The sequence below is a fragment of the Musca vetustissima genome, unplaced genomic scaffold (genome assembly GCF_032173495.1).
Source record: "Musca vetustissima isolate MV318-11 ecotype Yass unplaced genomic scaffold, APGP_CSIRO_Mvet_v1 utg24006, whole genome shotgun sequence".
In the NCBI taxonomy this organism is placed as follows: Eukaryota; Metazoa; Arthropoda; class Insecta; order Diptera; family Muscidae; genus Musca; species Musca vetustissima.
In genome coordinates, this window is record NW_026873783.1 from 69,432 (window position 1) to 141,374 (window position 71,943).

At 34.3% G+C, this 71,943-nt stretch overlaps 7 protein-coding genes across 7 annotated transcripts; 2 read left to right on the plus strand and 5 right to left on the minus strand.

Moving 5' to 3' along the window:
• Positions 1-10,186: 10,186 nt before the first annotated feature.
• On the minus strand, positions 10,187-11,333 carry LOC133328039 (tRNA N(3)-methylcytidine methyltransferase Mettl2). The gene is made up of 3 exons (XM_061536591.1): positions 11,209-11,333; positions 11,052-11,162; positions 10,187-10,994 (listed from the first exon to the last, which is right to left on the minus strand). The coding sequence occupies exons 1-3, from the start codon at positions 11,331-11,333 to the stop codon at positions 10,187-10,189; spliced, it is 1,044 nt and encodes a 347-aa protein (XP_061392575.1).
• A 1,284-nt stretch (positions 11,334-12,617) lies between these two features.
• Positions 12,618-16,420, plus strand: LOC133328017 (alanine--tRNA ligase, mitochondrial). Its single transcript, XM_061536570.1, has 12 exons — positions 12,618-12,785; positions 12,859-13,032; positions 13,092-13,237; positions 13,293-13,496; positions 13,587-13,731; positions 13,793-13,932; positions 14,000-14,976; positions 15,044-15,200; positions 15,268-15,553; positions 15,615-15,835; positions 15,896-16,097; positions 16,198-16,420. Exons 1-12 carry the CDS (start codon positions 12,618-12,620, stop codon positions 16,402-16,404), a joined length of 3,027 nt encoding a protein of 1,008 aa, XP_061392554.1. The 3' UTR covers positions 16,405-16,420.
• A 444-nt stretch (positions 16,421-16,864) lies between these two features.
• On the minus strand, positions 16,865-20,967 carry LOC133327975 (cohesin subunit SA-1). The gene is made up of 11 exons (XM_061536525.1): positions 20,892-20,967; positions 20,349-20,835; positions 19,985-20,284; positions 19,792-19,922; positions 19,429-19,731; positions 18,527-19,362; positions 18,097-18,455; positions 17,747-17,906; positions 17,551-17,681; positions 16,937-17,484; positions 16,865-16,868 (listed from the first exon to the last, which is right to left on the minus strand). Exons 1-11 carry the CDS (start codon positions 20,957-20,959, stop codon positions 16,865-16,867), a joined length of 3,327 nt encoding a protein of 1,108 aa, XP_061392509.1. The 5' UTR covers positions 20,960-20,967.
• A 1,159-nt stretch (positions 20,968-22,126) lies between these two features.
• Positions 22,127-26,830, minus strand: LOC133328007 (exocyst complex component 1). Its single transcript, XM_061536559.1, has 7 exons — positions 26,099-26,830; positions 24,301-24,528; positions 23,785-24,234; positions 23,356-23,719; positions 23,159-23,291; positions 22,545-23,052; positions 22,127-22,474 (listed from the first exon to the last, which is right to left on the minus strand). The coding sequence occupies exons 1-7, from the start codon at positions 26,807-26,809 to the stop codon at positions 22,127-22,129; spliced, it is 2,742 nt and encodes a 913-aa protein (XP_061392543.1). The 5' UTR covers positions 26,810-26,830.
• A 646-nt stretch (positions 26,831-27,476) lies between these two features.
• Positions 27,477-30,626, minus strand: LOC133327985 (flap endonuclease GEN). Its single transcript, XM_061536537.1, has 5 exons — positions 30,469-30,626; positions 30,086-30,410; positions 29,878-30,031; positions 29,516-29,819; positions 27,477-28,929 (listed from the first exon to the last, which is right to left on the minus strand). Exons 1-5 carry the CDS (start codon positions 30,624-30,626, stop codon positions 27,477-27,479), a joined length of 2,394 nt encoding a protein of 797 aa, XP_061392521.1.
• Positions 30,627-30,847: 221 nt separating this feature from the next.
• Positions 30,848-32,815, plus strand: LOC133327996 (DNA-directed RNA polymerase III subunit RPC7-like). The gene is made up of 4 exons (XM_061536548.1): positions 30,848-31,022; positions 31,076-31,213; positions 31,269-31,627; positions 32,776-32,815. The coding sequence occupies exons 1-4, from the start codon at positions 30,873-30,875 to the stop codon at positions 32,813-32,815; spliced, it is 687 nt and encodes a 228-aa protein (XP_061392532.1). The 5' UTR covers positions 30,848-30,872.
• LOC133328028 (uncharacterized) lies at positions 32,796-34,709 on the minus strand. Its single transcript, XM_061536581.1, has 3 exons — positions 34,565-34,709; positions 32,954-33,120; positions 32,796-32,889 (listed from the first exon to the last, which is right to left on the minus strand). The coding sequence occupies exons 1-3, from the start codon at positions 34,608-34,610 to the stop codon at positions 32,833-32,835; spliced, it is 270 nt and encodes an 89-aa protein (XP_061392565.1). The 5' UTR covers positions 34,611-34,709; the 3' UTR covers positions 32,796-32,832.
• Between the last annotated feature and the right edge of the window lie 37,234 nt (positions 34,710-71,943).

Here is a 71,943-nt window from a genome sequence, read left to right on the forward strand (position 1 = left end):
CGTTGGTACTTTTGGCTATATTTTTCAAAAATTCTATATGATTACCCCAAATATTTTAACCAACGCATATACCATTGAATCATCTGCGGATCATATGATACCCTACAAAATTACCACTAGACTTTAACTTTTTATGGAACAAATTCCGTTGGCTCCTCTAATTTTTGGTATAACTCAAAAAATACCCGAGTACATACATGTGTTGTAACCGATAACAGTTTAAAGTTCTACAACTCCTCCTCTACGGACTACCCCTTTCTATAGAAAAATACACTCCATAGAATGGACATTTTGTAATTTTTTACATGTTTATTCGTTGCCCTGACTTCGTTCGCCGTGTAGAATTTTGTGACATTTTCTATTATCTATAATAGACATATGGACGAACACAAATAGCTACATCTACTCAGTAAGATGGATGGAATATGGCCGGATTGACATAATGAAGTCTATGCCCAATATTTGATCATGGAGCCAAATAAACATATAATGGTCGCAGACACAATTGTGTTGGGTATGAAAATAATACTGAAAATAAAAAAGAAATCAAACAAAGAATTCCATTAAAACATTTTCAGTTTGGATAACATTTTATCAGATCAATTTAAATTGGATTTTTATGAGCTCAAAACAAAGAACAATTAATCTGAAATGTATGCCAAAAAAATACGTCCATATAATAAAGACAACTTTATTTTGAAAGTATTTAATCAAAAGGCAATTAAATTCAGGTTTCAATTTGGCCAGGCCAAAATTTGTATTCCCTGCAACAAATTACAACCACTTCGATTGCGAAATATATTTAGGGCCTTAAAAACCTAACACAAACATGGCCTTTTCAATGCAGATCCCTATTTTTGTGGTGGTTTGTTATACTCCGATAACCCATAATGTCAGTTCAACAAGAAAATCCTAAATTTGCATAGATAAGTTGAGCATCAAATCATAAACCTACATTTAGCATTTTCTACGAGACGGTCTTTAACCGAAATTCCAATTACAGCCACTTCGGTTGGATAATTTGTCGAGGATCTTTATTATAATTGTAACGGCAGAAGTCCTGTGTTTGGGAGTCAATGTCAAAACTTGGACCTAAGTTCAAAATTTTCTCCAAAGATTCCGAGAACACAGCTATATTAGGTTGGGGAAATGATGATGATAAAATCGGAGAAATGATCGAAATTGACCGGCATGTTAGCAATCGTAACATTGCCCAGGAGATAAAAATCGATAAAAAAAAACTGTTTTAAACCATTTACGATTGACCAGAATTGGTGTGTTCCACCAGGCAACGCTAGGCCACACACATCCACAGTGACTCGCCAGAAACTTCGGAGCTTGTTTGGGAAGTTTTAATGCAACCGCCAAACAGTCCGGACTAGGCACAAAGCGATTATCATATTTTTCTTGCATTGCAAAATTTCTTTAATGATAAAAAATGGGTATCTAGGGAGGATTATGAAAATCGACTACTAGAGTTTTTTACAAGTAGAGAGCAGGATTCTATGAGAGCCATTATGAAGTTACATTTAAAATGGCACAAAAAATTATACAACAAAACTGTTCATATTTGGCCCAAAACTGTCATTCCGAAGCACGTTAAATAAAGTCCTGTAGTTCATATAAAAATAAGGGATTTCTTTTTCTCCAATCTAATATTTAAAAACATAACTGTTGTGGACCGATATATACCCTTTTCAGAACCAAACACTCTAGGATGCTTGTGAGCATACAATTTTATTCTGATCAAGAGCACATATAGGGATTGAGAATATGCAGGGTATCTTCACGTAGCATCTTTTGCCACATTGTTATGTTTGAAGCCAAATACCTTTTTCTTCGTCTGGAAACAGGAAAGGCAACATACAAGCAAGCAGTAATTGTTCACATTCAAAACATTAACAATTTTGTATTATTAACTGTTATAAACAATTAAGAATCTGACAAATAAATGGCAGAAAAACCTGAACAATGTAATAAATTTGTTCGTTCTTGGTACGCAGCAGAATAGAAATACAAGAAATTCTTTCCATCTCAAAGAAAAGCAGCAACAACAAACAGGCCAGAAAAAAAGCGAAATAAAATCTAAGAAAGATACAAAATGCAAAAGAGATAAAAAATCCAATTCAATCTGAGAGTTTGTAGTTCTGCTCTTGACCAAAACGAAAAAGCATGCTGGGCATGCATACAAAGACAGCTTTACAGCTTGTGTTGCTGGCTGGTTTGCTTGATTCTCTATGGTAACATGGAAAACGTGGTCAATACCCCGCCAAACAACAAACGTTGTGGTAGTTAACTAACAAAAACGAGTCACTCTCTACCTCAGCCAGCTGCTGAAGCACGAAATAAATGTTTGGTTGTTTGCTGCGGCTCTTGTTGTTGTTATTGTTCCGCGTTCTTACCAAAAAAATAAAAATTATTTTAACGTATATTTTTTAATTTGTTGTATTTTTACTCTTCGTCCTCTTCTTTGTAGGTTTCTTTAGCTGTGACTGACGGACGGTGCTAAAATTCAATTTGTCGTTGGACTGGTTTAACGAGTTTTATGTAAATTTATTTCCATACTGGCCAATAGACACATGTATGTATATATGTTGATTTACATATATTCTCAAGCAAACATATCTACATATATGTACATATGTTATTTTGTATATAGTTATTGTTTCTTTATTTTTTATTAGGACAGATTGTCTTAGCTGTGGTCTTTGTATGCTGAATAAATGATTTATAAGTCAAGAATTTAAATTCAACACTTTGTTTTTTGTTTATATATTTTTTTATTTTGAAGATTTCATAACCATTTTAGTATCCAGAAAGAAATCAAAAGAATGAGAATGGCGTAATTTTTATTTATTTCCTATTCATTAAATAAAAAAATGGTTTTGGAATAAAAAAAAACACACACCCACAACAATTGCCATAAACCAACCATCTAACCCTGTTGTTGGTCTTCACATTGTCATTTCATCACCTTCTCCATAATAACATCCCTAAAAATATCTGTTATCTGTTTTCAATTTGATATCAAAATGAACCCTTAAAGTTTATGGTATTCTCTGTTCTATTTCCGAATCAAACTAACCATTTATGTCAGTTATTTACGACGAGTTTATTTACGACGAGACATAACCCTCAATGTATTGGGAAATGAGAACAGTTATCGACAAATAAACTCTATTTGGGGGTAGGTTTTTTTCTTTTGTTCTGCAAATGTAAACTAAAAAAAATTATGACAAGTTGCGTGGTGGTGCACAAAATTTTGTATAGTGAAATTTTTATTAGTTCATTCACCTGCAAATAGTTTTGGAATATTTGTATTAAAAATGTGTCTTCGATTCGAGAATAAAAAAAAATATTTAAAATATTAAGCATCCCAAAAATATTTTCACATATTAAAAAAAAATATATATATTGTCAGATTTGTTAGAAATATTTAACGTCTGATCTCATTAATAAAGGGGATATTGAAAAAAAAAATGGTTAGTAGAAGATTCTTGCAGGTTCCCAGACCGAGCAATATTAATTTATTTCCCAGTTCGGTTTTGACATTTTAATCTTTATAACATCAAGGCTTTATTTGGGTCGAATATGTGATGAATTTCCCACATCGATTAGGGATGTGTTTTCCCCTTGAAGACATAATGGTATTCCAACAAAAAAGCTGAATATATGTAGGAGGATTGGTTGAAAAAAATGTTGAGCCTTTATAAAATATTGCTTTTTGAAGTGGAAATAAAGCTTAAACGGAAAACATGACTATATGATGAGTTTACGTACACTAACTCGGGAACATAAACTATCAAGAATTTTGTATACAACATAATCACAGTTATCGAAGTTTATTTAAAACATTTTTGTGGCAGAGGGTCTACGATCCGAAACGTCTCTAGTCTTACTCGCCCAATGCCTGTCACTTCTGTTCATTGCTCTATACTAAGTAACAGATGCGCGAGCAAACTTTTGATCCAAAACAAGGACGAGTTGATGTTTCAATCGCAAAAAAACCGATATTGTGTATATATCCTATAAGTGATGATACATTGTTCCATAATTTTAATCTGAAGTCAAAACGATCGAAATCCGTGTGGACATTACGCAATAAACGCACTCCAACCATGAAAACCATGGAGGCTACAAATTCCACATCCATCGTATTCACGAGAACTGGCCCAGCAAAAGTTTTCTTCCTCTCATAATTGCAAAAAAAAAAAAAATATTAATTTCTGTGTGTTTATAACAGATTGTGGTCGGAAGGGAAAACATAGAATCAGATTTTTGAAGAGTTTCCGAATATTTTGATATGATTTAGACAGCACTTCACAAAATGAGTGACGCGATGTGCTCTATTTTGCTTAAAAAATCGACTTGATGATAAAAGTCCAAGTTTTTGCATCAACACACTTCGAAGTCAAATCGTCAGTTATCCGAGTCAACAGTGCGGCATAAATTCAGCTACAAAATGTTTCCGCATCCATCGTACTCATTATATTTAGAGCCAGTGCTCCTCCGCTCTCTTTATTCGACTAAAGAGGTGATCGACGAAATTTACAATTTGTTTGAAGCACATGGTAATTTGTACTTCAAAAATGATAACGATTCTCACAAGGACGTAGTATCGGCTGAGAAGTCTAAATTCAGGCAAATTTAAAGCATTTGAGGTGCCCACAAAGCAACAACACATGCCGATTATTCATTTTTTGGGGAGATGGGAGGGCACTGATGACTCAAGCCTCCAAATAGACGAGGACGTCATTGGTGTCTATAGGAGCGGTAATCATGGGCAATTTAAATCTTAACACTTTATATTAAATTATCCATCTTCCAATGTGGAGAGTCAACAATAACAACAGACTTAGCATGGGCAGATGGAAAATTCTTCAATATGTAAACGAACTAGTTAAAGTCATTAATATTGGTACATTATAATCCGCATGTTAATATCGGACTACATCTATGCCATTGCAATTAATTCTAAAAAGAGATATATCAAAGAGAATGAATTAACTCGAGATTTTGTTCCCATTTGATTGGTATACCCCTCAAAGAGTTCGTACATTGGCGTTTTTATAAAAAATAATGGGAAACCCCCCTCTTGGGAGCTGGATCATTGTTAAAACTTATTTCCAGGTCGTTCGGAGTTTTTATATGGGACCTTCACGTGTTGGAAATTGATCAGGAGCGTTTCTTGTGAATTATACATAAAATTTAGGTCTATACCGATAAAAATTGTCAAATTCTTTATACAATGATGAAAAGTAGCTGCTGTCTCAGCAGCTCTTATAAATTGTAATTGGATGGTCAATATGTATACCGACATTTTTCAGTTTGATTGAATATTATTTGCGATCTAGGAGTTTCCATGAGACACATATATATTTGAACCGTCTTTCACTTATATATTTCGTTATAGCAACACAACACACTTGGTCTGTTCCCGTACTGCAAGAATCTACTATTTTTTACTCCGATAACACTTTTTTCCTTTATGATACATTTCGTTATAGCAACACAACGCACTGTTGGTCGGTGTATAGCATTAAACACGTTTGAAGTCCATTTGTATTTTAATATCGATTTTCGATATATTTTCGAGCTAAAATCATCAAATTAGTCATAGTGTAAACCTTGCCAGTTGTTTACTATTGACTAATGTTTTCCACTTCTTGACTCATTAGGCCACCGACAATGTGTGTGTGTGTGTGATACCACCATTGCTTTCAATATCTCTAGCGACAAGTGAAATAATCAATCAAAAAGTAAATACAAAAGAGAAATAGATAAACAATTTTACAACTTACCCATAATTCAGTACCCCAACTCATGTTGGAATTTTCTGCCGTCTCCTCCGCCAGTTTTACAAATTTTTAAATATAATCCACGAAAAGAAGAAATTTGAGGCAGGAGCACTGCTTGTTGTATTCCCCCAAAAAAGGTTATGACAATTTGTTTTAATGTTTTGTTTTGATTGGTTTTCCTCTGTTTCGTTTTTATTTTGTTTTCACTTCTATCCCTCTCAATTGTTTAGGGAGACACCATACAACAAATAAGTTGGCAACACTGTTATGTATTTGTCAGAATACAGCAGCAGCAGCAACGGCGGCAGTAGCAACAACAAATTATTATAAAGCGGCTATTTTATGCACTTAAAAAATATATGAATGACTCGATTTATGATCGTTTCTTGTTTGCGGTTGTTGTTGTTGTGTTGAGATAGAGCAAGAGCAGGGTGTCAGCTAAACGTCGTTGCTGTTCTTCTTATTAAACGAACAAGAAAAAGAATAATACAATGAGAATGAAAAATTCAATTAAATTAACAATTTATAGAAGTTGAAGGAAACTCAATACAACGCACACACACACTTGCACCGAGTCGAATAAACGCGCACACATACACATAGACGAAAGATAAAAAATTGTCTAAAATGATTAATAATTAAAAAAAAAAACGAATACTTAAATGCAAACAACAATAAAGAACAGCGATACATTGGCATAAAACAGAATAATTTGAAAGGGGCAAACAGGTACGGGTTGTCTGCTTGACTTGTGTGGTATTGTATGTTGTTGGCTTCTAGGTAAGAAACATGATGAATAGTCGAAAACAGGTAAAAGAATGAAACGATCTCTTGAATGCATGGAATTAATCGAAAAAAGAGAGTATCCAAGGTAACTCTTTTTTGAGACCACAAGAAGTTAATGTACTCTGTTTTTCAAGAGAATTAAATAATTGATTTTTAATGGAAAGATTTAATTGAAAATCTCAAAAATGATTATGAATCCATTATTAACATTATAAGAACTCTCTTAACAAGCACAATTTAATTTGTTGATGAGACACCAAACAATTTTGCTGTTCCCCAAAACTAAATATCTGGGTTGAGGCACTACTACTAGTTTTTTTTTATTATTCTCTTTTAGCCAATGTTCTTCTTCCGTCTCTGTTGACGTCAAATATACAAAAGACGCGACGTTAATATCCGAAGCTAAGGCTTTTTTTCAGTTCATATGACATCGGGGCACACACAAACAACAATTGCACAATTCCACAACACACTGTTGTGTGTTTTTCTGTATTTTTTCTTTCTTTTAACATCAAATCACTCTGTATTTCATCTTTATTTGCAGTTTCTCGATGCCCTTTTTTGATTTTTGTATTATCCAACTTGCTTCAAATGCAAAACAACAACAACAAAAAACCGAAGATTGTTTATTCTTTCTCTGTGGCTGTTGTTTTAGCTTTTCGTTGAAAACTGGGTGTTGTATGTATGTACATATGTACGTACATCTTCTATCTGTATAACTCTATTGGTTTAATTAACATCATTCACGTTATTGTTGTTTTAGCTTTTGTTTTGGTTTAATAACAACGTTTCACTTTAGTTGTTGTTGTTATTTACAATAATCCAACAAAACATTTTTTGCACTGCATTTTTTCCAATTCCAGAAAAAAATTGTATTTTTTTTTGCAATCTGTGTAGACACAAAACTCAACGCACCACACAGCCGACTATTGCCAGGGGCCTCCAAGCAAAAAGAAAAACTACTTGCAGACGACACCGTTTTCCAGTACCATTACTTTTTTGTGGGGATTTTTATGTATTGACTGTGTTTTTGATTCATTCACTTTTCGTCTTCACACCTTACTGTCGTTTTTCGCCATTAAACACTTGCTTACTTTTTTCTGGGTTGTAAATATATATTTCGCACAATACACTTTGCAGATTCACTTAAACGAAAATATTTATACTGTGGAAAATTTTAACAACAATCACACACAAGTGGGAAAATTGATGATTAATCGGTTATCGGTTTCGTTTTTTTTTTTTAATTTTTCGGGCTATGCGCCGTCCAACTTCGCACTTGTACACTTCGCGACGTTCCACTTTCGACTAATGTGTAATGTTCGCTTCAAATTAAAAAGTGAAAATAATCGACTAATCGATAACGGGAGCAAATCGAGAAATCGATTTTTGGTCGATTAGTCTCGTTCAATCGACATAATAATGAGGGGTGGGAAATTGCATAGACAATTGCCATGAATTATTAAAACCTTTTTTTCCCATATTTTCTTAAGTGTTTGTGATAATTTTTTTGAATGAGGCTTCGTTTTTGCTTAAAAAGTTATGAATGTACTCGATAACAAAGTCAAGTCAAAAAATCGATTTTATAACAAAATCAAATGATACAAAAATCGATCTAAGTATCCCTGAACAACCCTCACGTAATAAGGTTATGTTTACATCAAATGAATTTAAGTAATGAAACAAGTTATGCCATGTTCTGGCGGGCACTTGAACAACGTTGTTCGTTCTCAAAATTACGTACATGAATTAACCCGTTCATGCAATACTATTCTTAATTCATGTCATCAGAGTTTATTTTTTCAAACTTTTTGTTTCTTGTTTTACACCAAATTTTTAACATATTTGCATGAATCACATAATGATCTAAATAGAAAAAAATAATTCTCTTTTTCCTGACTATAGTATGAACCCATATCAATTAACTTTTAATTCACACATATAAAAAAATTGGAGATTTTTTTTATTGGGTGGCCCCACAATTTCTTCTTGTTTTGTACGCTAATTAGAACAAAAGGGAAAGAAATGCATACTGCATTATGTAGACAACTAAATTTACATCCTTCTGCATACAATTTGCATAGACAATTTTTTACTTTTCATTTATCATTTTCAATTTGACTGAAAAAGGTTGAACATTTTATAAATATTTTCAAGCTATCAAAATTAAGACATGGGACAAATTTCTTCGTTATTCAGAGAGTGATTCGAATTGGACTACGTACAAAAATAGGCGTTCGCTCAGAAAATTTTGTATAAGGAACTAAGGGTCGAACAACGAATGAGAGAGGGAACAACGCTCGTCTGTACATGGCATTAAATGTCACATATAAAAATTTGGAGAATTTTTTGAGTTTTCGCAAATTTGTTTCTTGTTTTGTACGCTAATTAGAACCAAGGGGAAACAAATTCATATTGCATTATGTAGATAACAAAATTATCAGCATATATAAAAACTAGACAATGTTTTACTTTTCATTCATCATTTTCAATTTTACTAAAGAAGTTTGAAAATTTTATAAATATTTTCAAGCTGTCAAAATTAATTTATTTTCTATAAATGCTCTCAATTGTTAGAGATGGGACAAATTTATTGTTTATTCAGAGAGTGATTCGAACTGAACAATATACAAAAGTCGGTGTTCGCACAGAAAATTTTATATGGGGAACTAAGTAACTACTTCATAATTAATGCGGTGTACACACTAGCATTTTTGAATGGCACTCTTGCCCAAATTTTGCTTGTTTCATAGTGTGCATGATCTATTAATAAGGTCACCAAGATAGCAATCGAAATCGGAAAACAGCTGTTTTTTCTCAAGTCTAATGTCAAAAATTTCGACTTTGTTTACGTTTTCATAATGGAAGTCAATTCACAATAATGCATTTTGACAGCAAACTTGAGAGGTATCGATAATCAGCTGGTCTCCCTTGGTGACCTTATTTATAGGCCATGATAGTGTGGCCTCACATGTTTGTCATTCATCAGGCAACCACAAAAATATTTATGGTTGTTGGACAGTCAGTAATCGATAAAAAAGTTGACAGTCAAAAATAATAGTGTGTACACCGCTTAAGGGTCGAACAACGAATGAGAGAGCAAACAACGCTCGTCTGTACATGGCATTAGTCGTTCATTTCGGATGTGGTTTAAGTCCGTTTTTCTTATATTGAGATATTTAAAGGTTTTGTTTGTGGCTTTGTGCCCTTAAACATGGTAGAATATCTAACGTAATATGTTTTGTAAACTTCTCTAGTAACCAACATTTTTTTCTAAATAAACGACTCAAGTAGCCCCAAGGTACCAAGGTATATATATGGAAAAAAATACATAAGCTTGCGTAAGACATTACACCGTGCCTTTACCATAAGGCGGATTTAACCCATTTTCAATATTTTCAAAATTGTAGACATATTCTTAAAGGACAATTAAAGGGGAAGACAGAGGAAGGGGGGATTTCAGACATGGCATGTTATCATTGTTTGATTTAAAGTAATAAATGCAAACAGAATAAGTTTGTTGATTTTTTTCTAAACATTGCAAGCGTCCTTTATTTACTTATATAAAACCATTAAAATCTAATCTATTATATCTTAGATCGTCACACCTTAGGTTTACGATATTTAGTTTGTATCCAAACTCTGTACATTTTTAACATACGCCCACGATTAACTTGCAATCTCCGGTCGATGACATTTTGTTCTTCTTCGAAGCCAACACCAGTAAATAAGTTCCTTACTTCTTCCTGTGTGAAGAAATATACCATTGTACCATCTCCACGAACATACAAATTATCTTCCAAACATTTGCCACTTTTAAATCGCAATTGTGCCAAATCATAACGACCATAATCACGGAAAAGCAGTAAACCTCCAGGTTTTAAATATTTATAACAATTCTCAGCAACATATTTCATTTTACTTGGTTCTATGGCAGACAAAACAAATATCAAAACGATAATATCCTGTGAATCGGGCTCGAAGGGCACCTGCCAATTCTCCAATGTTGCATCCATAACAAATATTTCACATCGTTTCGCATCAAATTCAGGATGATTTCTAAATATGTCAATGGCCTTTGCAGAGAAATCACAACCATATACTTTTAAATTTGGTTCTGTGCTATACTTGAGAATGGGCAATATGGTATTACCAACACCACAACCAAGTTCAAAGATACTTCTACTCTCTTGGATGTCTTTGTTGGGAGCCAATTCAGCAAACTCTGTAAACAGCCAATGGCGATCCTTAAAGAATCGATTCTGATGCACACCATAAAAGGAATCCCAAAATTTGTCAGCATCACCTTTAAATTTCGCCTTGTCTTCATCGGACATTTTTATGGAGGAATTCTTTTCAACGGCTTGTAGTGCCTGTTGTTCTTGTTCTTCGTCCCACTCCACATTGTCCCTAAACAAAAAAGAGAAATAAACATTTTAGTGAATTTATGGAGAATTATAACTATACCATGCATTAAATTCATTAAACATTGATTTGTCGGTTAATTCTCTTCCACCTCCTGCTGGTTTCTTACGATGTCTAGTGTACTCCAAATCGGTTGGTTGCTTTGCAAATGACCTCAATGTCGGCAATAGTAATTTGCCAAAATTTCTCAAATATTTACCATGCATTATGGGAGAAAACATCATCCTCATTGGTTAGGAATCGATTGCCAAATACAGGACGTTTTTCGGCGTCTAAATTATCTGAAGAATTATTAGTTTCTTCCTTGGAAACGTCGTCGCACATGTTATTATTTTTTGTTTATTAATCTAGGGCAAGGTATATTTAATAAGGTAGCCGCATCAGCCCAGCTGTTGGACAAATAAATGTCAAAAATGTTGTTGTAATGTTGAACCAAAAAATTAAAAAAACAAAATTATAAATGAAAATCTCCGAACTTCGAAGAGCTTTTTTGACAATACTTTTATTAACATTTTCTACGAGAATTTGTGTAAAAAAATCTTGTCAATCTGTTTGTTTTGGCAAAATATTTTTGACATATCAAAATACAACAAAAGAAATTATGGGCTATTGTATATCTACCTTGATCTAGGGATTTATAAATCGACATTTGATCGAGGGAAACAATTGAAAATGGGTAACACATGTTTTATAATGTAGCTGTGTTCCAGTAATTTTAGATACAGGTGGTTAGATGATATTTGCTCTGAATCAATGTTTAGTATTAATTTTAGAACGCGTTTAGACTACTCAAAGCACTCGATTTCAAACGTCAATTCCATAGCGTCAATCCTGTTCACAAATCCAATGGATTGTATTTGACATATACGCTATGAAATTGACATTTGAGATCGAGTGGATTTAGGGTAGTCTAAACGCGCTCTAATATTAATATGCACTTTTAGGGTGTGTGAAGTTTGGACCTATCACAAGTGGGAGATATCAGAAGAAATATCTATTGATTCCATATCTTCGATATTGTATTGGATCGATAACAATGTACATATTCAGACATGATATATGTTTGCTAAAAATATTAGGCTTTGGGAAATTTTGAATCAAATACACACTTGATTTAAGTATGGAAGTAAGATAAATTGTGCAATAAACTAGGTAGACTCAAACTTATTTCCATAGGATAATAACGTTGAGGATATTAAAAAGATAGAGACAAAACAATTAAAAATATATTCAAATATACTTAAATAAAATATTTTCTACTCTGTCCACCAATGAATGAAAATCATATATTCCACACAATTATCGTATTATGTTATATCTGTTCCAGAATCTTATATTTTCTATTTTTTCGATATCATTCTTTCTAGAACAAGCAAGTAGTTATTCGATCAATCTATCGCTCCGTACAAGGCATTTGGCTCACCCTGTCTGATCGAACACTGGGTGCATCAAAATGCTTTTCTTTTAAGTCAAACATCTGCTATATCGCTTTTATTTAGGTGCCTTCTTTTACACCGGCTTATTGCATTTGAGGGAAAAAAGTAGCAATTATATCAGTCTTTGGGGTATTATTATATATAATCAATAGTAGGTTCTTAAATGGAAAGGATGCACTCTTCCGCCAAAAAATTGCAAAGGGTATTATCCTCGCGTGAAATACGAAAAACTTTTGTGGATTTTTTCATTAACAATCATGGACATAAATTTGTGCGCTCTAGTCCGGTGGTGCCTTTTTGCGATCCAACTGTATCATTTGTAAATGCTGGAATGAACCAGGTAATAAATATCATATATAAACTATGCCTAGTATTATTATTATTATTATTATTACCGTTTTCTTGTTTCTTAGTTTAAATCTGTGTTCCTGGGCAAAACGCAGCCACCCCACAAAAGAGTTACAAATTTCCAGAAATGTGTGCGGGTTGGTGGCAAACATAACGATCTGTCAGTGGTTGGCGGGGATGGCTACCATCATACGTTTTTTGAGATGTTAGGGAATTGGTCCTTTGGCGATTATTTTAAGGTTGATAGCTCGATTGGAGTATAACAAGGTGATAAATTATAAATATGTTTTATTTATAGCGTGAGGCTTGTGCAATGGCTTTAGAATTGCTGCAAGGTCCCTATAAAATAGATCCATCTAGATTATATGTCACATACTTTGCAGGCGATAAAGTTTTGGGTTTGCCGGCAGATCTGGAATGTGTTGATATCTGGAGAAGTCTAGGGTATATTAGACAACTAAATACTCCCAATTATGAAACTAAATGATTTCCTTTGTAGTTTTCCCAACTCTCGAATACTGTCATTCGGTAGTAAAGACAACTTTTGGGAAATGGGCTTGACCGGACCTTGTGGGCCTTGCACAGAAATACACATAGATCATCGTCCAGATTTAGCCAGTTCCGAAGATCGAGCTAAACTGGTAAATGCTGGTCGTTCTGATTTAACGGAATTGTGGAATTTGGTATTTATACAATATAATAGGTAGATATATCAATGCTAAAAATATTTGCACAAGCATTATTGTATATATAGTATAGCTAATGCATTTTTTGTGTATCTTATTTTTTAAAGAAATGAAGATGGTTCTATTACGCAATTACCCTCGCATCATGTTGACACTGGTATGGGCTTTGAAAGACTTACAGCAATTTTACAAAATAAATCGTCAAACTATGATACTGATCTATTTATGCCAATTTTCAATACCATTCAAAAGGCAAGTCAAGGGATAAAGTTATCAAAATTGAAAACATAATTATATAATTTATCATTAATAGGTATCAAAAGCTCCCCAGTATACAGGTTGTTTTCCAACTAGCAGCGATAGTGCAACATTAGATACAGGCTATAGAATTTTAGCTGACCATGCCAGAATGATAACCGTATGCTTGGCTGATGGTATGCTGCCAGATCAAAAGTAAGTCATGGAAGTAGTTCTAGTCTCGATATAAAAGGCTAATAAAAAATTATAATTTTTTATTTAGTCAAAAACTGAGACGTGTTCTGCGAAAAGCCATAACAATATCGGAAAATATTTTCGTCCATGAAAATTTGTTACATCATCTTGTGCCTATTGTTGCTGAGACACTGGGTTCCGCCTATCCAGAAATACAAAATAAACAAAACGACATATTGGAACTAATCAAGCATGAACAGGAAGTTTTCAAAAGTGTGAGAGAAAATTCTGCAAAGGCATTTAATGAGGTCTTAAGTGAATATCCCGATTTAGAGGATGTCGACTTAATGGAATGTCCTGGTTTTGTACCGGCATATCGTGAATTCAAATCTGTAAAACATACATTTAAAAATAATTCAATTCCTGGTGATTTTCTATATAAGTTATCCGATACCTATGGTCTAACAGAGGAGAATTTTATGAAATTAGCCCAACTGGAAGATATGACATATGATACAGATGGATATAAACAAGCTGTGGCAAATGCAAAACAAAAGGCGAAAAACTCAATGACCTTAAATGAACAAACGGCCATCAATTACAAGAATATAGAAAAGGCATTAGCAGAACTGACCAAATCTTTACCAGCCACAGAAAATAACCACAAATATTCGTATACCTATAACCTCGAGGATAAGAAGTATATAATACCCGAATTAAAATCAAAGGTTTTAGGAATTTTATACAATGATGTTAGTGTAAATGAGGTGGTGTGCAATGGCGGTACCTCTGATACCAATGATATTGTTTCCATTATAACAGACGCAAGTAATTTCTATTATGAATCGGGTGGCCAGCAATCGGATAGAGGTCGTATTATTGTAAAGGTGTCAAATAACGAAAATTTAGAACTTAAAGTTGTAAATGTACTCTGTATAAATGATTGTGTGGTGCACATGTGTGAATTGCCAAAGGAAAGATTACAATTTACATTGGCTACCGGTGATAATGTGGTACTTCAAATTGATGAAAATCATCGTAAGCGGAATATATGCCATCATACAGGTAATTAAAAATTGAAGAATATGAATTCGTTTAATTTCAATGACAACATTTCCTCTCTTATTTTTAGCTACACATTTATTAAATGGTGCTGTGAGAGCTTTATTTAATAAAGTCACATATCAGGTATCTAGTTCAGTTACCAGTGATTGTTGTAAACTCGAAGTTGGATTAATAGGAAAACGTATAACCAAGGATGATGTTGCAAAAATTGAGGAGTTAATAAGGTATTTTAAAAATATTTTACTGCTCGAATTTACAATTTCTTTAATAAATTTTTTTGAAAATCTCTAGTCAAATTATTTCTTCGGCTTCACCAGTGAATGTTGAACTCTGTAATGCCTCACATATTTTACAACAAAATGATGTGACAATGGTACCGGGCGAAGTATATCCTGAAACTGGTCTCCGTTTGGTAACTATTAATTGTGATAATTTTGATTTAAAATCAAAAGAGCTGTGCTGTGGAACACACGTTACAAACACCAAGGAATTAGAACAATTTGCCATAACCAACCTCAAACAAACTAACCGTGCCAGATATGCCTTTACAGCGGTGGCTGGAGAGGCGGCTGATAAGGTACATTATTTATCCCAATTTATATATGTACACATTTACATAGACGTTGATGTCATTACAGGTCCACAAAGTAAGTCAATTGCTGAAACATCGCATCGATTTGTTGGAGAAAGAATTCAAGACTGATAAAATGTCCAATGCTACCGAAGTGGAATTACAAAAGATACGACATAATCTACTTCATACGGATATACAATTGCCATATGTTTTTAAAATGGACATTTTGGAGAGGATAAATGATATACTGAAACGTCTTAAAGAATCTGCCAGAACAAATATAAAGTATGTAATTTAATATATAAAATTATTTATATATTTTATGTTCCGTTTATATTATTTCAGAGACTTTTTAGATGTCGAAATGCGTAATCTGTTACAAGAAAAGCCCGCATCGACGCATCCCTATTTAGTGCATTATATATCCAGTTCCGTTTTAATGGAAGAGGTACCACTACAAAAGGCCACCAAACACTGTACAGATCGTCCTATACTGGTCATAGCTAGAGCCGATGGTGTTGTGAAAGCAAGATGTTGTGTACCCAAGGTAATTAAAATTTTAAATAATTTTGAATATGAAATATTGAATCATATTTTGTTATGACTTTAAATAATATACATTTATTTTTTTTCTTAATAAATCACAGCAATTTCAGACGGAAGAATTTAATGCCGAAAAATGGTTGAAAGAATTTGCCACTGTCTTTAAAGCACAGGTATCCGCACCAAAAGGTCAAAATCCCCATGACGTTTGCAATATGAAAGGCAAGAAAACATCAACACAATTCGAGGAACAACTAGAAATAGCTATGCAAAAAGCCAATAATTATGCTGAGCAATATTGGAGAAAATAGTGTATGAAAAGCGTTATTTAGTTTCTAAGATATTTCATTCTTAATTACTTTTTATTTTTTTTTTTGTTAAATTGTATCAAATTTTATTAATATAAAATCTTCTGATATAATGTACAATTCGTTTTCGTTTGTTTCCTACAATAAATTCGCAATCATGATAATTTGTCATGCGTATTTCCTACGTAAGTGGCCTTTTTAAAGGACTTTCCTTCGTTAAAAGCACTCTCTTTGAGAAGAGAATTCTTCACTCTAAAACATCAGAATAAATATTCAATTAATTTATTATTATTGTAAAGTAATTTAAATATTTTATTAGTACATAATAGGAAAACTAAATATTACTACTTAAAATTACAACACTACGTGTTCTACAACTTAATATATTACCAAAGGCTGTGGAACTTATCCTCGAAAATCTGGATCATTGTGTTCATCTTCATAGTCATCCTCATCGTCATCATCATCTGGAAAATAAAATTCACAACAATTATTTGAAAAATATTGTACAATTAAAACAAAATTATTTATAAACTCACCATGATCACCACGTCGTTTGCGAGCATATGCTCGTTTGGAGCTAACCGGAGCCTGATCAGTTTCTCCGTGAACCAAAGAATTACGATATAAAAATAATGGCTGATATTCCTCTTGTTTACTAGAAGGCAACGCGGGTGAAATACGACGATCCAAAAAGTTTAAAATCACTTTTTTATCTTGTTTCAACAGTTTGTGATTGAATTCATTTAACACCTCTAAGAATAGTAAACGTTTGGGTGCAGCCACTGGATCTTCAGGCACTTCACCAACTGCAAATAATATACCAGCACGATGTAAAGCAATAATGGGTTCACGATTTTTGATAGCATCGAAGCCAAAGGTCAAAGCAAACCGTTTTGCCAACTCTTTAAGTTCGCTGAATTCATGAGAGTTCTTGGAGACCAATTCATTTTCCGACTGACTCTGTAGATCTTTGAAAACAGCAATGAGACTCAAAAGTAACGTCAATGCAAAATTAATTTTATTAATCTCTCTCGCCTTGCCCAAGGTGGCCTTGATGATATCGCCATATTCATTGTACCACTGCAAAATAATAAAAGTGATTGTGAGGAATCTGCTACACCCTAAATGAATTAAGTTGAAACTTACCTTAACATAATTTTTAAACATTCCCGCCGCACTCTTTGTTGGTATTATATTGTAAACCACCAGTTTGCAGTATGACGCCAAGAAGTTACGCTTCTTGTGTAATTCCATTATGCGAGTCTCGTCCTGAAGATCTGCGGAAATAGAATCTGCATTGAGTTACAAACTATAATTATCGTAATTATCGTAAATGTATTACCTTCTTGTCTTATCGTAAAGACATAATGTTGTACGAAATTATTCAATACCAATTGCTCATCCAATGTTGATTTGTATTCCAGCGTGCGAACATTAGGATTTTCATTACGGGCTAATTGATCGGAAAATATTATCAAGAGATCACAGATTGATTGATAAGCCTGTAGTTGAGAAAATAAAAGAAACAATTTTTTAAAATGTTGCAAAAAACAATTTAAGATAATGAAATTGTGTTAGAAATAAGGGCCTCTATATTAGTAAACCTTAATTTCAAATTTAGACATTAATTTTAAAATAGAAAATAGTAAATGGGCTTCATATTTAGAAAAATAATAACAGAAAAGTACTCACCGCTTCCTGAACATCATCTGTGGGTCCATCTCGTGTCAATTCAAAACAGGCAAACATATATTTATCCAAATTTGTACGTAGCTCCTTAACAGAAGATTCTACTTGTGACGATTCACACATATTTTCTACATAGTATAGACCCCAACTTATCGAAAAATAACAGGCCTCAATACAATACACCAAGGCTTCATTGGGAATGTTACGACCAGGATTTTCTTTTGCCTGACACTCATCCACATCTTGGAATAGAGAATCAAACAGATTCCACGGATTCATATTATGCGATGAATAAAGTATCGATACAACTTTCAGCGAACTTATAACATTGTAAATGTCATCTTCATTGGGTAATTCCTCGCCTGTAAAAATACACACGCACACATATTAACAAAAATAATTACAAACACATCAATGAGGAATTTGAACTTACCCGCAATTAAATTACGCCAATCTTCAATGGCATCCTTATATTTATTAACAGCATTATCAATAATATTAGAGCGTGCAACATCACAGCGCGTATATGTGGCACTGCCCTCGGTACACAAATATTCCAATGTCTTGGCACATGTTTCCAAAACATCACGATCCGTATGTACGGACATAATATAGCTCATTTTATCCAATAGCGATTGCAAATTAGCCTCTTGACGATTGGTGGTGTAAATATCCAATTCAAAATATTGTGGTATTGATAATAAATTTGCCAACTTTTCACTGTCCGCTTGATATTTTTCCAGCAAGGGTGGTAGTGTTACAATAAAATGTTCCGTTAATCGTACCTTTTCATCTTGTATGGCTTTTAATTCTTTGGAATTGAGGTAAATTTTTCGATTGCTGGCTCGTCCAACTGGTGCCTCACCAGTTGCTGCTTGTTTTACACTGCTAACCATAATTTCAATCAGAGTCGACTCTTGTTTGTTGTCTAAGACCTCTTCATTATAACCCGGTTCCTCCAGCAGCAAATCCGTCATACATTCCCAATCTTTAACCATTGGATTATTGTCCATAAAGGAATCTACCAGATAAGCACCATGTTCATGTAATTCCGATTCAATCATAAATTGCACCAAATCACGTATTAGTGGAGTATTTGGTAAACGAAGTTTGCCTCGTTTTGATTTTGTCTCTTCCATGTCAGCAGTTAAATGAAACAGGCGTACATTAAGAAATTCAGCAGCTGCCTGGGCAACACCTCGATGGGATGAATACACCAACTCATAGACAATTTCACAGTCCTTATCAGCCAATATATCCGGATGGATCCTATAAAATGAAAATACCATTAAAAAGAAATATACCAAAGATCCATATGTGCCATTAAATACTTACTTTAAAATACTTATAACCAATTTGACAGCATGTACGGCAACCTCAAATTCCTTGTCTAGAGTCATGGCAACAATACGATCTTTGAATTTTGAGGTGAATAATTCTAATTTACTTTTAAGTTCCTCCTTATCATAAAGGGGTAACAGGGCCTGCAGACAACGCAAGCGTACCTCGCCCACCTTGTCATGTAGTGTCCAACCAATGTATTTGAGATATGAATCATCCAAGAAATTTTGTGGATAATTTTCCATCCAAACACCTATTTCGGCCATACAAATTGCTCTTATATCCGGCAATGTGTCACTAAGAGATAAAAATATATTATTAATTATAGTAAGACTTTAAATAAATGAAAACACCTACCGATAACGATGTACAAAAACAGACTTAAACATATAGGTTAACATATTTTTTATTTCATCCATGTTCTCTTCAAGTTCAGCTCTTTTCGCCATTAGAGATTCCAAGCGATCCGATGCTCGACGATCACGAGACTGCAAACAAAATATATGAAGATGATTTATTATACTCAAATAATAGTAATGTGGAAATTTACCTTGAGTCGCTCTGCCTCATATTGTTTGGCTGCATTTTCAAAATTATTTGATACCAACAGGGCAACATCCACTAAAGCAGTCATAAGCTTCATGGCAGCCAATGTAGCTGTGTGTCTGAAAGCTCGAACTTGAGAATCTGACAAACCAGTTAGCAATGAAATGACATTATCCATCAGAAACTGATCATAAATAATGGAATACTGGCATTGTTTGACCAAGGTTTGTACAAAATCGCAAAAATTCATTTTGAATTTTTTCCACTGTTGACCGGGGATTATTAGGGGATATTCACCACTTTCCTGGAATAAAACAAAAAATGTGTAAGACTGCAAAGTAATGCATAGCAACAACACTTCATCTTACCTCATCAAACTCCTCTGTCATTTTTCTTATAACAGCTGTATGATCCATGGGATGTTCGGTGTCCTCTGGTATTTTACCCTTGCAACCACTGGCGTTAATGAAAAATTGCAACAACGCAATTAGCGCGGTATCCCTATTCACTTTGTATTGTTCAATCCAATCATCGACAATGTTCATAATGGGCGACTTGGAATGTCGTACTATGAAATACAAGCTATTCTCATCTGTTGTTACATCGCGTTCCATGTCAATGCGTTCTTGTTCCTTGTCAATATGTTCCTTGCGTTGACGCTCGGTCTTTTCACGACGTTCACCTGGTGGCTTCTTGGGCTTTTCCGGTTTCTTCTTGCGTACCACAGGAGCCCAAAAATCATCCTCATCTTCGTCAATAATTGGAGGTTTGTCACGAACGCCACCACGGGCACGCAACCTTGTCATGCGTTTTGTGGGACTATCTCCATCCGAAATAGAATCATTTACATTTTCTCTAAAAAACGATTTGTATTTAATTGAATTCAAATATAAATTAAAACTGCAAGCTACCCTTGCTCGTCATATTCCGGCGGGATATCATCCATTCTGATGCGCTTTCCTCCGCGTCTGGCCATCATGGTGAAGATTTTTTATTTTTTCAATTATCGGTAGTTTTGCAATTGTTTGTGAAGAAAAGCTGTAGTAGGGGAATAATTAGTACTTTAATGCCAATATTTATAGTTATTACATTCCGCAACACGAATTAAAACAATTATTCCTCTGGATCTGAAATAAAGCTGCGGAAAAATAAAATTGTGTATATTGTGTATATTTGTCCACAAAACGAACTATAGATCCCACAACAAACTGCAGCCGAGTGTAGGGATCTATAGTTCGTTTATCGATCAGTCGATTACATGTCGTGAACACTGTCGATAGCAATTATTAACAAGACAGATTTGAACGGGGTACATTCTATTACATTTGAATGAAAGTTTGGTCCATGGCACAATGAATAGGTAGTCCATTTAGCGCAGCTGATGCGTTGATTAACTGTCAAAGTGGGTAATTTCTACTTGAATTCGATGTGCAGTGTTACCAACCATTTGGAATATTATATGGAAAAATTTGACAGATAATCGAGACAAAAACAAAGGTTTTTGTTTTGATACATCACCTTATTATTGCATCATGGGTAGTCCATTTATCGCAGCTGATGTCTTGATTAACTGTCAAAGTGGGTAATTTCTACTTGAATTCGATGTGCAGCATTGCCAACCATTTGAAATATTATATGGATAAATGTGACAGATAATCGACACAAAAACAAAGCTTTTTTTTGATACATCACTTTATTATTGCATCATGGTTGGTCAAAATTCTGCTTGTTTGGATTTTTAATTTTGGTCCGACCAGTTGGATATAAGCTGCCCCTCAAGTTTGCTATAAAAATCCATAATTATGCATTGACTTCCTTTATAAAAATTTTCCAAATTTTTGACATTAGACTTGAGAAAACCGTTGACTTTCGCTTGCTGCGTGGCCTTATAAACTCATTTGGCGCCACCGTCCTTTTAAAAGAAAACAGCTACTAGAAAACAACCGTTATTCAAGGGGTTTTATACGTTATTTTATTTCATTAATTGTTGTAATATCATAATTTCTTTTATTTGTTTTTATAATAACAGTTTTAATAACAGTTTTACAATCTTTCTTTTAGAAATTCTGTAAATAATAAATTAAAAATCTAAATGAATAACTTAAATACTGTAAGTATTAGGATACATAATCTATATAAATCTTCATTAATGAGAACGTGCTATATCCGAAAAGAAATTAAGAATATCTTGTATGTTAAATTCCAATGTTATCATCGAACCGGCATAACATTTTTGTATACGTTCCTCCAAGAATTTATACTGGACAATAAACTCTTCCTGCATTGCATGCCAAACAACCTGCAGAAGATTCTCCTCCTCGCATAGATGTTTCTCAACCTTTTTGTAGAGGTTCTCCATACCCTTTTTCACTTCACGGGCTGGATATTGGCTGATAACTTTGCGCAGCTCTTGTTTTGAAAATGCCATTTGATAACTGATTTCGGTTTCCTTTACACCTTGGGCGATTTTCTGTTGAACACCCTCGAAAAATTGCTAAAAAAATAAGAATAAAAAAAATCAATAATACTTATTTTGTCTGATGGTTTTCTCTGTTCCAACTTACATTTAACTTCTCCAACGGCCTGCCAAAGTAACAAATAACGTAATTGCTTAAGGCTTCATTATAACGTGCCTTCGCTTCCTTCTTCAATTCATCCAAAGTGGGCACTTTAAGACGAGCCAGCAGCGAATACATATGATGATAATTTTCCATACGAATCACTTGTAATGGTGTCTTGGGATGTTCCTTGGAATGAGTATTGATGCCATCGAATATGGCATTTATAAGTTGTATATATTTTTCCATATCTGTGCGCCGTGTGGATTTACGGAAGAAATCTTCGGTTGTTTGTGAAAAATACTCGAAATTCTCTACATATGGTAAAATACCACATTTCGAACGTTTGGGTAATTTTGCATCGCGAATAGATTGTAATTGTTGTTGCATAAAGCGATCGAAATTCCGTTTGACCTGTACAAGTACCGAGGCAAAAGTCATGCTTAAAAAGGAATGTGTATCTTGGGCGGACATGACATGTTGTGTTAAACGATCCAAAACATAAAGGGAGTAGCTGAAAAAAAAAACAAACACACACAAAATATTAGCATTTTTCATTTTTAATTTGTATAGACGTGAATATCAATTTAAATTTTTCACTTCCAATTATTTACACTTACAAACAATCAAAGCGTTCAAAACTTTGTATAAAATTAACCAATTCCTGTTCTAAACATCCAAAGAGAGCATTCATAAGCCGACGAACTTCTTCATTAATTTGCCGATCAATTTTCTTTTGAGGAAATTGAGCACCTGCAAAATACAAAAACAACTCATTACAATTTTTATAGACACAAAAGCATTGATAGAGTTATACCATCCCCGGCTCCTGAAACTGAAGACGGCGACAAAAGTATTGACTGTGACATATCTGAACTCTTTTCCATAACATCTACGCCAGCAGATTTGGCTGTTGGACTTAGTACATCCATTTGGAAGAAATGTATGCAGAACTTTTGCTCTTGTAATGCTACAGGTTCCAATTCTGCTAATACCTTTTCCAATACGGTATCAAAACGTTCTCTGTCCGCGGCATCAACACCAGGTCCCCATTGTTCTCTATTAACACCCAATGTTCCATGAGGAACCGAAGACAGCGCATTTTTCTTTGAAATCGATGATGATGAAACGTCCAAGTCTTCACGCGAATTGCGAAGCTTTTCAGAAATTTGAAGTTTAGCCTATAAAAAGGGTATTAGTATTGATACATTTTTTTACATTTTAATTTTGTATTGACAAAGTTTACCAAATTGAAAAAATTCCTTATATCGCGTTCATAGATTTTACTAAAGGCTGTGGTATACACTGTTGTCAAACCCTCATATTTAGTTCTGTCCATAGCCTTGATCCAATGCATCAGTTCAGTATAAGGCATTAGTTCTTGATGTACCGAAGCATGATTTGGCAGAACTAATTCTGTGCTAGATGGCGGTGTATCACCAATTTGATTCGACAAGTGTATTAACAAACAGTTCAAATGTTTGATGACGGGCAATAAAAAGTTTTTCTTCCAACTTTCGAAACGTTTCATTTGGTCACGTACTGCTGCCAAACGTTGCAATGACGGATCTATGTCGCTGTTCAGAGCCTGCTGTAGCCATTGTGCAGCTTCAATGGCTGCCTTGCGTCCTTCGGGTGTACTTAAAACTGGAGATTGTAAAACTCGTTGAAAATCCGGAGGAAAATCCAGTTGAGTCTATAGGAAATAGTAGTTTAAATTATAGAACACTAATGGAAAGTGCTACCAAACATTTATACTTACAATTATTTTGCTCAAATCTTCTTTCAGTTTTATATTATTGTTGTTGGCTATTTTAATCATAGCATTTTTGCCACCAATTTTCTCCATGGTTTCTTTTACATGACTTAAGATCTCTTCATATGAATCTAAACGTTCTTCAAATTTGTCAGCTTCCCCGATTGCTTTGTCGATGTGTTCCATAAGCATCATTACTTGTTTTTCAGATGCCAAAACGGATTGAATATTTGCCTAGGGTATGAAAGACTCAGCTATAATTTATTTATGATAAGTAGACCTCGGATTTTGTATATTTGCATATTTTTTAATAATGAAGATATCGAAATTCTGATTGGACACAAATTCGTTTCAAAGGATTTAGAATTATTTGAAGGGTTCATATTTTTTAATTTTTTGCATATTTGCATATTTTGCATATGCACGAGATATGCAAAAAATATGCAAAATATGCAAAAAATATGCAAAATATGCAAAAAACATGCAAAATATGCAAAAAATATGCAAAATATGCAAAAAATATGCAAAATATGCAAAATATGCTAGGTCGATATGCAATAAATATGCAAAATATATGCATAAAATATGCAAAATATGCAAAAATATGCAAAATATATGCTAAAATATGCAAAATATTCAAAAAATATGCACGGTATGCTAGGTCGATATGCGATAAATATGCAAAATATCTGCAAGAATATGCAAAAAATATGCACGGTATGCTAGGTCGATATGCGAGAAATATGCAAAAAATATGAAAAATATAGGCAAAAATATGCAAAATATGTGCAAATATGAGCAACATATTTCACATATGCAATCATTTTAATCAAAAAAAAAAAAAAAAAAAAAAAAGCATGGTAGTTTTCGAATTTGTGTGCGTTCTTTATTTTTAACCTATAGAAATCTAATTGTGTATGTATGCGTTTCATGGTTCAACTGTTAGATTTTTGGGGCATTATGAAAAATTTGCTAAATATATGTATAAAACATGCAAACATATATAACCGTTATATGGCGATATACTAAAACGTGGACCGATATATCCCATTTCCAATACCAAACATCCTAGGAGTAATAATAATATATGTGCAAAATTTCAAAGTTCTATCTTTAATATTGCGACCTAGCATACCGTGCATATTTTTTGCATAATTTGCATATTTTTGCATATTTTGCATATTTTTGCATATTTTGCATATATTTTGCATATGTTTGCATATTTTGCATATATTTTGCATATTTTTGCATATTTTGCATATGTTTGCATATTTTACATATTTTGCATATGTTTGCATATTTTGCATATTTTTGCATATTTTGCATATCGACAATGCATATTTTGTATATTTTTTGCACATATTTATCGCATATCGACCTAGCATACCGTGCATATTTTTTGCATATTTTGCATATTTTGCATATTTTTTGCATATATTTTGCATATTTTTTGCATATATTTTGCATATTTTTGACATGACCCCAAATATCGATCAATTAAAGCATGAAACGCCTAAATACAAAATTTGAGTCCAATCGGATAAAGCATAAAAAATATGCAAAAATCCGAGGTCTAATGATAAGTAATACATGACACTATAAGTGAACATCGAAGATTCTCCTCATAATTTAAGGTCTTATTTTAATTTTGAATATTCTGCTAAGAATCTAATAGAAAAATCCATTCATGCAATAAAAATAGACAACATTTAATAATGCCCCTATGAATATGTGGGACATTATGTGTCTCTATGAATACGTGGGACACATGCCTTGGTTAATATATATTCCCATTTCAACTTACCCCATCCAAATCATGCAATTCCTTGGATAGTTTTTCAATCAACAGTTCGGCGTCTTTTACCGCATAATCACATTCCGTAAAGAGTTTTGTCAATTCGTTAGATTCCTTATCTGTCAAAGCAGTAAACTCTTGGAATTCCGATTCTTCCTCATCCTCGGTTTCAGCACCATTTTTCCGTAGTCCATCTCGATTGCCCCCACCTGCAGAACCAGCTGCACCACTACCTCCACCACCACCCGCTCCCCCTATTTTCTCCGGCGACTTATCCAGAAGCCAAGCACTTGGTATATTACGGAATTCTGCCTTAACTCCACGTCCACGACCATGCTTTTGCACTTGCTTATAAAGAACAGCCAAAAAATTCTGCCTTTCGTGCAAATTCAATGCATACCATTTATATAGCTTCTCCACCTGGATATCGAATTCGTGAATATCGAACTGTTCACTGCGTCCATCCACCCACTTGATTTCATCCAATTGCCAGATGCGTTTCTTTTTGAATTCGCTATCCTTTTGCTCGGCCTGCTTGACCAGGCACATTGTGACAATTGGAACTGGCGGTGGTGTCGTCACCACACAAAGATAACAAATTCGTTTCTTTTTAAAGGTTTTTGTCACCGAAACCGATGTGAGTAAACGTTCGCCGCACCCATTGAATAGTTCCTTTTGTAGGGTATGTTTAATATTGGCTAAGGAGCCAATTGACAACATATTGGTTGGTTTCGTTGTATGCTCAGTTGGTGAATCCCTTGGACATTAGTTTCCCGTATGTCCAATGTTTTTTTTTTTTTTGTCTTCAATTGTCGGAATTGGTGGAACAATAATACAATACGCCTCCTGAGGTAGGGATTTATAAATCGAATATGGGCTATTCGACTATTCAAGGCTCATTTAAGAAGTCTATAGACAGTAATCGAAAACTGATTGAATATTTTTTTACTGATTCATCAATTCAAAATCGAAAGAATTAGGATAGCACGGGTAATATTATCTGGTCTTCTTCTGCTCTATTCATCATGCATTTACGAAAATATAGATAAACTATTATTCAGGTTTATTGTCAAAATGTATTAATTTGACATTGGTCTGTTAATGTACTTCAGGAATCTAAAGGAACAAAAGTTCCTTTATATGATATCCTGCAGTACGGAAACATACCATTAGACTTGTGCAATAGGTAAAGGATTCGCTATTGGTGGGTTGGTTTAAAATAATTGGTCTGTTCCCGTAACCAAAATGTTGTAAAGCGTTCAAATTAACAATTTCAGAAGATGCTTATAGTTTCTGGCAAATACATACTATTCTAATAAGAAATTTGAATTTATAAATAATATAATTTATTATATACAAAATACATTTATCACATAATATCAATTATCTAATCACTTAAAAGAATACATCCATCATCATCATCATCAGTATTCTGATTGTCGCTTGTGTCACGCTTAGCTAAACTTGTTTCCATGAGCTTTTCAAATACATCTTCATTCTCGGTTTGGAAACTACTATTAAAGAAATAACTAACTCCATTGGCATCATCCGTTTCACTCTGAACGATACTATTGTTTGTATTGAAATTTAAACTTATTCGTTGTTTTTGCTTGAAACGATCCACCACGTTTAGGGGTTTACTTGAAATATCTGCAAGATTTTCTGTAGATATTTTAAATTCTTTAATTTTTTCCACTCTATTGGTTCCAATTTTAACTAAAACATCGAAACTATCATCCAACGACCTGCGTTTTGCTTCGGCATTTGTGGATTTCTGAAAGGATATGGATAAAACGCGTTTTTCACACAATACATCTGTATCATCTATACAGGGCTTTGTTTGTAGATGGCTGGTATTCCCTAGCGTGATTGAATTATTAAGTTCATTTAGTAAAAGGCTAATATCTTTAGGCATAGCTTCGTATTGTAATTGTCGTCCTTGATGGGTGGTCAAAACAAGTCCAGCATGATCTTTCGCCACAATACCATTTACAATGTCCGAAAGATTAAAAGCATTCGGGTCTTCATCATCGTCACTTTCTAAATCCGAAGGAACACTTTTGGTAAGAGGAGTTGAACTTTGATTCTTGGGTACAGATAATTTGTCTCTCGTCTTCAAAGGAGTTACACTGGTTTGTTTGAAATATTTATCAATTGATTGCATTCCTTGTATTGCAGTAGATTTAGGTTTGGTTTGACGTTTGGGCTTTACCGTTTTCGATACTTCATTTGTGGCCTTTATTAAATCATCCAGATTCTCCAATGAACTTAATGGTTTTGCTTTGTTTCTAGGCTTTTTGGCGGCTTTCTTGGGTTTCTCTTTCGACTTTAGAAATGCCTCCACCTGTTCGGGAAATGCCGTTTCCATCATACTCATTGGTTCAACCGTTGTCCAAAGATCAGTAATACCTTTGGGATTTTCCGATTCGAAGTCTTGCAATTGGACATCCGGTACAAGTCCACTAAAAATACCCTTTTCATCATGCCAAACAATTTCTAAACTGGGTATACTTTTTACCACTCTCTTCTTTACAATTTCTTTCGGAACAATGTAAACAACTGCCGATGGCATTTCTTTTAATCGGACAGCATTCATAACCTGCCATCGTGTTAAAATCGGAAAGAATTTCTGAAAGCAATAAATTTCTTGCCATTGTAAGAGATGACCTATTTGTTTTATGAATTTGACCATATTGGGTTGTCGCCAACGCAGATCCAATTTGGGAATAGCTTTCGGTTGCTTTAGAAATTCTTCGATTATAGCTTCCGAAGGAAATGTTGGATCGGCCAAAGCTTTTTTTCGTAGTGTCAATTCGGCCTTTATAGATAGTCGTTCTTCTCTGAAAGGTGATATGTTATGGGTAAGTGTATTGCAAGTCAAAGTGATTGGAAAGCATTAAAAAAGTAAATGGACATAAACACAACTACTTACAAAAAAAATATTGAATTTTTATGATAATTGAAAGCTATAGGGCATTTAATGTACTTAGCATGGCACGTACGATTAAAGAAACGTCCATACTTTGAAGGCTTCTACTGAAAAACTCACTTTTCAGACTTAATAGTTCTTTATGTTTTTAGATACTACGGTCCTTAATTTAAATTCACTGAAATTTTGGTAATCATCGGCCAATCCAAGCCAAAGTTATAAGCAAAAATGTACTTAGCATGGCACGTACGATAAAAGAAACGTCCATACTTTGAAAGCTACTGAAAAACTCACTTTTTGGTTCGGAGGCGTCGATATGTGGCCTGTAAAACATTTTCTTTCGACATTTGTCCTAGAATTTGTTTAGGTCTGAGTTTGTTTTTTGAGTTAAAAATTTTGGTATAATGCAATACAAAATTCAAAATATATACCCTCCAAAATATAGTATAGAGCTTTTGTGTGTTAACTAATAATATAAATTAAAAATTACTACTTACTTCCAAAGGCTTTCATCACATCCACGATTGGTACGACAAACACCACATCCACTTTTCGTATGACTTTGGGTTCGTCCCAAGTGCCCGCAATTGGTACATATACTCTTGTCGTCTACTCTCATTTCTAGTGCCGAATATTTGGCATCTTCGTAACGCCAGCAGCGTATCTTATTTAATATTTCATCATTTGTATATTTATTGAATAGTTTAACAACGCTATCACGCCCAATGCCACCAATACCATCTGGGCAATAATCACAACCACATAACAGGGCCATGACAATGACTTTATTTTGTCCAAAATCTACGGTATATATTTAAATGAAACCTACCAACTTTAACAACCATAATTATCATCATACCCATTTTACTACAAATTTGACGCATATCGTAAATATCAACGGCACCACCTTGTGCTGCTAAAGCCCCTTGAGATGATACAGAAAAATTGCGATACACACGCACCGCACCATAAGCAAAGCAGTCGGAATCTTGGCTAATAACACCGTCTACCAACTAGAACATTTCTTTTTAGTCTATATAATCAAGTCCATTCTAAGCGTTACTTACACCCTTTTGATTTAAAAAAGCACAATATGCCTCTGCCTCGCCAGGACCCTGAACACACTGTATGCCCATGGCAGTAAGAAGATTTTCACACTGTTTCAGAACCATATTAAAACGTGATCTTCCTTTCTCACCACCCTTGGATGATTGTGAATTGGTCGGCTGTTGACTTTGCGTGGGTGGTTTGTCCTTGGGCCGAACACCACGAAATTGTATTTCATTACGTTTTTCCATAACCTGACTTTTCAACTTGGGAGCCGTACCTTCCAAAACAAAAACCGGTGTCACTTCTTCCCATATTAAGTAACAAGTTCGAAAAAATAAATTTCTAAAAATAGAGTCAAGCATTAGAAGACTATCAGGAGCTCCGAAATTGGCAAACTTACTTCAGATGATGTCGGGGATGTACAAAATAATCAACAACATTAAGACTCTCACATACCCAACCAGCCAAATCTATGGCAACCGTTTTGCCTCTTAACTCACAGATGGGCTTGCGTTCGGCATGGGGAGTGAGGATTGTCCACAGATCTTTAACACCCATTATCCAGAAGACGTAGGATTTTATATAGGAACTCCAAGCGCCAACCAATTTTGGATTTGTAAACAATACGTATAATATATGTAATTGGCAACACTCTAAACAGCTGTTCTCAATTCGTTGGCAACTATCTTGTGCAAAAAAAAAAGTTGGCAACCTTGCAAACGGCATGGGTTTTGTTTACATTTTATTTTTTTTAATTTATAAATTGGATAGGATTTTTTTAAATTGTATTAAATATTAACAAAGATGGCTGGCCGTGGCAGAGGTGGAAAGACAGGAACATTAACACAAGAACAATTACAGACTCTGGGATGTGTGGGGAAAGATATGCCACAGGTTGCACAGGCACCTCCACCTACATATCCACCATTGATGTCCAAGCCCGTAACACTCGAAGTAAGATGTACGATAATGTATTCCAGACATCTTTTAATATTTCACTATTCCAGACAACGGCATCACAAAACTATCAAATACTTTGGAAAGAGGGTTTCCTTAATCACATGAGGGATTCGGCATATTTCCTACAACCAGTAGAGAAAGCAATAGCTGGCCGTGGAATTTCAAGATATAATCCAAAAACAATGGTAGTATTGAAATAAATTTTTTAATGAACAAAATCTAATTATGTATTTATTGCAGAATGCCGATGAGAGTATAAAACTTAAACCCAGAACAGAATTCAATTGGTCACTGATGCCGGCCGAATTACAAATGGCTAATAAAAAACGTAAAGTGGTTGCCAAGGCAGTTAAACTAAAGAAAGCTAAGCCCAGTAATATAGAAGATCGTCTGAAGGTATTGGAGGAGAAAGAAAAGACCGAAGATGATGTAGATACACCCAATAAAACAAATTCAGATTCCGAGGAGGACATTGAGGAAGAAGTGGGCGAGGATGTGGACGATGAAATGGATGATGACAATGACTATGGAAATGCCTATTTTGATAATGGTGAAGCCTACAATGAAGAAGATGATAATCTTGATGATGGACCTGGGGGGTTACTCTGTATTGCGATGCGTGAGAAAAATTGTAACGCATCACGTAATTGGTACTCTCTAATTCGTTTTCGTATCTCCTTTCGCATCTACTTTACGCAAATGTGGCATCACCGCACTCTGTAATACGAAAACGCATGTCAAACTCGTTCGTTAAGCGCAAATATCTTGCGTTAACAAAATAGCAAACGCAAAGGAAGCGAAACATATAAGTAAGCTCAATTAAAGGTTTTATTTATATATAAATTGTAAATTATTTTAAGTAAAAGGCAAAAAAGTCACAGTGGCAGACTCAGCAACGTCAGTTCCTAACTTCAGTAGATTTTATGGGGCAACACAGTGATTTGGCAAAGGGACAGTTGCAGAGTTCAAATTCGAAACAACGCGCCAACAATTTGTGGACAAAACTGTCTGATGGCCTCAGTTCAAATTGACCTCCTGTAAAAGATGTCGATTGTTGGAAAAAGTAATGTATTATATTTTTATATAATATGTGAAACTATGTGTGCATATTTACAGGTTGGTGTTGATAACCACCTTGTCCAAGCAATTTCAAAGCAGCGGCCTCTTTTATTGGAGTTGGAATTGTTGTGGATCTATTTGTGAAAGACGAGCGTTTAATAAATACATAAACGAATCTTTATTGAGACGAACATGTTGTATAAATCTATAAAAATTAAATATTTGAAAACGTTTGTCACATAATTCGTACTTCAATTTTAATACCCGTGGTCACTTAGGGAGATTATTTGATCGATCTCATAAAATTCTTTTTTTGTTTTTAATTCGTTCATCATTTTTGTTTCAAAAAATACTCGTACCACACAAAAAATATGTTTTTATTTAAATTTTTTTGACGTTTCCTTTTGTCATTCTTCGTTGTTGTTTACTTTGTGGCGACAGTGTTGCCCTATTTTCGATTTAGTTTGCGAATGCGTGTGAGCGAGCGTTACAGAGTACCAAATTGTACTTTTAACGCATTTAGCTTTCGCATCGCACTTGCTTTCGCAACGCAATACAGAGTAACCCCCCTGTATATTAAGAAATACAAATACTACTTAGATACTATAGTCGGTATAAAATGTACAAATAAAAAAATGCTACTTCGTTTTGTTTTGTTTATTTATTTTTTAATAACGTGTCTCCACAGTTATTTGATTAAGAGAATGTTACTATTTAAACACACATAACTTTACAATAAAATTATTTAATCGGTAGATTCTGGGGGGCTGTAGTTCAAGTGAATGATGCCGGTAGTTTTAACCTGTAATTGAAAGTAGAAAATGTAAGAATAAAATTTGAAGGAGAGAATAAGTGAAAATCCTTACCAAGGCAATGGTGCCAACCAAAGCAGCAATACCAGCGGCCAAGACAGCATTGTATTTGGAGTTTTGGCGGGTGTGGTGTTCCTTCCAGTCACCTTGTGGCACGGGCAAATCATCCATGGTTACTTTAACGCCACTACCGTGGTAGGATGCACGGGACAAGGCACCAGCTGAAAAGTAAATCGTGACATTTTAGTGTAAAAGCTACATTGGATTGCATATTTATTTTAGGTTATTTAAACAAATCTATGGATAAGAAGAAATAATAAAGAATCTAAAGAGGAAACACATTAAAGAATGACCTATTAAGTTGGATTTATTTTTAATTTATATTTAAAATATTGGGCCATTACAACAATTTATTATTATAAATTCTGCATGATAAATTACGAAAGTGTTCTATAAAACTGAAGATTAACTCCTTAATAAATAAAATATATGGGAAATAAAGTCCTTGGCCTGTAAAATTAAAGCATTTCGCAAAATCTCAATTTAAATTATTAAGAAATTTTAGGCTTTCAGCTCAGGGCCGATCCGATACTTAATTGTGTATATAAATATAATTTCAAATATCTAGTGATAGTTATAGTAGAAGAAAGATACGCGATGGGACCCTTTTAATTTACTTCACCAAAAATTTTTGGGCTAATGTTTCCTCAAAAAGCTATTAGGCTAGGACTGATTGGGGTATTTAACTAGCTTTCAGAGAGTACGGCCGAATATTGCTGATATGGACATGTATGCGACTAATGTGGTTTAAAAATGCATTTAAATTAGTTGATGTTACATGCAGAGCAGCAAACATTATCACTTGATGAAAAATCAACAGTTTACGATAAATTTCTGCAGTTACACAACTGCCAAAATGTTGACTATTGTTTGAAACTTTTTTGCGTTATCGATCTGATGGTATACTATGAGACGCTTTCTCCACAATTACACTGCAGCTAATAAATAGATCGCCTTTCGTATCATCAAGATGGTTTCTCAACTAGGTATACAATTCCCCTAATAAATTATACTAACAATTTTGTAGGTCAATTGGACTCACTAACAACTGCACCAAATTATGTAAATCACTGTGGAATAAACTGGATAAAGGGCATATAAAGTGCATATATGTACCTGCAAAATGAAGTATGTATTGAACTTTTTGGAACTCCTTGTGATGTATTTTGACTGCTTCAATTACCGTGACGTCATAAAACATACAAGGGAAATATTTATGCAAGTAAATTGATATGATATAAAAATTGCCTATATCAGTAGATAATTTTTTTGAACGATATGGTTTAGTGGCCACGGGGAAATAAGACAACATTGAGGCATACCACATCCATCATGTCATATCTGAGATACAAGGGGATTGTCTTCTGCGAATGCTTCCGAATGGTTAACAATTTCATTTAACTACAAAAAATAAGTTGAATTCCCATTTTTTATTTATGAAATTGACACTATGTTGTCCGAAAACTCTTTTTCATGTTTTAATAATCGCAGCCGCGACGGTCACATACCAAAACAGTTATTCCAGTTATGTAATTTTTAAGGTTAAAAGTTCTCGTATGGGCATTTCTATTTAAAAAACGCTTTTTAACTTGCCATCAAACTTACCATTTCTCAAAAGGAGACCTTGTTTGACAATGTGTTTAGCCAACATTTTTCTTCAATTTTTCAGCGCTAAAATTAAGAAATAAAAACAAATTATTAGTTTTTTTCTTTTCTTCTGGAAATATTTGCAACTTGCCTGGTGTGTGGATGAAGAATTAAACTCAATCTGACAGTTCAGCTGTGCAGATTATGACAGTCGGTAGGCAGCAACAATAAACGATATGGCAATATTGATTAACTAAATCGTGACGTATGGCGTAAATGAGTTATATGAGACAGATTTGCTATTGTGGCGTAACGCCAAGAAAGTGACCAGAGTTTGATATGGAAAACAAACCAAAGAATTTAATAATTAAACATAAATTTTTGTCGAATCAAAATAAATTCGTGGATAAGTCGAAAATAGTATCGCTAGTTTACGTCAAAACGCAATATCCCAAAATGGGAGAGGTACTTTTTAAGGCCCGATTGTTAAATTTTAAGGCCATAAAAGTAAGTTTACATTGTACCGGATTTGGCTAACCCAGTGGGTTTAAATTGTGTATTCCTTTGATTATATGCCAAATATATCCTCGTAAAGTAGTATTGCAGAACGTGCAAGAATGTAAAAATGTTTATTACGATTGCAAATTTTTCATTTATAACAAATTTATAATATATATATATATATATATATTATACCAAGTGTAGGTTCTTAGAAAAATTCACTTCTTAGAGGTTCCGCATAGCTAAGAAGAAATCTGTAAGAAAATCATTAGTGAACATTTCTTTGAAAATTCACGCGTAAAAGGTTTAGCCCAGCTAAGAAAATATCTTTAAAAATCGTCAGTGGTTCCGTTAGTCTTTGGGAAATTCCTTAGGAAACCGAAGTCCCGAAGAAGATGGGGGATATAGCTTTGAAATGGTATATAATCAAATCTTTAAACAATCATTATTACTTCAGCTTAAACAAAACTTTGCTAGCAAAATTTGCTAGTCTTTGGAAAATTTCTGAAAACTCCATGCCTCAACGGAGACAAGAGATAGAGCTTTCAAATGATATACATACATTGATATTAATCCTACAACGATTTTTATTGAAAAGGACCCGGTCCCGTTTTTGGCATGTGGGAGTTTTCGTCGTGATTACCATAACCGAAGTGCATGTAATATTTCATTTCAAGTTCTTGCAGTAAAGAATTTTGCCTCAGAAATGTTTTTTTACGGGTCCACTATTTGATTTAGCTTCAATATAGAATTTCTGTTCATTTTTATGAGCATTATTAACATGAAATTGGATGAAATAAAATATGTGATATTTATCTCAATGTGAATCGGACTAGATCTAACCATTAACATGTCATTCGCTTGGGACAAAAGTATGAAAATCAAACAAATCGACTTCTAGAAAACGTAACTACCTTATTCTAGGCTAAATTTTGTACGTTGTTCAAAATTTGATGTCAATCTGACAAACATAAGGAGTTTGATGTACAATTTACTTAAAATCGGAACGAAAATACACATATATGGAAGCTATACCCAAATATGAAACGATTTCAACGAAACTTGTCACAGGTTAAGTTATACTAATTTCGGTACGTGACTTACGACCAAACCTTTGTTTATGTAAACAAATATTTTTTGATTCAAAACAAAAATAAATGACATATTTTTCAAAACCAAGGAGTTTGGTCCTAAGTCACTCGAATTCGTTCGTTTAGAATTTTACAAAAACAGGCTGTAAATCTCAACCGATTTTTACGAAACTTGGCACTCAAAATTCTGGACTAAATTCAGTATGTTAGCAATATAAGAACTTTGGCACATTATTTAAATTAAATCGGACGAAAAATTTATATATCTAGATCTGAACCGATTTTCACGAAACTTGGCAGACATAGCTCTAGGCTCAATTCAATACGTCATGCCAAATTTCGTGCAAAAGGGAAGATATATAGGGACTTTGGTGCACTTTTTACATGAAATCGGACGAAACTATATATGGAAGCTATATATAAATCCGGGCCGATTTTCATGAAACTTGGCAGACTTAATTCTAGGCTCAATTCAGTACGTTATGCCAAATTTCGTACAAATCGAAAGATATATAGGGACTTTGGTGCACCATTTACCTTAAATCGGGCGAAACTATATGTGGGAGCTATATCTAAATCTGAACCGATTTTCTCGAAACTTGGCACACATCATTCAGGACATAATTCAGTCCGCTATGCCAAAATTCTTGCAAATCGAAAGATTTTCAGGGTCTTTGGTGCACCATTTACCAAAAATCGGAAAAGATATATATTGGAGCTATATCTAAATTTGAACCGATTTTTCCCAATTTCAATAGGGTTCGTCCTTGGGAAGATATATAGGGACTTTGGTGCACTTTTTACATGAAATCGGACGAAACTATATATGGAAGCTATATATAAATCCGGGCCGATTTTCATGAAACTTGGCAGACTTAATTCTAGGCTCAATTCAGTACGTTATGCCAAATTTCGTACAAATCGAAAGATATATAGGGACTTTGGTGCACCATTTACCTTAAATCGGGCGAAACTATATGTGGGAGCTATATCTAAATCTGAACCGATTTTCTCGAAACTTGGCACACATCATTCAGGACATAATTCAGTCCGCTATGCCAAAATTCTTGCAAATCGAAAGATTTTCAGGGTCTTTGGTGCACCATTTACCAAAAATCGGAAAAGATATATATTGGAGCTATATCTAAATTTGAACCGATTTTTCCCAATTTCAATAGGGTTCGTCCTTGGGAAGATATATAGGGACTTTGGTGCACTTTTTACATGAAATCGGACGAAACTATATATGGAAGCTATATATAAATCCGGGCCGATTTTCATGAAACTTGGCAGACTTAATTCTAGGCTCAATTCAGTACGTTATGCCAAATTTCGTACAAATCGAAAGATATATAGGGACTTTGGTGCACCATTTACCTTAAATCGGGCGAAACTATATGTGGGAGCTATATCTAAATCTGAACCGATTTTCTCGAAACTTGGCACACATCATTCAGGACATAATTCAGTCCGCTATGCCAAAATTCTTGCAAATCGAAAGATTTTCAGGGTCTTTGGTGCACCATTTACCAAAAATCGGAAAAGATATATATTGGAGCTATATCTAAATCTGAACCGATTTTTCCCAATTTCAATAGGGTTCGTCCTTGGGCCAAATAAATGAGCTGTACCAAATTTCAGCCAAATCGGATTAAAAATGCGACCTGTATTTTGTTTACAATTTAACATCAACAGACAGACGGACGGACGGACATGCATAAATCGACTTAGAAAGTGATTCTATGCATATTCTCAAAATGAACCATGTGTCTATCTCGTTTATTTTTGCCTGTTACAAACATATGCACAAAGACATAATACCCTGTACCACAGTGAGGTGAAAGGTATAAACACGATACAAGTGGTTGTGTCTATTTAAACATTTTTTAACACATAACTAAAAACGCGAAAAATTAATGTAAGGTTATGATTTCTTCTGAAAATCCAGTAGGGCATACTATGACATGTTTCCTTCAACCATAAAAAGGAAATTACTTGCAAGCGAACGTGGCAAAACATCTTCAATTTAATTTGAATTTTTGAATGGTACCCAGCTAACAATTTGTTTTGGTTTTTTTTCTGAATTCGGAACCATACTTTGCAAAAGTTTACGATTCTGATGACGAATTTACACCGAAATCGGAACAAAATTGTGTGAAGGTGGCCACGAATTCGGATAGTTTTGTCGGAAACAAATCGGAAGGAGCATTCCAGTTTCTTAACGAATTCGAAAAAAAACTCGGGTGAAATAAAGGGAAATTTTATGCGAATTTTCAATTTTCTGCACAATTTCGGACAATAATCTAAAGGAATAATTAGACCATGATACGTTGTAATAATTATACCATGATAAAAACTCCAGCTTGGTCGAACTTCACGGCGTGTTTGCTATTTTTGTACACTCCGCCAGAAAGGTGGAGTATAAATTTGCCGGAAACGCCATAACATATATCCTTGGTTTGAATAAAATTCTATGTCGATTTTGCCATGCAGAAAGAGATTTGATAGGCCCCTTAATTTCAGTATTTTGAAGGATTTATCCGCATTTTGCAAAGGAAGTTACAGTAATTTACCATTTCGAATTCTTTATAGGCAGAAAATGTTCAATATAGGTTCTTGTTTTGATATAAGCCTCTATATCTTCACATAACTTTTGATGCCTACCCCCATTTTGAGATATTTTGATTGTTGTAGGCGCATTTTCCAGCCGAAGTGGCTGTAATTTGACTGTTGTTTTTTTCAGACAATAAAAAACTCTCCGCCAGAACTTTTACAATAATATAGCCCCCATATAAGGAGATCTCCCCATGACGGAGGGTGTAGAAAGTTCGGCCAATCTTATAGAAAATTGGTTTTTCAGACAATAAAAAACTTTCCGTAAGACATTTTATAATGATATAGCCCCATATAAGGAGATTCCCCCATATATAGAAATTCTGTTTTTATATTGTATTAGATGAAAGGTGTATATTACAAATATTACAGTGTGGTAAATTTCCGGATTTGTTGTGAACATTTTAAGCGGATAGTGTATCTTAAATTTTTAAATAAATTGTTAATTAATAATTCATGTTTTACTGTGGCCTGGTTCTCTTAACCGCACAACAAAAGAGAACCAGAACTAAGAGATAATGGCTATAGCAGAAAACAGAAAATTGAATGGAGAATGTGCAAACTAGACAACAGCGAAAAAGAAGCATTGCCACTGGGTGTTCGGAGTTCATTAGTCCCACAAAGTCAACGTGATGTGGTTCTGCACCAGTGCAATTCTAAATGTTTTAACGCGAAGTCCATAACAGCGGATGACCAAACGAAACGAATCGAGGCGCGTGTGTGTTGATGGTGTGTGATCCGTGATCCTCTTTTCCTCCTTTTGTTATAGTTATTTGTGTTGTTGTATATCTAGCATTGAACCAATGTGAAGTTCATTTAAACAAAACGACAACGTTAAGAATACAAATCAGAAGAGGAGTACAGCAAGACGTTAAAGTGTTTCTTCTTTTTTTATATATATTATTTAAATAATAATTTAAAAAATGCAAGTGTTTTACGAAACAAAATAAATATTTCAATGGAAATATTTGAAAAAAGTGTCATTTTAACAAAAAAAAAGTAATTGATTTATTGCTATTCGAATAGTCATTTTGTATGGGGCATGTGGGTGTGTTTTGTTGCTGTTCCTCTTTCAATTCGACAATTTCAGGACAACCTTAAGTTGCTTAAGATTGCTTCCTGCTTTTACAACGAAGGAGATAACAAAAAATAACCCACAAAAATAAACTACAATTGCCGCATACTAAAAAAAAAACAATTCAATAAAGTGGAAAAGAAAATGCCACCAGAAGGAGAATGAGAACTTTAAAATATAGTAACGTAAGTAAATTAAAGAAAAAAAAACTCTAAATCACAATGCCATTAAGCATTTTCCACCGTTGGTTTGACCGTTTTTTGTTATCGCAATTGACTGGATCGCTGCCTGGTTTATTTTAATAATCTTCTCCTTGTTTTTGTTCTGCTGCCTTTGGGTTCCAAAAAAAAAAAAAACGTGTTCAACCAGTTTTTGTTGCCTTTTTTTTTGGCGTACTGTTTTCGATCCAGATTTACACTCTACAACTGCACTGTGGTCTGAAGATTTTTAGAAAAGTTCTGAAAATTGGGGATTTAAAAAATAATAATAATAATTCCCAAAAAGGTCCCGAAACTGCCAAAAGCATTTTCATTTCGTGGAAAATTAATAAGAACTTCCAACAACCAAAATGAGACGTGACCTTTATAAACGGGATTTATACCCAGAATGCCAAAAAATACGTAGGGGGATTATGCGTTTAAAATCTTAAAAATATCGATAATTGGGCGGAATATTAATATGCACCTATGCACAAATATGAACCTATATATTTATACCCTTCACCACACTGTGGTACAGGTGGTGAAGGGTATATGTTTGTAACAGACAAAAGGAATCAAAATAGACCCATGGTTCCTTTAGAGAATATGCATAGAATCACTTTCTGAGTCGATTTACGCATGACCGTCCGTCCGTCCATGTATTTTTGTGAACAAAGTGCAGGTCGCATTTATGATCCGATTTGAATGAAATTTGGCACATGTCACTTATTTGGCATAAGGACGAACCTTATTGAAATTAGAGAAAAACGGTTCAGATTTGGATATAGCTCCCATATATAGTTTCGTCCGATTTTAGGTAAATGGTGCACCAAACTCCCAATATTTGTCCAATTGAGACAAAATTTTGCACAGAGTACTGATTTAAGTCTAGATTGATACAAGCCAAGTTTGTTGAAATCGGTTCAGATTTAGATATAGCTCCCATATCTAGTTTCATCCGATTTTATGTAAATGGAGCACTAAAAGTCACAGCTTACTGAAGTAGGTCCAAATTAATGTATGCAAAGTTTTGTTGAAATCTGTTCAGATTTAGATATAGCTCTCATATATTGTTTCCACCGATTTTATGTAAATGGTGCCCATACTTCAGATGTTTGTCCGATTGAGACAAAATTTTGCACAGAGTACTGAATTTGGTCTATATTGATGCATGTCAAGTTTTGTATTGGATTTTTTGTCGAGATATATGTTGGATAGCTCACTGTGTCTATTTATAAATAAATGATTGACATTCAATACCCTTCACCAAAGTGGTGAAGGGTATCATATAGTCGGCCCGTCCGACTTTTGAACTTTCCTTACTGGTTTATTATTTGTATTTGCTGCTAACACATTCAAATATCAAACATGTGGTGGGACCTATATAGGGGATCTATATAGAAATTTGTCTGCATAACAAGTTTTTCACACATGGGGAATTCCAAATTACAACACCTTTTTTTGGAATATGCAGTTAAAAATCCGAAAATGCAGAATTTGGTGGATTTTTCAAAGAATATTTTATCAAGGACCAATACATGGGTTGGAATTTTCATAGAATATTTATACGCGTGGATTTTTTAAAGAATATTTTTTCAAGGACTAATACAGACGTAGATTTTTTAAAGAATATTTGTTCAAGGAACAATAAAGGCGTGTATTTTTGAAAGAATATTTTTTCAAGGATGGATACAGGCGTGCATTTGTTAAAGAATATTTTTTCAAGGGCCACCTAAGGCGCGGATTTTTTAAAGAATATTTGAGGCTGGATATGTTAAAGAATATTTTTTAAGGACTATTATAGGCGTGGACTTTTCAAATCCATTTTTAAGGACTATTATAGGCGTGGACTTTTCAAATCCATTTTTAAGGACTATTATAGGCGTGGACTTTTCAAAGAATATTTTTTCAATGACTAATACAGGCGTGGATTTTCAAAGAATATTTTTTCAAGAACTATTATAGGTGTGGACTTTTAAAAAAATATTTTTTCAAGGACTATTATAGGCGTGGACTTTTCAAAGAATATTTTTTCACGGTGTTAACCAGATTCAAACCCCGTCAAATACCGGTAAAAACTGCAGTCTATTTTGCATACAAAATAATATTTTGATTAATATTATTAAATGTTGACAGATAGATAGTCGGTCTCTCCTCATTCTGGGTATATGTATGTATATGTTTGTTGTGTGTCTCTGCCATTCACGTTTGCACATCGAAGAACTTCGTCTTCTCATTGAACCTGAATTCTGAATGCAGATCAATGTCTTTGCTATTAGATCGTTAGCTACAAAGTGCGCTTCATTTTTTTTTGTTTTCTTCGATTTTCGTCATTTTGTTTTGTTTTATTGAATTCACTTTGTTTTAGTTTCGTATTTTTTGTTTAACTCTCCTTAGTTTGTGGTTTAGATTCACTACAAGTTTACGGTCAATGTAAAATCTTGTTGTCGCAGTTGTTGTTGTTGTTGCTGGAGATGCCAAACATTTACCGTATAAACATTAAAACGGTTTCAATGGCGCTAAAAAGCAAAATGAAATAAGTCACAAAAATAACAGTCAATATTTTTAAGTGCAGAAAAAAAGCGAACGAGAAAATTCAAAGTTCATTCGGGATAATAAGACCTCTGGATCTTCAATCCTTAATCGGCATATCTTCAAGAGTTCTTTTGCAATTTGAAAAAAGGAGATTTTTGTGGCGGAATGACAGATTGTTGTATTTTTGGATTCCGGGTTCTTGGAGGGTATAAAACAAATTCTTAAAAATCGTTCAAGTCCATGTTAATACATAAAAAAGGCCTCGTCCCATTTTTAGATATGTTTTTTTTTAATATTTTTTGCAATTTTTTTAGTTAGTCCATTTCACATTTTAACACAACAAAACTTTTAATTACACAGTGACACATTTTTCAACTTTAAAATCTTGAACCAATCGAGACCCCCTAAATCTTGAAGCTTGTGATGGTGGAAGAAAATTCCTAGCTGGGTTTTGCATTATTAGCTAAGGTTTTTTTTTAAATTCATTTTTAAAATATTCGACTGGGGCGGATTTTAGCACAATTTTTGAATAATACGTACTTATTATTGAGTCTATACCTCGTGAACTATTCGAAATATTGCTTTTCTCTCTTAAGCAATATTTTTCCTCTTAATTAGGTCTAAAAATTTTCTCTTGAGAAAAAACCAATAAAACAACACCATCATACTGAAAATAGCACAACTGCAAAAAATTAAAATTTAGACATACTTTTTCCATGTTTTTCACACTTTTTTCAGAAACTGCTACTGACTCGGCCAAACAGTATATGACAAGAAGATAGCCAATAGCAAATCAAACAACTTTTCTTAAAACCCCGATTTCATTGGTTGACTCCTTCACATAGTTATAGCCTCACAAATTCATCAAGATGAACCAAAGAAATTCACTCCCAATTGTATGTTTATAGAAATAAAAATTGCTATGCTTTTTTTCAATAAATAGGTACAAAATTGAAGTAAAAATTAAACATGGAAAAAGTATGTCTAAATTTTAATTTTTTTGCAGTTGTGCTATTTTCAGTATGATGGTGTTGTTTCATTGATTTTATCTCAAGAGAAAAATTTTAGATCTAATTAAGAGGAAAAATATTGCTTAAGAGAGAAAAGCAATATTTCAAATAGTTCACGAGATATAGACTCAATAATACGTACGTATTATTTGAAAATTGTGCTAATTTTAAAAATTAATTTAAAAAAAACCTTAGCTAATAATTCTAAACCCAGCTAGGGATTTTCTTCCACCATCACAAGCTTCAAGATTTTGGGGGTCTCGATTGGTTCAAGATTTTAGTGCTGCACAGTGTTATCGTAGACTGGTTATAATATTTTTTGTTTTAGTTTGTTTTTTGGTTTCAAATGACGGGGTATCATTGGTAGTCCTCAGTTGTTTTTTTTTTGCTTTTTTTAATTTTCCCAACGTCGTCACTTAGGCCGGTGTAATCCCACTAAGCAAGTTCAATGTGGTTGTTTCATTTTTTTATTTTTTTGTAATATATTTTATATCGATGAACTTGTAAAATAGACGTCGGTATTTATTGCATTTACTATATATATGTGTGTGTAGGTATGTTTGTGCGAATTACACTTGTTTGGAATTGATATGTTGACGGAAACATTTATGCTTTCGTGTCGATTCTCAAAGTCAATGATCTCCGACCATATGTATGTGGTGGGGGTTTATTTTAAAGGTCCAAGAAGTCTTATGAAGAATCGGAAATTCATTTTGAATAATTTGGGTAAATATGCCTCAAGGAAAAGATGTACGTAAAATAAATGTAAATATAAATAAATAAGATGGAGTAACAGGCGGGTTTTTCTATAATATCCAAACAACCCCAAAAATAGATGTTACGATAATATGGCACGGAAATGGAGCGGGGACTTTAATATGAGGTCTAACTCAAAGCTTGGACCTATATTGAAATAGTTTCGTAAAATTGTTTCTCAGTCTCTAAGACATGGGGAAATGCGGCTAACATCGTACTGAAAATCAGGCGGGACCTTTATATAGTTTCAATTTCAAAACATGGCTATATTATATTTTCTGCAAAAAATCGTAATCGCACTCAAAGAAAATGCGGCTAATATTTTTAGAAATGCCGAAAATTAAACAGTGACTTTAACACTTTGTGGCCCAATGTTGCCCACAGGCAACAAAATGATTTAAATCTTATATTTAATCAGCTGCTTGTAGATATATATTCTTTGGATTCCATATATCAAGACCTGATTATGAACGACACAGAAAAACACAGAGCTTTTAAATATGGAGAAGAGGACAACCATGTGTACAGTACTGATTTGTGTATACAGTCAACATTTTTTAAATCGCTTCGTATTCGAATTGTACTAATTCTTCCATCAGAATTATTTTTGATTCTTACAAGAAGAATATAAAGAATAATTTATAATGATTGCTCAGTCAATTTTTTTTTCAGAAGAATGGACTGTATCTTCCGAATACAAGGATGTAGCGATATCTAATTCTGTTCATATCCTATTTAGGATATTTGCATTAAATCTGTGAAACGAAAATTGTTCTATGATTACGGACAAAATCGGGGCTTAATATGAGGGATTTGTCAAAACATAGGATTTTATCGAACATTTTCCACATAAATATGTATCGCCCTCCAAGAATCCCGAATGCCAAGTTACAGTCTCTTTAGTGGGAAAATGCAACAATCGTATAAATTGAATTTTTTCTATAGGAAAAAAACCCTTAAACTATCTGAGGAATTTTTTCTATAGAAAAAAGTCCCTCCGAATAACTGAGCAATTTTTTCTATAGAAAAAGTCACTCAGACTAACTGAAGAATTTATTATATAGAAACAAGTCATTCAGACTAATTAAGGCATTTGTTCTATAGAAAAAAAAAGTTCCTCACACTAACTGATGAACATTATTCTATAGGAAAAGGTCCCTCAAGCTAAATGAGTAATCTGAGGATTTGTTTCTATAGAAAAAAGTCCCTCCGAATAACTGAGCAATTTTTTCTATAGAAAAAGTCACTCAGACTTACTGAAGAATTTATTATATAGAAACAAGTCATTCAGACTAATTAAGGCATTTTTTCTATAGAAAAAAAAGTTCCTCACACTAACTGAGGAACATTTTTCTATAGGAAAAAGTCCCTCAAGCTAACTGAGCAATTTTTCTATAGAAAAAAGTCTCTCAGGCTAACTGAGAAATTTTTCTATAGAAAAAATTCCCTCAGGAGTTTTTCTATAAAAACAAGTCCCTCAGACTAACGTTGGAATTTTTTTCTCTGGAAAAAAGTCTCTCAGACTGAAGATTTTTTTTCTGTAGAAAAAAGTGTCTCAGACTAACTGAGAAAAATATTATTCTATAGAAAAAGTGCCTCTGACTAACTGAGGATTTTTTTCTATAGAAAAAAACCCCTAAGACTTATTAATGGATATTTTCTATAGAAAAAAGTCACTTTGACTAACCGTAATTTTTCTATAGAAGAAAGTCCTACTTATTCTGAGGAATTTTTTCTATAGAAAAAATACTTATGAACTTTTCTGTAAGTGGGAGGAACTTCTTTCTATAGATTTTTATAGAAAAACGCCCTCTCTGATTAGCTGAGAATATTTTCTATAAAAATTCTGCTATTATTTATAAAAAAGTCTATAAAAGAAAAACTCTCGGAGTTATTTAGTTTTTTTTTAAAGAAAAGGTACCTCAGGGTAACTGGGAATTTTTTTAGCTTATTTTTTATAGAAATATAATCCTGCAGATTTTTGTTATATAAAAAGCCAATCAGATTAAGACGATTTTTTCGGTCAGATTATATGCAAAATAATCTCTCTTGTAGCTGAGAGTACCTGACGAATTCGACCCTATAAAGGGTGGTCGCTCAGCTCAACTAATGAATATTTTTTTGATATTAACAAAAATGTTCCTTTGAATGGCGGAGGATACTTTTACTGGAGTTGGGGAGACTGGGCACATTAGGCATTTTTGAGCTCTATATCTCAGTACTTATTCAACAGGTATAAACACTTTATGGCTGATTATTGTCCTCTGGTACTTAATTATAAAAACTAGTACCAAAAACATATAATAAATTTGTATAAGTTAAACATTTTTACAGTTTTGTGAAAAAGGTAGCTACGGCCGAATGTGCCCCATCAGCACCATAGTCATAAGCTGTTAATTATCACCGCTATCAGTCCGGTTGGAGTTCTCTAAAGGTTCAATTTTGTTTTAATAGCGGGACTCAATGTTTGACTTTTAAGGCTGTATTTTGTTGCGGCTAACGTTGACGTCTCAAGGCCACATACACTATCAGAAATAGTTTTTTTCGATCACCTTTTCGACAATACAAGAACGTTTGGTCTTATATATGTAATTTTGAACCATAGTAAAGGATTATATTTCAGAGGGAGAGAGAGAGATTTGAAACTTTGCGACAGTTATTTATTTTAATATTCGATACCTATGTGATGTACAGTGAGAGCTTCATATTGAAAACGCAATTGCCGATTGTGCCCCGATGCCGAAGGTGCCCCAGTCTCCCCTACATTTTTCTATTATTGACAGACCATTATGAAATAGTATAGAAATTTCGACCAATGAATGCAAATGGGTGATGATTTTATGTTGCTTTGGTTGAGGTTTTAGCATGGGTTAAATATTTTCAAAACAAATACAGCAACAAATTCATCCACATATTGAATTATGCGACACATATGAAATTCTTGTTCTTCTGGTTTCTTTTGTATTATCGTGTGAAATTGAAAACGTTTTGTAAACAACTCACAATCGATATGTTTTAGGCTTAATTTCCAATGTTATTGAATTTCCCAAGAATGTAATTTTAGAATTCTAAGCTCAATGATTCATTGCATTTTTTGTGATGATGCACAATTGTGATTTGTTGTTATTTTGTCTTTTCTTTTCTATAAACTAAAAAAAGTTAATTAATGCAAATTACAAACGGAAGAATTACAAAAACAACTACAACACCAAACAAGCAAATTACGATGGAGTGATAATGCTGAATGCTGTCTAAAAAAAGGTTTCGAGCAAAATTTTAAAATCGAAAACTGAACAAAAAATAATGAAATTACGTGCAACATGCAACGTCATTGAAATTTACTGTCGCAATTGCATTCGAACTTTTTTTTTGTTGCAATGTGTATGTAGATGGGTGTAATTTTTTTTAAATAAAATTTACCTGTGCCGATAGATAGATTCTGTAAGGCCAGTAGCTAAACAACAATAAAAACATCTCATTTTGACATTAATTGCATAATAAATGAATGGTCGTAACATACAAAAGCAACAACTTAATTGTTGTCGTTGTTGTTGGGAGTTGTGTTATTGCAATGTCACATTTAAGTTGTAATGAGTTTTCCCTTAAGAGGAAATTGTGATTTTTGATGAGTTTTCTTTTATGTATAGAAGATCAATAGACCATTTGTAGGGACGTCTTCTAAAGGTCTAAAGGCATGAGATAACTATAAAAATCTTCTAGATATTAGCTCATTTATAGAAGTCGTTATAGATGGTGGAGCGATGGAATGTTTTCAATCTATATCTATACTATTAATCTATACTATTAAAAAAATAAGTATATTTTTAAAAAAATTCCTCGAAATAAATATTCGTAAAAATCCTTGAAAAAATATTTATATACAAATTCACCTTTGAAATAGTCCTTGAAAAAATATTTATATACATATTCACCATTGACATAGTCCTTGAAAAAAATATTCTGTAATTAATTCCCGCATTGAATGGTCCTTTAAAAAAATAATATTGTAATAAAATTTTCTTTAATAAATCCACGCCTTGAATAATCCTTGAAAAAATAATCATATAATAAAATATTTTTTAATTAATCCACGCTTTAAATATTCCTTGAAAATATATTCTTTAAAAAATCCAAGCTCGGAATAATCCTTGAAAAAATATTCTTTAATTAATCCACACTTAGAGTAGTCATTGAAAAAATATGATTTTATCAATCGAAGATTGGAACATACTTTGAAAAATATTCTTTAATAAATCCTCGCTTGGAATAGTCCTTGAAAAAATATTTTCTAACAAATCCACGCTTGGAATAGTCTTTGAAAAAATGTCCTTAAATTTTTTTTTAGTAAATCAACAATTGGAATAGATCTTGATATTAGTTTGAAGATCTCCTTGAAAATATTATTTACTAAATCCAAGCTTGGAATAGTCCTTGAAAAAATATTCTTTAATAAATCCTCGCTGGGAATAGTCCTTTAAAATATATTCTTGAATAAACCCACGCTTGGGAAAGTCCTTGAAAATTTTCTTTTATAAATCAACGCTTGAAACAGTTCTTGAAAAATATCCTTTAATAAATCCACGCTTGTAATAGTCCTTGAAAATCGTTCTTTAAAAATTCACACTTGTAATTGTCCTTGAAAAATTAATTTTTAAGAACTAACAATTGGAATAGTCATTGAAAAAATATTCTTTAATTAATCCACGCTTGGAATAGTCCTTAAAAAATAATCATGAATTAATCCACGCTTAGAATAGTCTTAGAAAAAATATTTTTAATAAATCCCTGCTTGAAAAAATAATCTTGAATAATTCCATGCTTGTAATAGTCCTTGAAAAATATGTTTTAATAAATCCACAATTGGAATAGTCCTTGAAAAAATATTATTTTTTAATTTCAAACTTGGCTAGGTCCTTGAAAACATATTTTTTAATAAATCCACGCTTGGTATAGTCCTTGAAAAAATATTTTTTGAATAGTCATTGAAACAATAATCTTTAAATATCCACCCTTGTAATAGCCCTTAAAAAATATTCATTGAATAATCCACGCTTTGAATAGTCCTTGAAAAAATATTCTTTTATAATTTCATACTTGGCATGGTCCGTAAAAAATATTTTTTAATTAATTCTCGACTATACCAAGTCCTTGAAAAAATATTCTTTAATAAATCCACGCCTGTAATAGTCCTTGAAAAAATATTCTTTAATAAATCCACGCCTGTAATAGTCCTTGAAAAAATATTCTTTAATAAATCCACGCCTGTAATAGTCCTTGAAAAAATATTCTTTAATAAATCCACGTCTATAATAGTACTTAAAGAAATATTCTTTAATAAATCCACGCCTGTAATAGTCCTTGCAAAAAATATTCTTTAATAAATCCACGCCTGTAATAGTCCTTGAAAAAATATTCTTTAATAAATCCACGCCTGTAATAGTCCTTGAAAAAATATTCTTTAATAAATCCACGCCTCAGTTGGCCCTTGAGAAATATTCTTTAATAAATCCACGCCTGGAATAGTCCTTGAAAAAATATTCTTTAATAAATCCACGCCTGAAATAGTCCTTAAAAATATACATTAGTAAATCCACGTTTGTTATGTTCCTTAAAGAAATATTCGTTAATAAATCCAGGCTTGGAATAGTCCTTAAAAATATTCTCTAATAAACACACGCTTTTAATAGTCCTTGATTTTTTTAACTTTATTAAAACCACGCTTCGAATAGTCCTTGATTTTTCTTTAATAAATCCTTAAAAAATCCGGGCATTTTGAGTTTTTGAATTAATTTGAAAATATAAATTTGTATTTCAATCGAAACCGGACAATAGTACCAAACACCAACGTACTTTTTCGCTTGCTGTGTGTCACTTTCTCTGGACATATTTCCGATCATAGTAGCTATTCTATAAAATAACAAATACCGAATTGAGTGCACCATCGACATCATCCCAAAAAAAGCAATTAACTGCCATTAGTAATTGAGATATGAAGAAGAAATCGCATTTGTGTTGGTGTTCTTATCTCCGGTAAACAGTACTTGTCGACCACGTCCATTCGTACATTTATCCATGCCAGCGTAAATGTAGTGGCGGCATTAGAAGATATGGATGTGTTCTTGTGGGCCATCATCTCTGCAACGAAATGTTGCTGCGATGTGTAACCTGTTTTGTGTTCATTTCATGTTTACCAAGATCTCCACGATGAGAGTAGGCAGATAAATGGATAAATTCTTAAGAAAAGAACTCGTTCGTAATGTTTTCGTTTTGCTTCTAATGGAGTGTTCGAATCGAAGATGAAAATAAGATACGAGGATTTAATGGGGAGTTATGCAAACGATTTTCGTTATATTCAGGATCTGTAGATATATTCAAATTACATAGCCCATCGTTATGATACTGCTGCATAATTTGGCTATCCAACTGAATAAAAAATATATAATATGTTGCAGTACAATAGACAGAATAGTGATCCTAATAAAATCAATATCCCGACAGTAGAGAGAATAGATCATACACGCGTATATATAGTAAAACATTTCCCATTCGGTTGGAAAATATTATAAATGTAATTATATCACTATGCTTATAATAAAATTTAAATTGAATTTTCCTCCCAACCTCGTAAACCTGCACACATTCATCAGTTTGTTGTTAAAAGAAGACTTAAAAATACAAATATTTATCATCTATCTGGTTCTTAATGTTCATATACAGAACTTGAAAACACACAAAACAACAACAGCAACAACGTACATTTAAAATAATTACGAAAAGAAATTCTGAAAATCTTACAATTAAGAACTGACCGAGCAGCCAACTAACAGCAACTAAGTCCATCAAAACCAAAACTGGTATGGAAAGTGGTGAAATTTAGGAACCAATGTTCTTTATATTCACATAGTTATATATACATACGTTTGTGTGTTATTGGTGTTGTAAAGTAGTTTTTCCTCATAACTTGATTTGCTTTTATTAGTTTTTATTTATTTTTTTTGCATAAATCGTAGGAAACCACATTGGCTTGGCAGCAAAATGTTTTATGGCCATTTGTGTTTTTTTGTGGCAATAAAAATTAATTACCGGAATAAAAATAAATAATTATTTTATGTTATATTTTGTTGTTGTTGATTTGTGAAAGGCCATTAAAATATATTCTAAAGGTGTCTTATAGAAGGGCAGACCTTCTTCAGGTTTTCTAATGATATAAGACATTCTACATCATGGTGTTCAACCACAGGGACATTTTACAAAGACAAAGGACATTTTACTTACTTACTTAGCTGGCTTGTTTACTGAACGGTTGTTCCATAAGCCGAGCTTAAAAAGGTTTTCCAAGCGCGTCGGTCTTGTGCGCAAGTCCAATTTGGAAGACCACGTTCCAAGATGTTGTTTTCTACTTGGTCTTTGCATATAATTCGTGGCCTTCCCCTTCTACGGGAACCATCAGTAGGCTCATTTTTATATGCCTTTTGAGCTGGGGCATTTTCATACATCCGCACAAGATGGCCTAGCCACCGCTGTCGCTGCAGCTCAATACGACTGACTATGTCGATGTCCGCGTATAAATTGTAAAGCTCGTGGTTCATTCGACGCCGATATTCACCGCCGACGCAGATCGGCCCGTAGATCTTTCGGAGAATTTTTCTCTCAAACACCCCAAGAGCTGCCTCATCTGCTTGCGCAAGTACCCATGCTTCTTATCCATATAATAGCACGGGTAGTATCAGCGTCTTGTAAAGTGTGAGTTTGGTCTGGCGGGAGGTGGCCTTGTTTCTAAACTACTTACTTAGACCATAGTAGCAACTGTTGGCCATCACAATCCTTCTTTCTAAACTGATGTCATTCGTTTTATTTATGGCGGTACTAAGGTATATAAAGTCTTTAACTACCTCGAAGCTGTAGTTCTCAAGTTCCACAATTGGTCCGAGTCTACTGGACGTCTTGCGCGTTGATACCATCAGCTTGGTCTTCTCGCCGTTTACTGCCAGACCCACTTTGGCAGACTTCTTTTTCAATTTGTTCAAAGGTGGCTGTTACCGCTCGCAATGTTCGACCCATTATATCGATGTCATCGGCGTAGGCGAGTAACATGTGTTGTTTGGTGTACAGAGTGCCGTTTCTGTTCACTTTTGCGTCTCGTATGACCTTTTCTAGTAGGATGTTAAAAAGATCACACGACAAACTGTCACCTTGCCTGAATCCTCGTTCGGTATTGAAGGGCTCCGATAGGTCCTTTCCTACTTTAACTGCCGATCTTGTGCCACTTAAAGTTATCCTGCATAGCCGTATTAATTTTGCAGGAATGCCGAACGCAGACATGGCTTTAAGCACTTTATATGCGATGGGAAGGAGACTTATTCCTCTATAGTTGGCATATATCGTCTTGTCTCCTTTTATGTGCACGGGACACAGGATGCTGAGGTTCCAATCATTGGGCATGCATTCATCTAGCCAAATTGTGCTAATCAGCTGGTGCATGGTCCTGACCAGCATCTGGCCACCAGTCTTGAATAGTTCGGCTGGTAACCCATCGCCTCCCGCTGCTTTGTTGTTCGTGAGCCGATTAATTGCTTTTATGACTTCATCTTGGCTAGGTGGTATACACTCTATACCATCATCTCTTATTGGTTCTGGGGTATCTTCTTCATCGCCATTATTTGATACTAGAAGCTTTTCGAAATGCTCCTTCCAGATCCTCAACACGCTGTCTGTATCTGTCACCAGGTTTCCTTCTTCATCTCTACAGGAAGATGTGCCTGCACCAAAGCCTTCGGTTTGGTGTTTTACTCGTTGGTAAAATTTCCGGACTTCATTCTGACTCCTGTACATCTTGATTTGCTCACGTTCACGTTTTTCTTGTTCTTTCTTCTTTTTTCTGAAAACACGTTTCTCCTCTCTCCTTTTCTACCCGTTAATTCTCCATCACATTACGTGTTGCTACTGTCTGCAGGGTTGCCCCATACGCTGCGTTTTTCACATCAGTAGCATTACGACACTCCTGATCGTAACATGGGGTTTTTATAGATTGGGACATTTTATAGATTGAATATAAACTATAGCACTATTTAGTTAGATAAATAGTGGGTGTCTAAATAAAAATCGGCTAAGAGGGATTTTATCAATATGCAAATTATAGCCCTAAAGTTAGGCAGGTCTTGTGTGTGGAATATGGTGAACACGTGATTCAAATAGTCCTTGCAATATATTCTTAAAATATTTTTAAATAGTCCTTGAAATATATTCTTAAAATATTTTTAAATAGTCCTTGAAATATATTCTTAAAATATTTTTAAATAGTCCTTGAAATATATTCTTAAAATATTTTTAAATAGTCCTTGAAATATATTCTTAAAATATTTTTAAATAGTCCTTGAAAAAATATTCTTTAATAAATCCACGCCTATAATAGTCCTTGAAAAAATAGTCTTTAATAAATCCACGCCTATAATAGTCCTTGAAAAAATAGTCTTTAATAAATCCACGCCTATAATAGTCCTTGAAAAAATAGTCTTTAATAGTCCTTGAAAAAATATTCTTTAATAAATCCACGCCTAAAATAGTCCTTGAAAAAATATTCTTTAATAAATCCACGCCTAAAATAGTCCTTGAAAAAATATTCTTTAATAAATCCACGCCTAAAATAGTCCTTGAAAAAATATTCTTTAATAAATCCACGCCTAAAATAGTCCTTGAAAAAATATTCTTTAATAAATCCACGCCTAAAATAGTCCTTGAAAAAATATTCTTTAATAAATCCACGCCTAAAATAGTCCTTGAAAAAATATTCTTTAATAAATCCACGCCTAAAATAGTCCTTGAAAAAATATTCTTTAATAAATCCACGCCTAAAATAGTCCTTGAAAAAATATTCTTTAATAAATCCACGCCTATAATAGTCCTTGAAAAAATATTCTTTAATAAATCCACGCCTATAATAGTCCTTGAAAAAATATTCTTTAATAAATCCACGCCTATAATAGTCCTTGAAAAAATATTCTTTAATAAATCCACGCCTATAATAGTCCTTGAAAAAATATTCTTTAATAAATCCACGCCTATAATAGTCCTTGAAAAAATATTCTTTAATAAATCCACGCCTATAATAGTCCTTGAAAAAATATTCTTTAATAAATCCACGCCTATAATAGTCCTTGAAAAAATATTCTTTAATAAATCCACGCCTATAATAGTCCTTGAAAAAATATTCTTTAATAAATCCACGCCTATAATAGTCCTTGAAAAAATATTCTTTAATAAATCCACGCCTATAATAGTCCTTGAAAAAATATTCTTTAATAAATCCACGCCTATAATAGTCCTTGAAAAAATATTCTTTAATAAATCCACGCCTATAATAGTCCTTGAAAAAATATTCTTTAATAAATCCACGCCTATAATAGTCCTTGAAAAAATATTCTTTAATAAATCCACGCCTATAATAGTCCTTGAAAAAATATTCTTTAATAAATCCACGCCTATAATAGTCCTTGAAAAAATATTCTTTAATAAATCCACGCCTATAATAGTCCTTGAAAAAATATTCTTTAATAAATCCACGCCTATAATAGTCCTTGAAAAAATATTCTTTAATAAATCCACGCCTATAATAGTCCTTGAAAAAATATTCTTTAATAAATTCACGCCTACTATAGTCCTTTAACAATGTTCTTTAATAAACCCACGCTTATAATAGTCCTTAAAACTATTCTTTAATAGTCCTTGAAATAATATTGGGCGACACATATCAAAAGAAAAATCTAAAAAATTCAAATTTTTGGTAAAGTTATGAGCTTTTCAATATAGAGAAGAGGGCAAATATGTGTACAGTACTAATTTGTGTATACAGTCCAAATTATTAAAATCGCTTCGTATTCGAATTGTACGAATTATGTCATCAGAATTGTTTTTAATTCTTATAAAACTGAATATAGAGAATAATATAAAATGATTTTCTCGTCGATTTTGCATTTGGGTTGATATTGGGCTTTTATTTTTCAGAAAGAAAGTACTGTATCTCCCGAATACAAGGATGTAGCGATGTCACATTTTGTCCATATCCTATCTAAGATAGTAGCATAAAATCTGTGAACAGAAAATTGTTCTATGATTACGGAAAAAATTCGGAAAAAATTTGAGCTAAATCCACGCTTGTATATATTTTTTTAATATGTTATTTATACAATAGATTAATCTCTTACAATTACCCTTATATGCCATGTATTAAATTTCACACTTAAAACCTTTAATGATCTGTTGTGGTGTTATATTTGTAATTTTATTTTTGATTATTATATTTACACGATACATTCTAAAGAATTTGCACTTAATTGTGTACACACATCATAAATCGAGGTTCATATTTCAGTTTTTCCCCAGCCTAGCCGATAAAATAAAACAAACAAATCCTACTCTAATTTAAAATTAAATGCAGTTCAAAGGTAATTCGAAAAAATAAATACCACCACAATAAAAAGCACAACAACAACGAGCAGAATGTGGTTAATGCTCCTAAAAATTCTACCTGGATCTAATTACACCTACACTCGTTCGTTCGTGCACTCACTCAACCACGGTGTCATTCATCATTCCAATGGTTGGATGAAACGAATGACTAAGACCCTGAAGAACTATAAAAAGGGAAGAGACCAATAAACTGAAGGCAGCAGGGGAATTTCAAAGTATATTTCACAGAGAGCGAACTCATACAAACACACAAAGAATGAAAGAATTTGTGATATGGGAAGACATAAAACACTCCAAAGAAAGTGAACAAAAACAACAACAAAAAGAGTCGAAAACAACAATAAACAAAAGGACAAAATAATAAATCCTTTGTGTTCCAATTTAAACTAAAAAAGTAACGTCTGCTTATGGTTTTACACAGAATTTCATTGTAGAACTCACAATACCCATTGTCCCCGCCATTCGTATTCTGATGAACACTATTGGGGTTAGAGATGATTTTTGTTTTTATTTATTTTTTGTTTAAGGTTTTGCGCAATAAATCGTATTATGCGGGATATCACGACGGGTATTTTTTTTTAAAGGGGAGAAGGCCAGCTTCCAGCGAATACCTACGGATTTGTTTTTCCGATATCAGAAGGTCTTTATCATAGAGGACCCGTTCCGTAAGATTTTTCGCGATGTCTTTTGAAATGATCAAAGATTATACGGGCCACAAGAGTATAAGAAAGATTGTTGTTCATTGGATGTATTGAACCTGAAGAGCTTCAGATGTGGACAGTAAACCTTACCGTAGACCGTAAGGCATTTTTTTATTTATATTAGATTACCAGAATCTATTCTTTCATAGTTGATCAGAACTTCTTTTTTATTACCTGGTCAAAATTTTGTCTTTTTTGTCTAGTTGCAGGCGATAACTCACGCAGAGAGTAAACGATGCATATACCTCGCAGTATTACTCCTAATGTTCGAAATGGATATTATACTCTCCACTGTCCCCTCCTTATATAATCTTCCCCACAAAATGGTTATGAAGGGCAAAAGCTTATAATGTTCAGCAGGACCGGAAACTTTTTATGACATCGGGAACTTTATATGGGGGTTTTGCCAAGAATGAGCCTCCATTGTCTACCATGCTTTGAGAAATTCCAAATTACAGAGACTTTGGTTGTGCTTTTCGTCAGGAATCTTTAACAAAATGAAAAATCGGTTTAAACGACGGTATCAAAAATTACGAAAAATAGTTCTGCCCCTTGTTTGATATCGCTAATAATGACTATCGCTTATAACGGCCAATTTCACCGGTCCTTTGACCGTCGTTATTAAGGTTCAGTCTAAATAGGTTCCTTTTTCTGCTAACTCTTCCATAGATCGTTACAATGCGAGATGAGTCCCCGATTGGATTTTAATATAAATGACCCTGACCTCTGACCTGGTAAAATATAAAATAACATGCAATTTGTTGGGACTTCTTTATGCTTTTTAGCTAAAAAGCATTTCCAAGCGCCGCGTCGGTCTTGTGTGCATCTCATCCAATTTGAAAGACCATGTTCCGAGATGTTGTCTTCTACTTGATCCTTCAATCGGATTCGTGGGCTTCCCATTCTGCGTGAACCATTACTTGGGTCGCTTTTATATGCCTTTTGAGTGGAGAATCCTCATTCATTCTTACAATATGACCTAGCCAACATAGTCTCTGCAGCTCGATCCGCTTGAATATGTCGATGCCCGAGAATAGATGGTATAGCTCATGGTTCATTCGACAACGATGCAGATCGGCGCTTTTATATGCCTTTTGAGTGGGGGAATCCTCATTCATTCTCACAATATGACCTACCCAACATAGTCGCTGCAGCTCGATCCGCTTGACTATGTCGATGCCGGAGAATAGATGGTATAGCTCATGGTTCATTCGACGACGATGCAGATCGGTCCATAGACCTTCCAGAGTTTTTCTTTCAAACACTCCAAGAGCTGCCTCATCTGCTTGCGCAAGTATCCGTGCCTCAGATCCATACAACAGCACTGGTAATATCAGCGTCTTGTAGAGAGTGTGTTTCGTCTGGCGAGAGGTGGTCTTGCGTTTGAGCTGCTCACTCAGATAATGGTAGCATCTGTTGGCCAACACTATTCTCCTCCGGATTTCAAAGCTGATGTTATTAGTTTTGTTTATGGCGATACCAAGGTATATAAAATCGTTGACTACCTCGAAGCTGTAGTTTTCAAGTTCCAAATCTACTGGACGTCTTGCGCGTTGATACCATCAGGTTGGTCTTCTCGTAATTTACTGCTAGTCCCACTTTGACAGACTCTTTTCCAATTCGTTCAAAGGTGACAAGGCGCAATGTTCGATCCATTATATCGATGTCGTCGACATAGGTAAGTGACATGTGTTGTTTGGTGTACGAAGTACCATTTCTGTTCACCTTTGCCCCTCGTATGACCTTTTCCAGCAGAATTTGAAACAGGTCACACGACAAACTGTCACCTTGTATGAATTCTCGTTCGGTATTGAAGGGCTCCGAGAGGTTCTTTTAGACTTTAACTCCTGACCTTGTGCCACTCAAAGTTGTCCTGCATAGCCGTATTAATTTTGCAGGAATGCCGAACGTGGACATGGCTTTAAATATCTCTGAACCAGGGATGCAAAAGTTGGTACAATTGTACTAATTTTAGCACTATTTGGAAGTCAAAAGTACAATAGCACCCCAATGACTTATTTAGCACTATTTCTAAATTGTATCAAATTATTTTCACTTTAAAAAACCCCTTTTTACAAAGTAATGTCAATTTAGAAATGGAATCTGATGATGCCAGAATGCATGTAGAAACTATCAAATGTGGAAAGGGTATTTTCATATGAAAATATAATTAAAACCAAAGAAAGGAACAGATTAAAGATTTCGACTGCTTCAAATCTTATATAAACGAAGGACTTGTTGAAGTCGTGCTGCTAACGATACATAAGAATATTCTACAAAAACGTTTCACGTAATTGATCATTTTATATATAAGACTTATCTATAAGTACGTAGAAAAAATGAATTTTTATGTACCTTTTTGTTAATTTTTAGGTGTTCATCTTATGTATGTATGGTTTTATACCCTGCACCACACTGTGGTATAGGGTATTATGTCTTTGTGCATATGTTTGTAACAGGCAAAAGGAAACGAGATAGGCACATGGTTCCTTTTGCGAATATGCATAGAATCAGTTTCTGAGTCGATTTATGCATGTCCGTCGGTCCGTCTGTAGATGTTAAATTGTAAACAAAGTACAGGTCGCATTTATGTACCGATTTGGATGAAATTTGGCACAAGTCACTTATTTGGCTCAAGGACGAACCCTATGAAATTGGGAAAAATCGGTTCAGATTTAGATATAGCTCCCATATATATTTTCGTCCGATTTATGGTAAATGGGGCACAAAAGCCCCTCTATATCTTTCGATTTGCACGAAATTTGGCGCAGACTACTGAATTAGGTCCAGAATGATGTTTCTAGAAAATCGGTTCAGATATAGATATAGCTCCCATATATATTTTCGTCCGATTTAAGGTAAATGGTGCACCAACGTCCCTATATATCATTCGATTTGCATGAAATTTGGTATAGAGTACGAAAAAAGGTGCAGAATGATGTGTGCCAAGTTTCGAGAAAATCGGTTCAGATTTAGATATAGCTCCCATATATAATTTCGCCCGATTTAAGGTAAATGGGTCTCCAAAGTCCCTATATATCTTTCGATTTGCACGAAATTTGGCATAGGGTACTGAATTGGGTCCAGAATAATGTGTGCTAAGTTTCGTGACTTAGATATAGCTCACATATATATTTTCGTCCGATTTAATGTAAATTGCGCACTAAAGAACCAAAGATTGGCCGACCCGCACACAATTTTGTACAATGTACTGAAGTTACTATAACCTTGTGTGTGCCAGGTTTTCTTGAAATCGGTTCAGATTTACATATAGCTCCTATATATACTTTCGTCCGATTTTAAATAAATGGTGTACTATAGACCCATAGTTAGGCCGATTGGCAAAACCTACTGAAATTAATATAAATTAATCTCGGACAAATTTCTTTGTAATCGGTTCAGATTTAGATATAGCATAGCTTCCATATATAATTTCGACCTATTAATGTTGATTTAAACCAAATAATCAATGAGTGCTTGATTGATGTTACATTTTGAACAGTGAAGCATACCAAATAGCGTGGGTAAAGTTTGTATAAAGTCTATTTAAAAAGTATGGAATAGATTGCATAATGGCATGTGTAAGGATTGGTGTTAGTCGGTTTACTTATAGATAAAGATCGCATTTTTAAGTTCGTTCAATTTCATGCTAATGTTCCTTCGAAAAGACGACATCTGTAAAGATACATATGTAGAATATCCCCAAAGTGGTGAAGGGTATCATATAGTCGGCCCAGTCCGACTTTACTACTTTCCTTAATGGTTTTAATTGACATAGCTACATGTGTCAAGTTTTGCTGAAATCAGTTGGGATTTATATATCGCTCCCATACATATATTCGTCCGAATGTTAGGCAGATTCACACAAAACGTACTTTTTATTGGAATCCGTCCAGATTTTAAGTGGGACCCAAGGACCCAAAATATATCCATTAGAAACAAAACATGCATAAATTAGTCCGTTAGTCGGCCCGTCCGACTTTACTACTTTACTTACCGGTTTATGTATGCTTTTATTAATTGATAGTAACAATCAATTTTTTATTAAAAAAATGTATAAAAAGTACAATCGGACTGAAAAAAGTACACATTTTATTGAAAGCCAGTACAATTTCAATAATTTCATTTCGCATCCCTGCTCTGAACGGATAGGGCTGCGAATGCAGCTTTATAGTCAACGAATAGGTAAAATATGTCGATGTGTTTTTCGTCGGTATTTTCCAGGATTTGGTGCAGAGTGAAAATCTGGTCAATGATGGATTTGCCAGGTCTGAAGCCGCATTGGTATGGTCCAACAATGTCATTGATCATTGGCTTCAGTCGTTCATACAGCACTTTATAGCATTTTCCTCTATATTCCTCTATATTTGGCACATATATTTTTTTGTTTCCTTTTTTGTGCACGGGACACAGGATGCTGAGGTTCCAATCATTGGCCAGGCATTCCTCTAGCCGAATTGTACTAATCAGCTGGTGCATGCTCCTTACCAGCATCTGACCACCAGTCTTAAATAGTTCGGCTGGTAAACCATCGGCACCTGCTGTTTTATTATTCTTTAGCTAATTGATTGACATTCTGACCTCATTCACTCACTACGCTCTGTTTGAAACTAATCACAATATTTATTTGTTTTTCTTTTCAGAATATAAATTCAATTAAAAGGTAAGTTTTTATTTCAGATTAAACATCTCTTAAATATGTTAAAAAAATCCCTAAAAAATTTGTAATTCATATTTGCCCCCCAATGTTCATTTCACTGCTTTCAGTTCAGTTCAAATTCAGGTTTATTATTTTAGGTCATTCTTTCATTCATTCACTCACTCATAATCCATTTCATTTGTTCTCATCTTTTTTTGTCACTTGACATGTGCCACGCCAAGCGTGTCGTGATGAATAAATTTCATCTTCAGTCACGTAGGAAGTATAAAAGGCACATCGAACTACTTGCTGCAGCTACGATGTCAACAAGTGATGCCGATTGGCTACTGTTCTCAATTAATTATCGAATTAAAAAGAACTGGGTTGAATGATAAATCTTAAGATTTAAAAGCTATTCTTAATCAATTTTCGATTAAGTGACAATGAAGATATTGTTTCGTACTCAATGTGTGTTATTGATTTTCAAGTGAGTGACTTATTTATTACTACTCAGACAAAACATTGAGACTAGAATTGAGAAAATATTAAAACATTGCTGTTATTGACATAAACAAGTACGTGAGGATGGTTTGTTCCTTTGAACTACATAGTTCCGGAACGAACTATTTCTAATTTCCTCACAATATTTTCCGGTGGCTTAGAATTTCTAAATTATTGAACTCTACTGATAGTTTAATACCATGTCATGACTTTAATTTTACCCTACATCATTCTGTATTACGGGATATTAACCCAATAAAGTTTAATTCGATTTGTATCAATGACCAATCATTTATCCGATTTAATAAAATTGTGCACAGTTTTGTGGTAATCGGTTCAGATTTAGATATAGCTCTCATGTTCCGATTAAACAAAATTGTGCACAGTTTTGTGGTAATCGGTTCTGATTTAGATATAGCTCTCATGTTCAAAAAGGTTACAATTTGGATGGGCTGCGCCCAAAGACCTACCGTGTATCGTGAGGGCGTGTGTATGGATCGTGCGGTCATATCGGGCCCAATACGAATTGAGACGGCTGTATCATCCTGATTTATAAAGTAGCTGAAACCACTCTCGTATGTGTGGTGAACTTTCGTATTTCTGCTGCTAAAGTTGGTTGTTGGACTCCTAGAACGGCATTCACGTGATATTGGTCCATACCCTGGGTCACTGCTTCATCGATAGGCCGGTTGATCTGAAGGCAGGGATGATTCTGGTGATAGCATCCTAACAAATACTGTATCGACAACATACTGTTGTGTTGTGATCTGATGACAGGGATGATTCTGGCGATAGCACCCAAACAGATACTGCATCGACAACATACTGTTGTGTCCACCGTGACATAAAGGATACACCCTTTCCCAGTTCTCAGCAAGCATTCTGAAAGGTTTGAATATTCGCAAATCACACTGGCGCCGTATAGCTTATCATCGACCGACCTATTGCTTTGTACGAAGTGAACAAGGTTTCTTTAGAGCTGCTGGGAAGTGACTTGAGGAACTTGTTCCTACTTCTCAACTTATCACATAAAGCAGTGGCTGTGGCAGACGTCTTGAGGAGGCTATGGAAAGTTACAACCAGTATCTTGGCGTAGTTTGTGGTCGGAATCAGTTCTCCAATGACAATTTCTTCAGCGGGAGCTTCATTTCAGCCGTCTATGTGTTAAAGAGTGTGGCGAATATTTTCCTAGTCCTCATATACTTGATGATTTGTCTCTCACAAATGTCATCGATAATGGAGCCCGACGCCATGATCGTATAATCATTTGCATACATTATCATCTTTATACCGCCCGGTGCTATCCGAATTTCAGAAAGGCAGAGGTTCAAAAATTCCAAATATATGACCCCTCCGTGGGGAACTCCTTGTTTTGGACTTCTTGTTTCTGAATTCCACATATGACTGTGGATCACACATATAATTGATTATCCAATGTTTCAAACTAGGTCGGAGATTTGACTCCGCTATGTCTTCGAACAACTTGGCATGGTTGACTGTATCGAAGGTCTTGAATAAGTTAAGCACCACCATAACTGATCGGTTGCACGTCCTGCTATGGTTAAGTCCTTATATGTATGTGTGGTGTGTAATGCTATTGTACATCCTCCGGACTCCATGTTAATGTTGGACAAATGGAAACCTACTTCTTATTGGAGGGAGAAGTATTGACTTAGTGTTTTTGCTACTGAAGACGAAAGGGAAATCGTCTTGTACGATTCACCTCTGCTGGTATCCTTGTCTGGCGTCAGTAGCGGAACCACAATGCTTAATTTTTAGGCTTCACGAACAATGTGGGTGGCTAACGACAGATTGAGTACAGCTGTTAAATAATCTACTTTAACATTCCAAATCCATCTGCAAAATCATATGTGGTGCTATATCCCCGGCTCGGACACTCTTGGCACTCTTGGGGTACTCTATAAAGTATCGGTTAAAAAAAAAACTTGCACACTTCTTCGGATCTGTCACTGTCGAGGATGCGAAAGTTCCTTAACCGCAGACCTCAATTTAGTTGTTGCGGCTCCAATATTGCAGTCGTCTAAACTCTTTTTCCGCTCATGCCCGTATACTAATCTGTTGACTTCAACGGTGAGTTCTTTCACTATTGGGCCTTCAGTTGTTGTACGACGAAGCTCATCATGCTCGTCTCTGCGGGGAAGTTTGGTCTTACTTTGGGTATTCGAACAGTGACTATATTGCGGGCGGCTGCAGCAGTGACGATAATTCGGAGATACTTCTCAGCTACTCGAGGAATTCAGGAAATATCAGCTCTCTGAAACGGCGATTGGTAAAATCTCTGAAATTTTGCCAAGTTAGGCGTTCAGAAGTAATGGGATCAGGAGGTTTATTTACCGTGACAATGATGGGGAGGTGGTCTGAAACGAGAGAAATTGTGGATTGTCAGATTACAACATGTTTTAGACGCCGCGGCGCGCCGTGCCACAATGGTTATGCCCGGCAAAATGTGCCACCTATTTTAGTTTTAGTGGGGGCATCCTCATTCATAGTGTGTAATGTTGAGCTGTAAATTTGCTAATCAAGAGCTGTACCGCTCTGGGAATCGTATATTTTCGAATAAAAGCCAAGCTGAAAAATAAGGAAGATCTTGACCGATTACATACACTGCGTATCATAACTATAGACGCACCCCTAATTCAATTGGTATGTTAGTTGAGAAATAAAATGGACCCATTAAGTTATTGTTCACAATAAAACGATCAAAAACACATATTATTCAACAAAAATAATTAATTTATTCTTTATGGTTTCGCCGAATTCTGCCCTTTCAAAATTGCTGGTGTTGCATAACTATAGACGCACTTTTACAAAATTAGAAAAAAATATTTTTTAAAACTTAAATAAAATAAAATAACTTTTATAAATAATGGGTAGGGCCTCCCTTATATTGAATAAGTTCAAAAATTTTATCCATCACACTGTTGATCAAAATTATTCGCAAGTCTTCATCGATTGACCGCCATTCATCGATAATCACTTCTTGGAAAAAAAATAATGTTTGGTATTGGCTGTTTTCTGCATAGACACGACGAGTCAAGATTCCACACATGTTCTCGATCGGATTCTGGTCGGAAATTTTAATAATTTTCGATTTTAACCATACTTGAGTATGGCCACTTTTATGAACTGGTGCGTTGTCCTGCTAAAAAACGAGTCCTTGATTGTTGCTGCTTTCCCAAAATGGCAATAATTTGTCTTCCAAGACTTGAACGTACTCCATTGAATTCATCCGACAACATGGAAATGTCAAATAAAGCATTCGGTGGCTATAAAATGCTCCCAAGGTGGCGGTTACCGAAATATCGTTATTTCTTAATACGATATTTCGGTGGCGGTTCCTTAATGGCCTTGGGAGCATTTTATAGCCATTATTTGACATTTCCATGTTGTCGGATGAATTCAATGGAGTACGTTCAAGTCTTGGAAGACAAATTATTGCCATTTTGGGAAAGCAGCAACAATCAAGGACTCGTTTTTTAGCAGGACAACGCACCAGTTCATAAAAGTGGCCATACTCAAGTATGGTTAAAATCGAAAAATATTAAAATTTCCGACCAGAATCCGATCGAGAACATGTGTGGAATCTTGACTCGTCGTGTCTATGCAGAAAACAGCCAATACCAAACATTATTTTATTTCCAAGAAGTGATTATCGATGAATGGCGGTCAATCGATGAAGACTTGCGAATAATTTTGATCAACAGTGTGATGGATAAAATTTTTGAACTTATTCAATATAAGGGAGGCCCTACCCATTATTTATAAAAGTTATTTTATTTTATTTAAGTTTTAAAAAATATTTTTTTCTAATTTTGTAAAAGTGCGTCTATAGTTATGCAACACCAACAATTTTGAAAGGGCAGAATTCGGCGAAACCATAAAGAATAAATTAATTATTTTTGTTGAATAATATGTGTTTTTGATCGTTTTATTGTGAACAATAACTTAATGGGTCCATTTTATTTGTCAACTAACATACCAATTGAATTAAGGGTGCGTCTATAGTTATGATACGCAGTGTATATCCTAGTTGATACGATAGGCATTTAGGTCCAGAATAACTTGTTAGAATTAGAAACGCTTGTATTATTTGATTTTAAGTTATCGTTCCCGCTAACCTAAAAACGCGTTTAAAGTTAGAGCAGCACTTCTGCCGTCACTTGATGCTGACACAATAAATCGGTGATATCTTCAAGAGTAGTTGAGATTTTCGCTTGAAGTTTTAAGGAGATATTCTTGAGAAGTTATAGGTTCAAATTAAATAAAAAACCAGTAAGGAAAGTAGTAAAGTCGGACGGGGCCGACTATATGATACCCTTCACCACTTTGGATATTTTCAACAGAGGAATCCTAACAGACGTCGCATATGAATGAACCGATTTTCACGAAATTTAACACACATCTTTCTAGACTTAATGCAGTACGCTATACCAAATTTCGTGCAAATCGAAAGATATATAAGGACTTTGGTGCACCATTTACATAAAATCGGACGAAAATATATATGGGAGCTATATCTAAATCTTAACCGATTTTTACGAAATTTACCACACATCATTGTCGAATCGCAAATCGAAGGATATATAGGGACTTTGGTGCACCACTTACCTAAAATCGGGCAAAACTATATATGGGCGCTATATCTAAATCTGAACCGATTTTCCCCAAATTTAACACACATCATTGCCGACTTAATTCAGTATGCTATGCCAAAATTCGTGCAAATCTAATGATTTTCAGAGACTTTGGTGCACCATTTACCTAAAGTCGGAAAATATATATAGGAGCTATATCTAAATCTGAACCGATTTTCTCCAATTTCAATAGGGTTCGTCCTTGGGCCATACCAATGGGATGTGCCAAATTTCATCCAATTTGGATCATAAATGCGACATGTAGTTTGCTCACAAAAATACATGGACGGACAGACGGGCATGCATAAATCGACTCAGAATGTGATTCTATGCATATTCTCAAAAGGAATGGGTCTATATCGATTCCTTTTGTCTGATACAAACATATGCACAAAGACATAATACCCTGTACCACAGTGTGGTGAAGGGTATAATTAATTTTTTTAACTGAGAATGAAGGGTTCCCTTAAGCCAGAGTTCAGCTTAGGCGAGATAGGTCTCTACAGTTCAGGGTCGTGTAAAGTTACACTAATAATAACAGGAACATCACCAAGTGGTGTAGGGTATCATATAGTCCCATCCTACTTGTGTCCTTTCCCAATAAATTATAGATTTGGATTTTATTAGGAATTAGCAATTTTATTTTCGGTTTAGAACCAAAGAATGTTAACCATTAGAAGGTTAACATTTTTTTATTTTAAATTATTACTTATTTCTTACATATACTAGAAATACAAATTATTATAATTATTTATATGAAAATCGCATTACACGATAATAACTAGTTTGTCTATAGCAAGTTACTGAATGCAAACATCGGGTTATCAGTTTTGTCTGTTGCCAGTCGTGGTGTTTAACGAGTTTTATGAATATCTAATTCAACTGCAACTTCGATACACACATACACAACACACAAGTATATTATGTCTGTCTGCCTGTATGTACTATCTTCAGAAGACTAGTGAACTTTTAAAACGAGTATATTATGCAGATCGCGCCAAGTCGTCTTCAGAGCAAATGCATAATAATGACGATAATAAGAGTCGTATGTATGTCAGTTCGTTGGTTCACTCACTCAGTCACAGCTGACTCACATGACATTAGTTGCCGGTGTCAGAGCTGCTAGTAGGTTAGTTTTTGCCGGCAACTAAACGCCAACAACAACGAGAAAAATGAAAAAAAATATACACATATATATTTTGAAGACTGCGTGACATTTGTTTCCGTTTACACGCACACTCACCGACCGGGTCGCAGACATAACACACAAAACAACACAATAGATTTGCATTTAACGGTTAGAGTCTTCTTCTTCTTCATTCTTTTTCGTGTGGATAAGGGAGTTCTTAGGTTCCCCCTTTCGTTGCGCCTATCTTCATTTTGTGGTCGTTAGCCCTTAATCGAGTTGTGTAAAGGCCAAAAACACAAAACAAAATAATTCCCATACACAGAACCGAGCCGAACTGAAAACCACCGGTTACAGTAGTAAGGCAAGACAGACATAAATTGTATGTTCCTTCTTATCCCAGCTAAAAATAACTGACGTTTTTAGAATATACAAACAAATGAACGAACGAACGAACGAACAAATCTCCCACATACAGACACCGGCACATATACGTATTTACTCACGCAAGCAACCAGCCGAATGGCCGACCGACAACCATCATGGCCTAAGTAAATTGATAAACAATTTAAGCAGCAAAATAAAGTCGAAAACAAAATAATGAAGTTAAAAATACAACACCAACAACTACAATAAAGAAAGAATGAAACTGAAAACTGAATACTGAAACCCTCAAAGTGTAGAGCGCGATTGAGTCAGTCAGTTTTCAAAAGGTTAAGGAAGAAGTGAGAGTATAAGAACTCTCTATCACCGGGAATTCGGAGAGTTTCCGTTTTATTTCTTCTTATTTGAGCTGTTCAGCTGGCGAAATGAGCAGCAACCAGTGTTGTCAATGTTGCGATTTTTATGAAGTTTGGTTTGTTATTCCATCTGTGTTATGGGAATGCTTAGAGATGGGCAGTGGGTAAATACCCAAAGGGTAAATACCTGGTAAATTGGGTAAATACCCATTTGTGGGTATTTATTTGGGTATTTACTATATTGAATCGGTAATACAACATCTTGCACCCTATTTCCGGGTATCTGTTATCAAATCGATTTAGAATGAATAGTTTTACGATACTTTAAAGTCGTGGGTAAAAACTTGGGTAAATACCCGAGTTTTTACCCAAAAATTGGGTATAAACTCATTAACTGCCGAACCACTTGACATAGGCGGCCAAAATTTTGCACACATGTTTCTAATGTCAAAGCAAATATAGAAATCCAACATGGGGTCCCTGGGTCCAAGTTTTGTTATAGCCCCCATTTAACCGTATCTCCCGATTTAAGGTATTTTTAGCCTATTAGACACATTTTACAACCAAATTGGCTGTAATTTGGCACAGAGTGTTCTTTTTGGGTACCAAATGTCCAATAGCACGACACTCTGTTTTTCGAACAATGTTCCTGTTTTTTTTTTCAACAGAAGTGACTGTAATATGGTTAAACACATATTCTCAGAAAATGTTCATTATAAAGATTCATGTTTTAACATAGAATAAAATGGGGAACGGGAAAATATAATATGAACATTGCGATGGGATCTGTACCAGAGAAAAAGGACAGAGCTTCCAAACATCCTTTGGAATCAATCTTTTCGTTTCTTCTTCTTCTTTGATTTCCTTCCGAAGGGGATATAGGAAGGGAGATATATGATTCGGAGGTGATCAGTTTTGATCTCTATAGTTAGTTTCAACACTTTCTTGTCGAGAGAAATCAATGATTTAGATCTGCTTCTAGAAATCGTCGACCAGATGCTCGATAGAGATCGCATAATTTGAAATGGAGCTTGGAAATTTTACTCTGGTATTGCTATTTTCCCTTGGATGTTTGGTATTGTCAATGTGATACATCGGTCCTCCTTTCGGTTAGCCCCCATATTACAATACGTTCTTCAGCCGAAATCTTCCTATCGAAAAGGGTTAATATTCGTCTACTCTTTATTATAGCCTTCATATAACGGTACCCCCATTTGTAGGTATTTATGGGGGAAGGGAGGACGTGGTTTATTGACACGTTTTTCGACAGAATCAGCCGTGGTAATTGGTGATTCACTTTGGCTATCCGATCAGACCATATCAAAATTACAACCATGTGCCCAAAATAATCAAAATACCGAATATTGGGGGGTACCGTTATATAGGGGCTACCCTGAACCCTATATAACGGTACCCCCCAATATTCGGTATTTTGATTATTTTGGGCACATGGTTGTAATTTTGGGTTGTGGTATGATAGTAAATCTTCCTACTAAAAATTATAAATATTGGTCCACTTTTTAGGGAAGCCCCCATAAAACGCTACACCCCAAAGGACCGTAAATTGGGGAGCTTGAGCACGTGTTTCAACCAATTTAGGAATAATTTAATATTTTGGATTCTCATCGAGTAGAAAATCTCCCTACAAAAAATTACCAACACTGGTCCATGTTTCCGGGTTGTCGGTATTTTGGGGGTTTTGGGAATGCTATTTAAGCGAATTGGTTCAAATTTGAACTGTGCTTCAACGAAATTAGTTGTAATTTTATATTTTGGATTTTCCTTGGGTAGCAAATCTCCCCACCATCCTGCAAAAACCCGGAATGCCAAAATACAGGCCGTGAAATCCGACGGTGTCCTTATAGTGGGGCTATATCAAAACGTGGACCAATTTGTAATATCAAACATCCTAGGAGTAGTAGCAATGTGCAAAATTTCTCTCTTGTGCTCTTTGTGATCTTTATTGTTATATGAAGAGACAGACGAAAGTGGCTTAATCGACATATAATATTATTTTGATGAAGAATATACGTATGAACATTATGGGGTCTTAGGCGAATATTTCGAGGTTTTTCAAACGGAATGACAAATTTAATACATTCTCCACATCATGGTGCGATAGTTCTGGGTCATCTTAGCTGTAATTTATCATTAGACTGTAGTTGGTCATTTTTTTATTTCTTATGGTGGATGGTATAACATGTTTGGTCCGTCCATACTTAATCCAATTTTTTTTTTGAAAATTAATCGCATGATAAATTACTTTTTTAGTTTCAAAATTAACGATTTTCCAGCATTTTATGTTGACAACACTGTCGACCGCCATTGAAGTTAAGACATGTGTGTTTAATGGTCCGTTTACATTGTACCGGATTGCATTAACCCAGTGGGTTGCAATTGTCAAATCCATTGTATATATGTGAAATAAATCCTCATAAAGTATGTTAACCTGGTAAAAAAGTTTTACACTAAACGCCGTTTAAGTTTTCCTTGTGAAGTAGTAAATAATCCGGTCAAAATTAATAAATAATTGATTGTTTATCCAATTTTAACGCTTTTTCCAACAGATTACGATTGACAACACTTTCGACCGCCATTGAAGTTGTCGTTTATACAAAAGTAAATTTGCACTGCACTCTATGAAAACAATCTTAACTCTCACTCTTTTATCTCTGAAAGATACGTAGTTATTTTTGTTGTAGAATCGTGCGACAGATCTCCTCTTTCGATCTTCTCTCTGTCTCTCCAGAGAAGAAAAAACCCCTCAGCAACAAAACAAACAATTATCTTCCGCTGAGAAGAGCAAGCAAGCAGGTAGTTAGATACGTTCGTTGGTTCGTTAGCATGACCGACCAAACAACTTGGCTCGGTGTGTTTCTCACAGGTGATGTTAGTGGGAATTTTTTAACTTGTTTTCAGTTTTGTTTTGAAACGGTTCCGAATGCATGTACGGCGTCGTCGATACGGTTGTGCGCGCGCTTAGAAAACCCAAATATTCATATGACGTTTTGTTGCTAATGGTGTTGTTGTTATATTTGTTCAAGATGAAATTAGTATTATAAATTTGTCATTTCGGTTCGTCGTCGTCGTCCTACCACCCGCTTGCCAAGTATTTCGATACGTTGAATTTGAATAAAAAAATAAAAATAAATGTTCGGCGATAATGACGATGATATTCCAGGAATACGCAAAATAACCTTCTTCCTCTAATTGTACAAGTGTATGTGTGTGTGCGGGAATTTCAGTGTTTATGAGTATCGGAAGGTGTGTGTGTTTGTGCGTATGTTTGTATTTGCGCCAATATTTGTTAGACGCAGCATTTGAATGAACCTTTCATCGTTACATTCTAATGAAAATTCTATAATAGATAAGGCAAATGAATAATAAATGAATACAACAACACAAAACAAAAATAATAGTTGTTTATTTTGTTGAATTACGTGAATTTTGTGTGTAAATCAAATAGAATCGATAAAAATAGAAGAAAACAAGCGAGAATAATAATAAAAATCAAAACAATTAAGTGCCAGTTAAATATTGTGTGTTCGATGACAATTAAATTATTTTTGTTGGCGTCTATCATTTGGAATATATATTATATATTTGGAAAAAGGGGATTTACGTAGTTTTCAATTGGATATTAGATAATTGGTAAGTTAAGTAGTAATTTGAACTAATTAGAGGCGCTTTAATTGGCTAACCTCCTTTTAAATAAATTAATAAAATTCCGAAAGTAAGGAATTCGGCAATATTTGAGGAATTTGAAGGAAATGTTTTAGGCATGTCAT

Coding starts and splice junctions, on each gene's coding strand:
- LOC133328039 (XM_061536591.1), bottom strand. CDS start 11,333: ATGTGCGACGACGTTTCCAAGGAAGAAACTAATAATTCTTCAGATAAT. Junction 11,163..11,208: donor GTTTTCTCCCATAATGCATG/GTAAATATTTGA, acceptor GCCGACATTGAG/GTCATTTGCAAAGCAACCAA. Junction 10,995..11,051: donor TTTAATGAATTTAATGCATG/GTATAGTTATAA, acceptor TTTTTTGTTTAG/GGACAATGTGGAGTGGGACG.
- LOC133328017 (XM_061536570.1), top strand. CDS start 12,618: ATGCACTCTTCCGCCAAAAAATTGCAAAGGGTATTATCCTCGCGTGAA. Junction 13,732..13,792: donor TTTTCAATACCATTCAAAAG/GCAAGTCAAGGG, acceptor TATCATTAATAG/GTATCAAAAGCTCCCCAGTA. Junction 16,098..16,197: donor CAAGATGTTGTGTACCCAAG/GTAATTAAAATT, acceptor AATAAATCACAG/CAATTTCAGACGGAAGAATT.
- LOC133327975 (XM_061536525.1), bottom strand. CDS start 20,959: ATGATGGCCAGACGCGGAGGAAAGCGCATCAGAATGGATGATATCCCG. Junction 20,285..20,348: donor TGACAGAGGAGTTTGATGAG/GTAAGATGAAGT, acceptor GTTTTATTCCAG/GAAAGTGGTGAATATCCCCT. Junction 19,923..19,984: donor ATGAGGCAGAGCGACTCAAG/GTAAATTTCCAC, acceptor TTTTGTTTGCAG/TCTCGTGATCGTCGAGCATC.
- LOC133328007 (XM_061536559.1), bottom strand. CDS start 26,809: ATGTTGTCAATTGGCTCCTTAGCCAATATTAAACATACCCTACAAAAG. Junction 24,529..26,098: donor AATTGCATGATTTGGATGGG/GTAAGTTGAAAT, acceptor TTCATACCCTAG/GCAAATATTCAATCCGTTTT. Junction 24,235..24,300: donor AAGATTTGAGCAAAATAATT/GTAAGTATAAAT, acceptor TATTTCCTATAG/ACTCAACTGGATTTTCCTCC.
- LOC133327985 (XM_061536537.1), bottom strand. CDS start 30,626: ATGGGTGTTAAAGATCTGTGGACAATCCTCACTCCCCATGCCGAACGC. Junction 30,411..30,468: donor CATCCCCGACATCATCTGAA/GTAAGTTTGCCA, acceptor CTCTATTTTTAG/AAATTTATTTTTTCGAACTT. Junction 28,930..29,515: donor TGTGATGAAAGCCTTTGGAA/GTAAGTAGTAAT, acceptor ATCACCTTTCAG/AGAAGAACGACTATCTATAA.
- LOC133327996 (XM_061536548.1), top strand. CDS start 30,873: ATGGCTGGCCGTGGCAGAGGTGGAAAGACAGGAACATTAACACAAGAA. Junction 31,214..31,268: donor GATATAATCCAAAAACAATG/GTAGTATTGAAA, acceptor TATTTATTGCAG/AATGCCGATGAGAGTATAAA. Junction 31,628..32,775: donor CTTGATGATGGACCTGGGGG/GTTACTCTGTAT, acceptor GTGTCTCCACAG/TTATTTGATTAAGAGAATGT.
- LOC133328028 (XM_061536581.1), bottom strand. CDS start 34,610: ATGTTGGCTAAACACATTGTCAAACAAGGTCTCCTTTTGAGAAATG. Junction 33,121..34,564: donor AGGTCTCCTTTTGAGAAATG/GTAAGTTTGATG, acceptor TTTACTTTTCAG/CTGGTGCCTTGTCCCGTGCA. Junction 32,890..32,953: donor TGGTTGGCACCATTGCCTTG/GTAAGGATTTTC, acceptor TTTCAATTACAG/GTTAAAACTACCGGCATCAT.